Below are 70,895 nucleotides of genomic sequence, written 5' to 3'. Positions count from 1 at the left end.
TCTTAGTATAAACCTTCTACCTAAAAAATAATAAACACCGGGAAAGGGGGGAACAAACCCTAAAACTGGAATCATGCATAATTGCTTCTTTAACCATTGCCCTTATCGGACAATGATGCTATTTTTCAGAACAAGAGGACAAGGGTCAGTCCACACCATCCAACTGCAACACTTTGCAGTATTCAGGCAAGTTCATCACTTGCTCATGTCATTTGAGTATTTTTATCAAATTACTTGCAAAGTACTATGTTTATCACTATTGCATAAAAAGCAAAACCACTATTTTCATAACTATGAATATGACTATGCGGTGGGCAATGGAACCATGGATTGTGTTGATATGGTGGAGGTTCCATTGCAAGGGTTTATATCCATCTAGGATTAAACAACAAATGTCGTCCAGTGATTCTTGTGCCGTATAAACCGTGTTCACCATAAGATCTGGAATGGGACGGTATAGTCGATGGTGTTTCCACCTCTTGTACATCAACGGACTCGCTTTACCGTAGACACTTGTTATCCAAAGGTGCATTTGGTGGCTAGGGAAGCCTAAAGTCCCCACGGCTTTGTCCGTAGACACTTGTAGCCCGAGGAGCATTTGGTGGCTGGGGAAGCCTAAAGTCCCCACGGTATTGCGGTCTATGATGGGTTGCATCTACCGGCGTAGGAATGTATGGTAGAGCCCTGCATTGTCGTCGTGGTCGGGGTCCACCCTGAAATTTATGGGAATAATGGGACCGGCGTGGACCCAGGGTCGGGGTATGCAACAACGGGTGGGTGTGCGAGGTAGCGGAGGAACATGATTGACTATGACCTTATACCGGGCCTCACACCAAAGGAAGTGTGGACGGGAAAGCTGCCCGGTTGGCACCAAGGTTAAGATCTCTTATGGGTAAAGAAACACACCTCTGCGAGTGTAACGAATTGTGACCGGTCACTCCTTGTTCCGGGATTTGGAACTGCGAACGCTGCCGGAAAGGAACTCCATGAAGTTCTAGTAAACCGGTGAAGGCTGACGGACATAGTTCTTCAGAATAAAAACAACCTTTTGAAGAAATGGTTATCAAAACTTGCATGGTATCAGACTTTCTGGTCTGGTGCCGTAGTTAGAGCATTAAACACCTCTTTCCTAATATGAACTTGTTGAGTACGCTCGTACTCATACCACTCTTAAATCCCCTGCTTAGACTGTCGGAACCATCTGGAGGAGGACAACGACAACCCTGAAGGAGCCGACATCATCGGCTATGAAGAACCTGACCTCTCAGGAGGCGTTGAAGGTGTAGACTATTTGATAGTCTACGGAAGCGGAGAGGGATCCGGAGGAGCACAGTCTTAGACCCAGACATAGTAGTAGTAGTACCGAGTAGTCCGAACTTCTAGTATTTAGCTGCTTGCGGAAATAAATGTATAACCTAGTAAGACTTCTATATTGTAAGCTTAGTCGGGTTCGCCTCGAACCCAGGAGTAAACCTCTTTGGACCCAGGAGGAGCTCCAAGATGATATGTACATATGGTTTGTAATAATGTATGAATGAGTTATGGACCTTGCTATGTTCTGCTGTACTACTCTGAGGGATGTAATATTTGCGGAATGGTACTTCGTGAATGTTATATCAACGACTGGCATACTACAACATGCAGTGGTATGCAGGGTCACCACAGCATCATCATGATATCCCTCTCCTCGGCCAAGAGCTCCTTCATGGCCTTGGCTTGTTTGAGGTCAAGCATCCTCAAGTCGAGCTCGGCCTTCCGCTTGGCATCTTCCCTCCTTGCTTCCACCTTGGCAAGCTTCACCTCCTTCTTCTTCTCGGTGATGAGGAGCTTGGTCTCCAATGTCTTCATCGTCAATGTCTCCTTGGACTTCATGAGTTGATCCAACTTCTCCCGGAAGCTAGCTGCTTCGGCTTCCACCTTCACCCTCTCCTTGGCTTTCTTGTTGCCCTCGGGCTTGCCGGCGTTTCTCGCACTCATGTCCTCCGTTTCATCATCCATGGTGAGCAGTGCCTCCTTCTTGCACTTTGGTTCGTTGTCCCTCAACTTCCACTTAGCAAGATGTTGAAGAATGGAAAAGCAATGTTGAAATTGAAACTCCTTGTTCTTGGAGCCGGCCATGTCCTTGTACCGGGCTTGAGCATACTTGGGCTGCACAACAATATTATGTGATGTTTGCACATGATCAACACATATGGATAGCCACAAACAAGGAAACTTACATAGTCCTCCGGCACGATTCCACTAGGGGGGTTGTCGGCCACTTGATCCATGGCAGCACTCCAACGAGAACAAGCTGGCTTGATGATGTTCCATCGGCCTTCAAGGGAGCGGTAGGATCTGTCGGCCATGCTCTTGCTGCGAGGCTTGAGCTGGTGGTAGAGATCCTCAATGCGCTGCCAATAGCGCTTGCCGCCTTGGTCCACTCCGGTGCATGCATCCATCCCCACCTTGCTCCAAGCACGGACCAAAGTAGCGTCTTCGATCTCGGTGTAGTTGGCGGTGCGTGGCTTTAGCGTCGATGATGAACCGGTGGCAGCCGGATCAACCTCAACCACCTCCTCCTCGTCACCCTCATCCTCTTCCCCGTCATCAATATCTTTGACGTTGCACTCTCCATTGAACCCATCGATGCCGGCGTCCAAATCCACCGCCGAGTCGTTGAGCATGTCCATGTACGATGTTGTGGACTCAACGTCGAACACCTTGTCTACGTCCATGGCAGGTGGCGGCGGCGCGGGCATCGCATCGGACGGAGGAGGGGCCGTGGCCTTGGACAACGGTGGAGGCGCGAGGCCGATGCGGCTGACCTGCTTGGTCTTCAACTTGGGCTGCAGAGCACCCCTCGGCCCGGCCGCCTTCGTCTTCATCCTCACTTTCTTGGCCGCCGGCTGGGCTGCGGCTGATACGTCTCCAACGTATCGATAATTTCTTATGTTCCATGCTACATTATTGATGATATCTACATGTTTTATGCATATTATATGTCGTATTTACGCATTTTCTGGAACTAACCTATTAACAAGATGCCGAAGAGCCGCTTCGTCGTTTTCGCTGTTTTTGGTTTCGTAAATCCTAGTAAGGAAATATTCTCGGAATTGGACGAAATCAACACCCGGGTTCCTATTTTGCCCGGAAGCATCCAGAACACCCGAGAGCCGTCGGAGAGGGGCCACGTGGGGCCCACACATGGTGGCGGCGCGGCCCGAGCCCCGGCCGCGCCGCCCTAGTGTCCGGCCCCACCGGACCCCCTCCGAGGCTGCCCTTTCGCCTACTTAAAGCCTCCGTCGCGAAACCCCCGATACCGAGAGCCACGATACGGAAAACCTTCCGGAGACGCCGCCGCGAATCCCATCTCGGGGGATTCGGAGAGATCGCCTCCGGCACCCTCGCCGGAGAGGGGAATCATCTCCCGGAGGACTCCTCATCGCCATGATCGCCTCCGGAGTGATGAGTGAGTAGTTCACCCCTGGACTATGGGTCCATAGCAGTAGCTAGATGGTTGTCTTCTCCTAATTGTGCTTCATTGTTGGATCTTGTGAGCTGCCTAACATGATCAAGATCATCTATCCGTAATACTATATGTTGTGTTTGTCGGGATCCGATGGATAGAGAATACTATGTTATGGTGATTATCAATCTATTACCTATGTGTTGTTTATGATCTTGCATGCTCTCCGTTATTAGTAGAGGCTCCGGCCAAGTTTTTGCTCTTAACTCCAAGAGGGAGTATTTATGCTCGATAGTGGGTTCATGCCTTCATTGACACCGGGACAAGTGACGTAAAGTTCTAAGGTTGTGATGTGTTGTTGCCACTAGGGATAAAACATTGATGCTATGTCTAAGGATGTAGTTGTCGATTACATTACGCACCATACTTAATGCAATTGTCCGTTGCTTTGCAACTTAATACCGAAAGGGGTTCGGATGATAACCTCGAAGGTGGACTTTTTAGGCATAGATGCAGCTTGGATGGCGGTCTATGTACTTTGTCGTAATGCCCAATTAAATCTCACTATATTTATCATATCATGTATATGCATTGTTATGCCCTTCTCTATTTTGTCAATTGCCCGACCGTAATTTGTTCACCCAACATGCTTTTATCTTATGGGAGAGACACCTCTAGTGAACTGTGGACCCCGGTCCTATTCTTTACATCGCATACAATCTACTCGCAATACTTGTTTTATCGTTTTCTTGCAAACAATCATCTTCCACACAATACGGTTAATCCTTTGTTACGGCAAGCTGGTGAGATTGACAACCTCACTCGTTTCGTTGGGGCAAAGTACTTTGGTTGTGTTGTGCAGGTTCCACGTTGGCGCCGGAATCCCCGGTGTTGCGCCGCACTACATTTCGCCACCATCAACCTTCAACGTGCTTCTTGGCTCCTACTCGGTTCGATAAACCTTGGTTTCATACCGAGGGAAACTTGCTTCTATACGCATCATACCTTCCACTTGGGGTTCCCAACGGACGTGTGCATCTACGCGTATCAAGCTAAATTTCTGGCGCCGTTGCCGGGGAGATCAAGACACGCTGCAAGGGGAGTCTCCACTTCCCAATCTCTTTACTTTGTTTTTGTCTTGCTTTATTTTATTTACTACATTATTTGCTGCACCTAAACAAAACACACAAAAATTAGTTGCTAGTTTTACTTTATTTACTGTCTTGCTCTCTATATCAAAAACACAAAAAAAAAATTATTCACTTGTCTCTGCTTAGTTTACTTTATTACTATTAAAATGAGTAATCCTGAAGTTGAAGTTCGTTCTTTTAAGCAACAAGGTGGAGAAAGTTTTAAAGATGCTTGGTATAGAATTAGTAATGCTCATCATAGGTGCATTAAGAAACACTCCACCACTATCCTTCTTAGGAACTTTTATGTTGGTTTATCTAGTTGGAATAGGTATGTTCTTGATACTCTTTCGGGAGGTAATTTCCTAGGTACTCCCGCTTTAGAAGCTAGTTGCATCATTGAGAGTCTAGTTGGAATACCACCTGTTAATGAAGTTAAAATTGAAATCTCTCTTGAGGATGTTATGAAAAAATTGGAAACCATAGAGAAAATTGTTCCAAGTATTGAAACTAAATTGGAAATGTTATTGGACAAAACTGATGAACTTGATAAATCCCTAGGAGGAATTGATGAAAGAATTAGTGTCCTAGGAACTTGTGTTGTCCATGATAATCGAACCAATAGGATTGATGAACTTGAAAAAGCTATGGGAACCTTGGGTTCAACCTTTTCTTCCCTCAAGTATCATGAGAAAGCTTATGTGGGTAAAGAGCAAAAATTCATGTATGCCTCTAAAGTGCCTAAACAAAAGAATTATTATAGGCCTAAAATTGCTAAAACCCCTAGCACCACCATAGAAATCCTAGATAATGGAGCACCTAAAGTACCCTCTGCAACAAGTTGTGTTTGCATGAAAAATAAGAATGTTGATGCTTCTACTCTTGATGTTACTTGATTTGCACTTTCTGCGCCTAGCTGAAAGGCGTTAAAGAAAAGCGCTTATGGGAGACAACCCATGTTTTTACTACAGTACTTTGTTTTATATTTGAGTCTTGGAAGTTGTTTACTACTGTAGCAACCTCTCCTTATCATGTTTTTGTGCCAAGTAAAGTTTCCACGTTAAAGTTGATGTTATATTTGGGATCGCTGCGCAGAAAGAGCATTGCTGTCTGTCACGAATCTGGGCCTAAGTCTCTGTAGAAAATTCTAAAAAATCTGCAAATTTACGAGCGTGATCCTCAGATATGTACGCAACTTTCATTAGTTTTGAGTTTTTCCATTTGAGCAAGTCTGGTGCCATTTTAAAATTCGTCCTTACGGACTGTTCTGTTTTTGACAGATTCTGCCTTTTATTTTGCATTGCCTCTTTTGCTATGTTGGATGAATTTCTTTGATCCATTAATGTCCAGTAGCTTTGTGCAATGTCCAGAAGTGTTAAGAATGATTGTGTCACCTCTGAATATGTGAATTATTAATTGTGCACTAACCCTCTAATGAGTTTGCTTGAAGTTTGGTGTGAAGGAAGTTTTCAAGGGTCAAGAGAGGAGTATGATATACTATGATCAAGAGGAGTGAAAGCTCTAAGCTTGGGGATGCCCCCGTGGTTCACCCCCGCATATTTTAAGAAGACTCAAGCGTCTAAGCTTGGGGATGCCCAAGGCATCCCCTTCTTCATCGACAACATCATCAGGTTCCTCCCCTGAAACTATATTTTTATTCAGTCACATCTTGTGTTCTTTGCTTGGAGCATCGGTTTGTTTTTGTTTTTGTCTTGTTTGAATAAAATGGATCCTAGCATTCACTTTGTGGGAGAGAGACACGCTCCGCTGTTGCATATGGACAAATATGTCCTTAGGCTTTACTCATAATGTTCATGGCGAAGTTTCTTCTTCGTTAAATTGTTATATGGTTGGAATTGGAAAATGCTACATGTAGTAATTCTAAAATGTCTTGGATAATGTGATACTTTGCAATTGTTGTGCTCATGTTTAAGCTCTTGCATCATATACTTTGCACCCATTAATGAAGAAATACATAGAGCTTGCTTAAATTTGGTTTGCATATTTGGTCTCTCTAAGGTCTAGATAATTCTAGTATTGAGTTTTGAACAACAAGGAAGACGGTGTAGAGTCTTATAATGTTTACAATATGTCTTTTATGTGAGTTTTGCTGCACCGGTTCATCCTTGAGTTTGCTTCAAATAACCTTGCTAGCCTAAGCCTTGTATCGAGAGGGAATACTTCTCATGCATCCAAAATCCTTGAGCCAACCACTATGCCATTTGTGTCCACCATACCTACCTACTACATGGTATTTCTCCGCCATTCCAAAGTAAATTGCTTGAGTGCTACCTTTAAAATTCCATTATTCACCTTTGCAATATATAGCTCATGGGACAAAATAGCCTTAAAAACTATCGTAGTATTGAATATGTACTTATGCACTTTATCTCTTATTAAGTTGCTTATTGTGCGATAACCATGCTTCTGGGGACGCCATCAACTACTCTTTGTTGAATATCATGTGAGTTGCTATGCATGTCCGTCTTGTCTGAAGTAAGAGAGATCTACCACCTTAATGGTTGGAGCATGCATATTGTTAGAGAAGAACATTGGGCCGCTAACTAAAGCCATGAATCATGGTGGAAGTTTCAGTTTGGACATATACTCCCTCCGTCCCAGTTCACAGGGCTTGCGCGTATCCCTAGGTTGCCTATTTGATCAACATAATATCAATTGTATAGTACGAAAATTATATCATTAGAAAGTAGGACTTCTAAGCTTTCTAGTGATATATATTTTATATTATATATTTTGTATTATGTTGATAAAATTTACGACCTAGAAATACGTGCAAGCCCTATGAACCGAGACGGAGGTAGTATCCTCAATCTCATATGAGAATAATAATTGTTGTCACATGCTTATGCATTAAAGAGGAGTCCATTATCTGTTGTCCATATTGTCCCGGTATGGATGTCTAAGTTGAGAATAATCAAAAGCGAGAAATCCAAAATGCGAGCATTCTCCTTAGACCTTTGTACAGGCGGCATGGAGGTACCCCTTTGTGACACTTGGTTGAAACATGTGCATTGCGAAGATCCGTAGTCCAAGCTAAGTAGGACAAGTTGCGGCACTATTAGTATACTATGCATGAGGCTTGCAACTTGTAAGATATAATTTACATAACTCATATGCTTTATTACTACCGTTGAAAAAATTGTTTCATGTTTTCAAAATAAAAGCTCTAGCACAAATACAACGAATCGATGCTTTCCTCTTTGAAGGACCTTTCTTTTACTTTTATTGTTGAGTCGCTTTACCTATCTCTCTCCACCTCAAGAAGCAAACACTTGTGTGAACTGTGCATTGATTCCTACATACTTGCATATTGCACCTGTTATATTACTTTATGTTGACACTATCCATGAGATATACATCACTACAAGAAAAGTTGCCATGGCCGACGAAGTTGAAGTCGCGCCGTTGTTGCTGGTGTACCATGGCCGACGATTTTTGGTCCCTCCGTGGTGCATGTCAAAACTTTTTTTTCTCGTTTTTGAGGCCACCTAGCCCGACGAAAGCGGCCAAAACGTCGCGTATGGTGGCCCGGGATGTGGTGCATCTCGAAATCTCGGGTTCGCCGGCCGAGTCAACGCAAATCCGCACCGCCGAGGGATGTAGGGCCCAGATGGCAGCCTCTCTGGCATTGTTTTTTTTCTAGATCGCGCCATCTCGTTCAACGTTCTCCGATCGAGCCGTTTACGATGCAGGATCATGGGTCCCGCATGTCATCCTCTATGAACCAAAATTCTTTCTATTCTTGGATTTTTTTTGACCCCCGATTTCTGGCTACTTCCTTTTTCTTTTGATCCCTTGCCGCCTTGGAAACGTTGAGACCGCTGCTGCTAAATGGGACCCGCATTTCATCCTCTATGTGCAATCAACTTTCTTTTCTTGGAGTTTTTTTTGGCACCTCAAATTTGGTCACTTGCCTTTTTCTTTCGATCCCCTGCCGCCTCTCAAACGGTGATACCGTTGCCGCTAACTCGGGACCCGCATGTCATCCTCTATGTACTATAAAACTTTCTTTTCTTGAATTATTTTTGGCACCTCATATTTGGTCACTTACCTTTTTCTTTCGATCCCCGCCGCCTCTCAAACGGTGATACCGCTGCTGCTAAATGGGACCCGCATGTCATCCTCTATGTACTATAAAACTTTCTTTTCTTGGATTTTTTTGGCACCTCATATTTGGTCACTTGACTTTTTCTTTCGATCCCCCGTCGCCTCTCAAACAGTGATACCGCTGCTGCTAAATGGGACCCGCATGTCATCCTCTATGTACTATAAAACTTTCTTTTCTTGGATTTTTTTTGGCACCTCATATTTGGTAACTTGACTTTTTCTTTCGATCCCCTGCCGCCTCTCAAACGGTGATACCGCTGCTGCTAAATGGGACCCGCATGTCATCCTCTATGTACTATAAAACTTTCTTTTTTTGGATTATTTTTGGCACCTCATATTTGGTCACTTGACTTTTTCTTTCGATCCCCTGCCGCCTCTCAAGCGGTGAGAGTGCTGCAGCTAAATGGGACCCGCATGTCATCCTCTATGAGCAATCAACTTTCTTTTCTTGGAGTTTTTTTTGGCACCTCATATTTGGTCACTTGCCTTTTTCTTTCGATCTCATGCCACGTTTGAAACGTTGAGGTACCTGCCGGCTCATGGGACCCGCATGTCATCCTCTCGTGTGCTATAAAAGTTTCCTTTGTTGGATTTTTTTCACCCTCTCGATTTTTGGCTTGCCTTTTTCTTTTGATCCCCTGCCCCTTTGAAACGTTGAGTAAGCTCGTTGGTTCAAGGGACCCGCATGTCATCCTCTATGTCCATCAACTTTCTTTTCTTGGATTTTTTTTCACCCCCTAATTACTAGCTACTTTCTTTTTCTTTTGATCTCAAGCCGCATTACAAACATTGAGACCGCTGCTGCAAAATGGGACCCACATGTCATCCTCTATGTACAATAAATCTTTGATTATTTTTGGCTCCTGATATTTGGTCACTTGCCTTTTTCTTTCGATCTCATGCCGCCTTTGAAACGTTGAGTAAGCTGCTGGCTCATGGGTCCCGCATGTCATCCTCTACGAACAATAAAAGTTTCCTTTCTTGGAGTTATTTTTTACCCCTAATTTCTGGCTATTTGCCTTTTTCTTTTGATCCCCCGCCCCCGTTGAAACGATGAGGACGCTCGTTGGCAGGTCGGTCCCACATGTCATCCTCTATGAACAATAAAAGTTTCCTTTGGTGGATTTATTTTTACCCCTAATTAATTTCGGCTATTTCCTTTATTTTTCTTTTGATCCCCGCCGCCTTGGAATTGTTGAGAATGCTGCTGCCTCATTTTTCTTTTGGTCCCGTGCCGCCTTGGAAACGTTGAGACCGCTGCTACAAAATGGGACCCGCATGTCATCCTCTATGTACAATAAAGTTTCTTTTCTTGGATTATTTTTGGCTCCTGATATTATGTCACTTGCCTTTTTCTTTCGATCTCATGCCGACTTTGAAATGTTGAGGATGCTGCTGCCTCATGGGTCCCGCATGTCATCCTCTCAGAACGATAAATGTTTTCCTTTCTTGTATTTTTTTACCAACTGATTTTTGGCTTTTTTTATTTTCGATCCCCGCCGCCTTTGAAACGTTGACTCACGCTGCTGGCTCATGGGTCCCCGATGTCAGCCTCCCCGTACAAGAAACATGTGATATTTTATTTTGCAGACAATAAATGTTGTATTTCGCTCTGAGCTATTGCAAACGGATAAATTAAATCTTTATATCTACATAAACAAACTTATATGTTAAATCTCCTTGTCTTTTGTTTTTGCGAAGCATAGGACTTTCCTGTTTTTTTTTGAGAAAAATCTGACCTTTCCTGTTTTGGAGTGGGCTGAAATTGTACGAGTTAAAAGGCCCAGCAGGATAGTTCGAAGGCCCAAATGTCCAGATACAGCCCAATTGAAATCTTTCTTTTCTTGGATTTTTTTCACACCCCGATTTCGGCTACTTCATTTTTCTTTCGGTCCCGTGCCGCCTTGGAAGCGTTGAGACCGCCGCTACAAAATGGGACCCGCATGTCATCCTCTATGTACAATAAAGTTTCTTTTCTTGGATTATTTTTGGCTCCGATATTATGTCACTTGACTTTTTCTTTCAATCTCATGCCGACTTTGAAACGTTGAGGAAGTCAGCTGGCTCATGGGTCCCGCATGTCATCCTCTATGAACAATAAAAGTTTTCTTTGTTGGATTTATTTTTTCCCCTAATTTCGGCTATTTGTCTTTTTCTTTTGATCCCTCGCCCCTTTGAAACGATGACGACGCAGCTGGCAAGTCGGTCCCACATGTCATCCTCTATGAACAATAAAAGTTTCCTTTGATGGATTTATTTTTGACCCTAATTAATTTCCGGCTATTTCCTTTTTTATTTTGATCCCCGCCGCCTTGAAATAGTTGAGGATGCTGCTGCCTCATGGGTCCCGCATGTCATCCTCTCGTAAAGGTAAATGTTTCTTTTCTTGAATTTGTTTACCAACTGATTTTTGGCTTATTTTTTCTTTCGATCTCCCGCCACCTTTAAAACGTTGACGACGCTCGCTGGCTCATGGGTCCCCAATGTCAGCCTCCCCATACCGCAAATCCTCTTCTCGCAAAGGTTGTATTTCTAGATAGATAAGGTGGATTCGAATCCGCCATGGTTCAGGCAGCTCGGTAAGCCTTCTTGCACTAATTAATGGAAGTAGTGTATCGCAAGGTCAAGACATGTGGCTCGGTGTAATGAATCTATATGAATCATGTTGTGGGTTCAATCTGATAGTTCTCTAACGAGTCAGCCAAAATAGAAATTAAGTTTTTTTCTAAAGCGGAAATGCAAATTAAGATGAACACAAACATTAGTTATCATAATAGCTGATCATACATACATACTTGCTAAGAGCAAAAGCTTGCCAGAGTTTTACCACCCATACAATTAATTAGCAGCTCAGATAAGATAACCTTATATAAGTATAACTACAAATGCATTTGCTAAGGGCTCATGGGACAACAGAACTAGACAACCGCGAACTTTATGACCAGCATGTCACAGCTGCATCGAAAGATCTTGACCTTCAACTTTGATCCAATGCGAAGTTTGGCACCGTCAATGAACTTTTTCCACCCAGAAGTAACAGCCAAGCGGCCATCCGTGGGACCGACGAGTACCGTCCCGCCACGGTGAGACCTTCACTCTCCATGACGAGGGATATCTTGCCCCTTCGGCAAGCATTGAGATCCTTGGAGATACTTTTAGGCAATTTCTGATTCAAAGCAAGAGATACCACCAAAAATTAGTCCATGGCACCAATGCACCTGAACCATGTGAGACTTTGAGCAGAGAAGACATCAAAATAAGAGCAGTTATGCTGTCATATACTCACGAACATAGCCTTCGGATGCGTCCCTGGTCACCACACGGGTGGCCACAAGCAATGAGCCGAGACCTCGGTGATCCGGTCAGGCGAGGTGCATGAGCCCGGGCTGGTACACGAGCTGGTGTCGATGCGGGGAGACTGCCGGGCAGGTGCGGTAAACGGTGCCTCTAGAGGAACCGGTGCCGATGCAGAGAGACTGCTGGGCAGGTGCGAGTAAACGGTGCAGCCTAGAGGAACCGATCTGCGATGCGAGAGCTCGCTAGGCATGTGTAGTATATGGGGCCTCTACAGGAACCAATGCCGATGTAGGGGACTCGCTGGGTAGATGCGATAGAACGGAGCTGAGTACAGGAACCGGTGCCGATGCGGAGAGTGGGAAGCCGGTGCCGGTGCCGGTGTGGTTGCCCTTTGTGACATCCGCTCCTGTTCCATCGTGGGATCTCGCAGCTTTGATCATGTTAAACCCAGCAAGCTAGAACAGAGGGAATGGTTTAGAACAACTCGTTCGGAATGCGCTTATCAAAAGATATGAGTAGAAAAAAGTTACATATTATATATTTGGAAGTGTCTCCAACTCAGTAAGCGTTACGTATATCCGCCCGTTTGAGTTTCCGATCCTCAGCTCGTCGCCCTTCTTCGACCGTAGTCAAAAGCAAACTTTCTCCAATCATGTCCATACAAATATGTGATGGCCTCGCGTCTTGTAGACATACACCTCATAGACCGTGTAGGTGTTCATCAATTTGCCATTGCCATGCATAGTGAAAGATCCTTCATGCGGACACATCCGGTTAATCATTGGACGAAGTTCACAAGGTACGATCCGCATGTGAAAATTGACACAAATGTAAGAAGCAGGGAAGACTAAAAACAAGACTTTACTATATGCCAATTCATGCTAAACCACCGAGAATACATACATGTAACTCGTGAAGGAGCTACTAGAAAGGTAGATAGAGCCATAGGAGGTGTTATATGCGGGGTATGTACATGGGCCCGCCATATTCCCGCAAGCTCGGCATCGGGATGGTGAAGGAAACATGGGAGGTACTACAGGTGCGTAGCGCTGAACGTAAGTGGAAGAATTAGGTTGTGTAAAGTGCATAGTTCAGAGCAATGCAAATGTTGACAAGCAAGTGCATAACACTATGTTACAAACTGAACAGTGAAAAATTAGTGTATGATGAATATAAGCATGCTAATTTGGTGTTTCCGAATTCAAAAAGCATTAGACAGAGCCAGTGATAATATCAGACATAAATCATGGCATGTATATGTGGCTTAAGAAAATATACCCGAACCCTTGGATGGTTACGGCCCGGCTGGTCCTTGGACTTGAGCTTATATAAGCATCCAGAAGGTGGGGCTGACATGAACTTGGTGGCAGCCTCTGCAGATGCCTCATCAGCAGCAGTTGCAATCCTTTTGACCAATGAAGGCTTAGCAGTTTCAGTCTGCATATAAAAATTGAAGAGCAACAGACATCAGCAGTGATATATAAAATGCACTGATGCATATAGTGCTGGATGTAAGTGGAAGAATAGGTGTGTGTGTTTCTGAACTATTGGTAAGCATTAGACAAAGCCGGCAATAAACAGACAAAAATCAAATCATGTATGAGGATTAAGAAAATATACCTGCTTACCGAAAAGGGTACCACCCAGTCGGCCCGTGGCCTTGTGCTTGAGGAGGTTTTCGGAAGATGGTGGCAGCACCATCGTCTTCCACGGCAGCCTCATCGGGATCATTTTTTATCCATTTGAGTAGAGGCACGAGTTTCATCCTCGCATATGAATAGCATCGAACTCATCATTGATATTTAATAAATCTATGAGATAGACCGATGCAAATAGTGCGGGGTGTAAGTGGAAGAATAGGGTTGTGCATAGAGAACAGCTTGACAACAATGCAAATGATTACAAAAGAAGCCAATGGAAATCAACAGTTTATATACTTGGATGAGACAGATCGAAAAGTGAAAAATTAGTGTATGATGATTGTAAGCAAACGCAGAGTTTCGAACTTTTGGTAAGCATTAGACAAAGCCAACGAAGTAATTAAACATATAATAATGAAATCATGTATGTGGATTAAGAAAATATACCGATTCATTAAAAGGTCACCACCCAAGTCGGCCCATGGCCTCGTGCTTGTAGAGGTTTTCGGAAGATGGTGCCGGCACCATCGTCCTCACGAGCAACCTCATTAGCCTCATTTTGCATCCACTTGAGTAAAGGCGCAGCGAGTTCACGCTGCATAAGAATGGGAACAGATCTCAGCAGTGATATTGAATGACTGTGAGACAGACTGATGCATATAGTGCTAGATGTAAGTGGAAGGGTATGGCCGTGTATGGACAACAGTTCACAACAATGCAAGGGTGTGTTCGGTTCTGAAACAGCGTGGAATGGAATGGAATGTTCCATTTCGTAGGAATGGAATGGTTACATTTTTGTTCGGTTGGGAAAAATGGAGAGCAGAAGAGATCGAGGTTAAACTAACCAATTGTCTCAAAATTGTAATTAACAATTGCAAATGACATTTTAATCTCAAAGTCGTAATTAACAGCGCCTAATGGTGCTCTTTTAATCTAAAAATCGTAATTAACATCATTTTATGTTGGGTTGGGGAACTGGAGTAGATGAACATTACTGTATGATGATTGTAAGCAAACGAATTTGGTGTTTCTAAACTTTTGGCTTCGAGATCTTATGGGTTTCAACTCTAGCCTACCCCAACTTGTTTGGGACTGAAAGGTTTGGTTGTTGTTGTTGTTGTTGTTGTAAACTTTTGGCAAGCATAGAAAAAACCGACAATAAACAGAGAAAAATCAAGGCATGTTTTGTGGATTAAGAAAATATACCATATTCATTAAAAGATCACCACCCGCTGGTGCGTGGCCTTGTGCTTGTAGAGGCATTTAGAAGATGGGGGCGGCATCAACATACCGGCAGCTCGATCACCAGCATTTTGATCTTCCTTTTGAGTAAAGGCCCTAAAGTTTCAGTCTGCATATGAATAGCAAAACAAAAGGCAGACCTCAGCAGTGATATTGAATTACTGTATGAGATAGACTGATGCATATAGTGGATGCTCTTAGCCTTTTGCAGCGTGAACACTAGCTATGGACAGACAAAAAAAACTAGTTAACTCAGCTTTGTCTAGATATGAATGTACTACCACCATCCAAAAGCTTAAGCCTTATTTATTTTTGAGAAATCAAAACAAGCAAAGTTTGACCAAAATTTTAGAACATTCTATCAACAAATATAATACTGTGTAGATACCGTAGGAAAATATATTTTATTATCTATTTAATGATATTAATTTTGTATTTTGCATGTTATCGATTTTTGTAAAAGCTTAGTCAAACATGGTATAGTTTGACTTTCTAAAAAATAATATAAGCCCAAAGCTTTGGGATGGAGGCGTAGTATCTAGAGCTAAAACACATCTAGATACATCCGTATCTACGGATAGTTGAGTCAATTAATTTGGATCCGAGGAGTATCGCATTCATACTACATCATGGTAAGTTGGTTAAAAAAATTACCCCCGGGCGGTCCCCGCCGACTCGGCAGCGTTGGCATTTCGCTTCTTGTGCCTTGCAGATCGGGCCATGCTCCCGCAAGCAGGGGGCGCTATTCTCGTTCCCCATAGCCTCGGCACGGAACCCCGGAGGTACCAACTCGATACGAGAGAATATAGAGCATGGTGTCACAGAGGCTTTACGCACAAACAGTCGAAGACATGTGCTACTTTAAGCATATTCCAGAATCGAGAACAGCATTGAGGATGCAGTAGAGACACTTAAAAGGTAAAGAGTGGATAAGCAAACGGAGTACTGCTTCGCGTGGGCTGGGACGCAACTCGTGCTCAGCCTAACCGCCCACATGCGTGGTGGCCTTACGCTCCATTGCCCCCACCGCCGAGGTCTTACCTTTCCCGTACAAGCCGACAAAAGATACAAAGGAGGATAAGCAGAAACTATAAAGGTTGCAAATGTCGACAAACAAAGGAAGAACACCCCAATCCAAGCAAAGGTAGCCCCCGCCCCCCACCCCCATCAATCACTCCCGGACTCGAGGGTGACCGTAAAGACACCCTTCGCCCGAATAGGAAAGAGATGCGCAAGATATCGAGGAGAGGAAAAAAGAACCGATCTCGAGAAAGGAGAGAACATTACTAGTCCTACCTAATCCGCTTGGGCTAGATGCAGCCTTGCCCCTCCAAGCTGGATGCCGGGACGGTGGAGGCGAAAGGAGGGGATCGAGCTAGCGGCTTGCATCCGTCGGCAATCGGCACTCGATCGGGAGAGAAGGGGTGCTACATAAAGGGGAGGGGTAACATATTTTATTACACAGTGAACTTACTGATGTGACTAGTCATTACATGTCTCACTGAAACTAGGGCCCATAGTGTGGCACCCCAAATTTACTTGAAGCTGCCCGGCGGGACGCATTGGCGCGTCAAGAAACCCCCGAATTGTACCGGGGAAATGAAACATTTCACAAAAATTCGAAATTCAAGCACACCGCCACGCGCCAAGCACGCGGTTGTTCCTTCCTCTTCCTCGGTTCCTCCTCCCTATCCGAAAAACCCCAAATCCCAAGCTCAAACCAAAAAAAAAAACAAATCCCCCGGCCGCCATGCATGTCCTCGTTAACCCGCCGGAGATCGTTCCGGACGATGCGGACCACCCGCCCGAGATCCGAATTCCGTCCACCTCGAGGCACCGCGTGCTGTCTCGCAGCCAGCCGGCTTGAGGGCGCTCGAAGAGGAAGTTCCGCCGGAAAGTGCTCATGGCAACCGTGCAAGCTCACCGGCGTGCTGTATCCCGAGAGGAACTGGTCAAAGCTTTGCTATTTGCCACACACAAAAAATTGCGGGCCAAGATCTGGTCAAAGCTTCGTCGATGGCTTGCCACGAGAGGCTTGGAGTCCATAGTGAATAAACTAGCTGCTCGAGGACTTGGGCGGTTTACACGGATTCATATTAACTGACTCAAGTTTGTTAGTCTTGTTAACAAATGCATCTAGATACATCCATATCTAGACAGAATTGAGTCAATTAATATGAATCGTAGGGGAGTACCTGAAAGTGTTTCATGCTACCAACTAATGCGTCGCGGCGGAATCGCCGTAGAAGTAATTGTGCTACTACTCATACGATGAACCGATTGTGTGGGTGTCGAATTTTGCAACGCGATCATCCACCGAATGCTTAATCTAGCGCCAAAGGCGTACAAATCATAACATACTACAGCACCGGAACATAAGAGTACGAATCATAAAGTAGCTCAACATTTTGCATCGTGGCCGGGTGGTCCCGAGACTACCGGGACGCCCCGATGATCTCCGGGTGTGCATCATCTTCAACGCAAAGCTATGTACTCGGCCCACGGCCTCCTTCGTCAGGGCTGGATAATCTCGGGTGCAGGACCTTCGTCTATGAGAGGCTCGTCATCAATACCATCCACAAAGTGCATCGTGGCCGGGTGGTCTTGAGACTACCCGACGCCCGTGATGATCTCCCGGGCGTGCATCCACTTCAACGCAAAGCCGTGTACTCGGTCCACGGCCTCCTTCTCAGATCGGATAATCTCAGTGTGCAGGACCTTCGTCTATGAAAGGCTCGTCATCGCACTCATCCACAGTGCATCAAACTCGAGATTCATCTTCAAATCTCCCATCAAACCGAGAGACCTCTTCAACTCTATGCTTCCGCAATTAGTACATCAACCGATTAGACAAACATCTAAGGGATGCAACTCGAACAAATGCCGTTTTACATATTTACCTTCTCATCCGGGCACAAAGACATGATTGGCGTAACCCGCGCCGCTGCTGCCAAAGCCGGAGGAGGAAGACGACCCGGAGATGACGAGGCCAACTGGCCGCATCTCGCGGAGGTCATCCGCACCTCCATGATGGAGGAGCAGGCCCGACAGGCGGTCGAGGATGCCGAGGCCTGGGTGTTGCTCGACCAGGTCCGCCGGGAGGAGGAAGCGACGCGGCGGCGCGAGGAGGCTAGGCCCCGCCGCGAGGAGGAGAGGCGCCAGGAGGCCAGACGCGTGGCGGAGCAGGAGAGGCGCCAGGAGGCCAGGCACCTCGCGTGGCAGGAGAGGCAGCTCCGCCTCACGGAGGAGGTGGAGCTCCGGGCGGCTCCGGACCCCCACTCGGCCAGGGAAGTGGCCCTATGGTCGCCGTGGCCGGAGTCCCAGGCGCGGTACACAATAGCGCCTCGCCGCCCGGGGACATTGTCGACGGCGACGAGGCCCACGGGGACTAGGCGGCGCACCAGCGGCCACCTCGTCCGCCTCAAACCCTAGGAAAGTTTTGTTTTTGTTTTTAAGTTTAAAGCCCATATAGAGGGTTTTCTTTTGGTAGTTTAAATTTACCCAAAATAGGGCATATTTATAAATTTTCCCAAAATAGGGCATATATTTAATGAAATATGGTTAGGTTTAATTGTTTTCGTTTTTTGTTGTTTTTCACATATACAATGCATCTGCGTGTTGGGTGCAGCGTGCGACCCAGACTGACAGACGGACGCGAGCTATCCGCGTGTCCACGCAGCCACTCAAACGACTTAAAACGAACAGCCCAACATCCATTTAGATCGCCGCGTTGGAGATACCCTTACCGCTGTCGGAGAGACGTGGCCACAATGCAGAGCGGCAGCGCTTCGTGTCTCGGGCGACTGCATATGCGAAGGGGTAGCGGAGGCAGCGATTCCACGCTAATAGGGAGGGTCAAGCCTCCAAATTGTTCCCTAGAGAAAAACGTTTCGGACGGAGTGGGCTGGAATTCGGTTATGTTTCTGTGGCAACAATTCAACACACATCCAAACGGTAAAATTATGGGTCCACCAGCACAAAGCGCATGTCGAAACAATATCAATATCTGCTAAGCGGTCATGTGCGCTTAACAGACCAGCGCAGGCCCTGGTTCGATTTAATACACCTTTGAGGGAGTATTCTCGAAAAACTAAGTATTGGGTCAGACTCGGTCGGCTGCTGATTTGTTAACATATTTTTGTCATGAATTTCATACACGAGTTGATCATTGTGTTTATTGGTAAAAGACAGTGAAATAAACAATGACATCAAGCATGCCGTGTGCTAGGGACTCAAACATAAGATGCTTTTGTTGTTAGTTGGTTTCACAGTTTCAGCATGTATCTCACTAATAGTTATTGAGAGCACCCCCGAATTTTTTTTATTGAGATCCCGGCTTAGATCATGTGATTCTCCATGTATCTCTTTCAGAGTTTCAGCATTCCACAAATAGCATTGGTTTGAGTATGATTAGTAGGTGAGGCTGTTGAAGTAACTGCACTGCAGATTATCCATGTCAAAGTAGTGTTCATTGCGTAGATACAATTGACTGAACTAGAGATTAATTCGGGGCTCAGACATATTGATGCAAGTAAGCTGAAAGCGCATACAGAATCCAACAGGATGATTAGCTAATTGGAAAAAGTGTAATTAACTGACAACATGAAGGAAAAGACACATGGACTCGAGATCAATATGGCAGGAGCAGAATCTATCTAAAATCTAAAGCAGATGCAATGATGCATGCCTGCATGTTCACTCCAAGGTCCAAGCTAGTTGATCCTGGTGGCGTGAGCCATGAGCACTCGCTCGAAGCTGGGATTCAGCAGCACCTTAACCACGGCGAGGGCCTCCTCCTCGCTGCGGATGTTGGCGCTCTTCTCCAGCATGCCGGTGAAGGGCCCGCCCCACTTGCCCGTCCGGTTCGCGCGGAGGATCTCGTAGGACATGGTGTCCCAGTGCTCGATGTAGGGCAGGTGCTCGGCCTTCACGCGGGCTCCGCTCTCCCATCCGCTGCTGACGGTCTCGTGGATGGGCTGCAGCCGCTGGGCCTCGGATAACATCACCTTGAGCGACGCCAGCGCCCGCTTGAGCGGCTGGTGGTCGGCGGTGGTGGCCGGGTCGTAGGCGAACATCACCCGGGCCGCGTGCTGCATGGCATCCCGCCCCAGCGGCACGTCCGGCAGGTTCGCGAGGCCGCCGATGAGCTCCTCGTAGCTGTCGCCGAACGGGAGGGGCGTGGACGTGGCGAACAGGTGCGAACAGGTGCTCGTGGCCAGGGAAGGCTTGCCAGTCGCCCCTGCCGTTGGTGAAGCCGGGCAGCGAGAGGTCGTGGGTCTGCATGCCCACGGAGGTCTTGCCGTCAACAGGGGCGTGGCCATGAAGATTGACGACGATGAGTGCAGGTCCGTCGTCTTTGGCATCAGCAACTGCTCCGGCGAGAGCGAGCATGAGGAACAGGAGGAATGCTGGTGCGGCCATGGCGATCGATCGAGATCTGTATCTGTGTGTCTATCTCTATCTCTTGGAGGTATATATGGTGTGGCTGGCAAAGGAAAAGCACGCAGTTCGCATAGCACAGCGGCGGTTAATAGCTCAGTACTGCAATGAAATCAGCGAGAAAGGCGTGACTAATCTGTTGGGGCAACTTTTTGACCGGCATCAGGCGGTGGGGAGAGAAAGGATGGTTTCGGTCCCAAGCTCTAGTGTGTGATTTAGAGTAGGCGATTTGCACAAAAATAACCCAAAAGTTAAAGAAAGCACAGACTGACCCTCCGGCGAAACTATTTCACCCATCTAACCCTTTTGTGTGGCGCCCTTTCCATCGGCGCCACACATGGCAGTGTGGCGCCCCTCTTGACGGCGCCACGCTCCCAGACGACGTGGCGCCCTCGACGCTGAGCTGGTGCGCCCATCCGACGTGGCAGCATGTGTGGCGCCCCTCCCAACGGCGTCACACATGCCCTTGTAATTGCCCAAAACATACTGTGAGACAATTCGTCTGGAACTTAGTCGTTTTGGCGAGGCTATATGTGTGGCGCCGATGCCACGGGCGCCACACTAGCATGTGTGGCGCCGATGCCACGGGCGCCACACAAAGAGCCTCGCCAAAACGGCTAAGGACTTATCGTCCGGAGCCCCTGGATGTTTTCGACCCAATAGTTGATATACGTTGGCATGTGTGGCGTCGATGCCGCGGGCGCCACACAGTGCAGTGTGGCGCCACTGTGAAGGGCGCCACACATTGACTTGTGTTAAAAACCTGAAAAATCCTACCAAACTCCAACAGTTTTGAGTACAACATTGGACACAACAAGTAGCAATTTCAGAACATACACATATAACATTTCATAGCTCACATCGTAGCAAGTAGATTCAAACAACAAGTAGCATTACAGACATGGATCGAAATGACATAGGGTTCACAACTCGATACTTATGAAGATAGAGTTCACAACAACACGGAGCAAATCCTAGTATCGTCCTCGACGTGTCGTCCTCACGGGCTGCTTCCGGACGGCCATCCTCTTCGTCCGCTACCGTGGCTCTTGTTGCTGCTGCTCCTGCTGCTCCTCCTGCTCCTCCTCCTCTGAAGATAACGGCTCGTCGTTCCTCATCCTCGACAAAGATGATCTCCGCGGCGGCCCCTCATCCTCCTCAATGACAACCTTCTTTCCTCGGTTGACATAATCTTTCGGAGTGTACCGGTTTGGAGTGTTACCCCTTGGCTTCAACTGGTAAGATGACCGTGGGGCTTGCTTGGAGGTATGCTTTGACTCAGAATTTCCTCGTCGTCAGGAATCTTCACAAACAAGAACACATGAGATTACAAAAGTTGAAATTAGTAAGAACATGTTTGATAGCAACAAAATAGTCCATACCTCCCGCTCTGGAGAAGAGGAGTGATACGTCTCCGACGTATCGATAATTTCTTATGTTTCATGCCACATTATTGATGATATCTACATGTTTTATGCATACTTTATGTCATTATTATGCGTTTTCCGGAACTAACCTATTGACAAGATGCCGAAGGGCCAGTTGCTGTTTTCTGCTGTTTTTGGTTTCAGAAATCCTAGTAAAGAAATATTCTCGGAATCGGACGAAATCAATGTCCAGCATCCTATTTTTCCACGAAGCTTCCAGAACACCCGAGAGTCGCCAGAGGGGGGCCACAGGCCCACCAGATGATAGGCTGGCGCGGCCCAGGCCTTGGCCGCGCCGCCCTACTGTGACACCGCCTCGTCGACCCTCCGACTCCGCCTCTTCACCTATATAAGGGTCCCTGACCTAAAACTTCGGGACGAAAAAGCCACGGTACGAGAAACCTTCCAGAGCCGCCGCCATCGCGAAGCCAAGATCTGGGGGACAGGAGTCTCTGTTCCGGCACGCCGCCGGGACGGGGAAGTGCCCCCGGAAGGCTTCTCCATCGACAGCACCGCCATCTCCATCAACGCTGCTGTCTCCCATGAGGAGGGAGTAGTTCTCCATCGAGGCTCGGGGCTGTACCGGTAGCTATGTGGTTAATCTCTCTCCTATGTGCTTCAATACAATAATCTCATGAGCTGCCTTACATGATTGAGATTCATATGATGATGCTTGTAATCTAGATGTCATTATGCTAGTCAAGTGGGTTTTCCTTATGTGATCTCCGGAGACTCCTTGTCCCACGTGTGTAAAGGTGACGAGTGTGTGCACCGTGTGGATCTCTTAGGCTATATTTCACGAATACTTATTCGTTGTTATGAATGGCATAGTGAAGTGCTTATTTATATCTCTTTATGATTGCAATGTGTTTTGTATCACAATATATTTGTGTGCTACTCTAGTGATGTTATTAAAGTAGTTTATTCCTCCTGCACGGTGTAATGGTGATAGTGTGTGCATCGTGTACTACTTGGCGTAGGCTATGATTGTGATCTCTTGTAGATTATGAAGTTAACTATTGTTATGATAGTATTGATGTGATATATTCCTCCTTTCGTAGTGTGAAGGTGACAGTGTGCATGCTATGTTAGTACTTGGTTTGGTTATGTTGATCTGTTATGCACTCTAAGGTTATTTAAATATGAACATTGAATATTGTGGAGCTTGTTAACTCCGGCATTGAGGGTTCGTGTAATCCTACACAGTTAGTGGTGTTCATCATCCAACAAGAGGGTGTAGAGTCTAGCATCTATCTATTTATTCTGTTATGTGATCAATGTTGAGAGTGTCCACTAGTGAAAGTATGATCCCTAGGCCTTGTTCCTAAATATCGCTATCGCTGCTTGTTTACTTGTTTCTATCGCATCTTTACTTCCTGCAATATTACTACCATCAACTGCACGCCAGCAAGCACTTTTCTAGCGCCGTTACTACTGCTCATATTCATTCATACCACTTGTATTTCACTATCTCTTCGCCGAACTAGTGCACCTATCAGGTGTGTTGGGGACACAAGAGACTTCTTGCTTTGTGGTTGCAGGGTTGCATGAGAGGGATATCTTTGACCTCTTCCTCCCTGAGTTCGATAAACCTTGGGTGATCCACTTAAGGGAAACTTGCTGCTGTTCTACAAACCTCTGCTCTTGGAGGCCCAACACTGTCTACAAGAATAGAAGCACCCGTAGACATCAAGGAGGATGTAGGAATTTCGCCTTCGCGGCAACCTAGCAAGTTGGCTAACCGCCGCATCTTTCGTGCAGTGTTCTGCGTCATGGAACTCATGGTTACAAAGCCACCAGAACATAATAGCGTACATTCAAAGTTGGTGATCATACCTTAATGAAATTCCGCAACGGTCCGACAGGCTTTTCATCTCTCCCGCTCTGGTCCCACATAATCTCTAACTCGTCAGCTGTTCTTTGGATCTCCGACCGCTGTGACAAACATAGCATACACAATTTAAGCGAGCACATGGCAATCTAGATGATGTACTAGTTAGTGAGAGAATCCATTACCACGAAGTTCAGCTCAGAAGCAATAGAAGTCGATCTCCCTCTGCGAGCAAAGGTGTCGTGTTGGCTTTGCGCAACCTCATCGAACTCGATGGGGTCATCCAAGATGTCCTTGATGTCTACGTTCCCCCTCCTTTCCTGTAGACAGTGTTGGGCCTCCAAGAGCAGAGGTTTGTAGAACAGCAGCAAGTTTCCCTTAAGTGGATTACCCAAGGTTTATCGATCTCAGGGAGGAAGAGGTCAAAGATATCCCTCTCATGCAACCCTGCAACCACAAAGCAAGAAGTCTCTTGTGTCCCCAACACACCAAATAGGTGCACTAGTTCGGCGAAGAGATAGTGAAATACAAGTGGTCACAGTCGACATATGCAGTGCCAGTGGTTGGGCCTGATGATATCCTTTTTGGTTCATGCAATGGGCTTCTTGGCTTATACACAAAGACATCGTCAATCAAGATAGCTAACCTTGCAACTGGTGAATGCTTGCGTCTGGAGAAACCTGTAAAGAATCTCAAGGGTGACCACTTCTCGTTTTATAGCTTTGGATTTCACCCACCGACAAAAGAATACAAGATTACACACTTTCTTGGTGATTGTGTTGAGGTTTGCCCCCAGAACAAAGACAGATTCAATTTCATTCAAGTTTATAAACTTGGTGATGAGACATGGAAAGATATCAGAACTCCAGAAGGCTTAAGCTTGAACTGTGTGAGAAACTCTGGTACAATCAATGTTGATGGAACAATGTATTGGCTAACTGAAGATATGACAGCTAACTGGCAGCATGCTGTTATGTCTTTTGATCTTGGTAAAGAAAGTTTTGCACGGATACAACTGCCAGCATCAGTACCTGAAGATTGTGCTTCTGGTGGTCCTCGTCGGTATTGGATAAGAGAAATTGATGGGAAGGTAAGTATAGCAACTGCTCAAACTTATCCTTCTCAGCCCAGAAGACTTGTTGGTGAGCTGCAGATCTGGACACTTGACAATAAAGCGGAGCAAAGGTGGAGCCAGAAATACAATATGCAAGCAATAGATTACATCCCGGGACCAAATTTGGCTCATGGGGAAAAGTTGTTGATGCAATGCTGTGACGGTAACCTATATTCGTATGAATTGCTTGCGGAGAACGTCATGAGTAAAGTGCTTAAGATGGCGAAGCTGTTAGATTTCAGCCCCCACAAACCTGATAACATGCAATCCTACATTTGTGTGAAGTCACTTGTACGTTTAGATGTATACAAGAAAGCTGGCATTGTGTGTAGGCCAAATCAACAGGATGACTGGGAATTGGAGAAGTGGAAGGCGTGGCAGCAGATGATCTCTAAGATGGAAGAATTGTGGAGCCGTGTTCATCAAAAGGAGCATGAGAGTATTGTATGCTGGCTAAATTTGAACTTACCTTAATGAAAATTATTTTATGGAAAAAATTAACAAATGAGTTGACATTTGATAGGCATCTTTACAACAACTCCGCATACAGCTCAATGGTCTACTACCACATGTATCAGATGATTCGATTCGACAACAAATAGGCATGAAAATTGGTCAAAAGTTTCCAGTCTTTCCAGATCAAGTAATTCCTTATCTATATGAAGCTAGCATACCTTTTCATTTCATATTTAATTTGAATAGTCAATAACCATTTGAAGAGTGAAGGCATAATGATGCTTAAGTGCATTTGAATTAGTGTTGTAACACATGTCTTGAACGAAACTCCAGCAGCCAAGATCCCTCCGGCGGCTTAATTTGGTAGAGCAAAAGCGGGATTTAGAAGCTTTACATGCTCGTATCAACAAGCATGTGGAGATTGTCAAGGTAGTACTATAGTGTGTTTACATTTACTAACAAGTAGCAATATCAATTATGCGGATATTTCCAAGGTATAGTACTCCTTCCGATCCATATTGAAGTTGTACTAAATCAGTGACACTTAATATGAATCAGAGGGAGTACTATAGCGTGCTTACATTTACTAGACATATCATCCACGACTGTCCTAAATGCCAAATTAATAAAGTTAAGCTATGTACAGGGTGTGACTCAGGCACTCGGCAGCATCAGTAGTATGATCCATAGTGTTATACAGGATCAGGTAAAGATTTACATTTCATTTAATTTATTATTGTTTTCCCTTTCCGCTACAGTTTGCTAGTTCTTGTTACCACTTGTTCTAGTCTGTTCTACAATATGAATATGCAAATTAATTTCTCTTCAAATAAACTAAAGTAATTATGCCATCTATTCGTACCAATAAATGACTTCCACTGTAGAACAATTATTTTTTATCACAAATATTTTAATTTGTTCCAATGTGTATTTATGTTGCCGCCCGGGGACATTGTCGACGGCAACGAGGCCCACGGGGACTAGGCGGCGCACCAGCGGCCACCTCGTCCGCTTTTTTGTTTTTAAGTTTAAAGCCCATATAGAGGGTTTTTCTTTTGGTAGTTTAAATTTACCCAAAATAGGGCATATTTATAAATTTTCCCAAAATAGGGCATATGTTTAATGAAATATGGTTAGGTTTAATTGTTTTCGTTTTTTGTTGTTTTTCACATATACAATGCATCTGCGTGTTGGGTGCAGCGTGCGACCCAAACTGACACGCGGACGCGAACTGTCCGCGTGTCCACGCAGCCACTCAAACGACCTAAAACGAACAGGCCCAACATCTATTTAGATCGCCGCGTTGGAGATGCCCTTACCGCCGTCGGAGAGACGTCGCCACAATGCAGGGAGTCGAGCGGCAGCGCTTCGTGTCTCGGGCGACTGCATATGCGAAGGGGTAGCGGAGGTAGCGATTCCATGCTAATAGGGAGGGTCAAGCCCGACCCGGAGGAATGGAACCTGGGTGCGCGCGCACCCATTTACGAAGAGTTCAAAAAATTGCTATTTAAAAGTTTCCAAAAAATGTGAAGTAAAATTTTGCATGTAGATATTATGTTGATACTTACTCGTGTGTGTTTTCACGGAAAAATACCATTGTGTGTGGCCTGCATAAAAATGACAAAATGTCCAAATGGGAATAGTGAACAGGAATTGTACTATTCACAGGAATAGGAATTTGCATTTTGTCATTTTTGTGTAGGTCACACACAATGGTATTTTTCCGTGAAAACACACATGAGTAAGTATCAACATAATATCTACATGCAAAATTTTACTTCACATTTTTTGGAAATTTTTAAATAGCATTTTTTGAACTTTTCATAAATGGGTGCGCGCGCACCCAGGTTCCATTCACCATTTCCGGGGTCAAGCCTCCAAATTGTTCCCTAGAGAAAAACGTTTCGGACGGAGTGGGCTGGAATTCGGTTATGTTTCTGTGGCAATAATTCAACACACATCCAAACGGTAAAATTATGGGTCCTAATTCCAATTCCCAAATTTTGAGCCCAATTCACTGCATCTAAACACTGTAGGAGAATGCAAAATAATATGTTTATTTCGTAAAACTAGTAGTCTAGACTACTAAAATATTCCCAACTTATATGCTAAATAAAAAGTGCACAAATTGTTATGGCAAACTAGCAGAGTAATGGGAGGGCGTCATTTTATTTAGTGAATGGGCTTGCGCGTATCTCTAGGTTATCAATTTGGCCAATATAATATTATCTGTATAATATAAAAATTATATCATTAGAAAGTAGAACATCTAAACTTTATAGTGATATATATTTGGTAATACACATGTTGCATTATCAACGTTAAATTTACGACATATAGATACATGTAAGTCCTATGAACTGAGACGGAGGGAGAAAGTAAAACATCATTTGGACATGAAATACATTTATCCATCTTCAGTCTGTAGACTAATCATAATGCTATTTGCAATACATTATATGAGTGATTGTATATGTAGCTGTATGTAATCGTATACATATACAAATCTTCAGATGTTGATATTTTTTATGTTAAAAATATAAGATGTTGATATCAGATATGTACACCAAAGAATAACTAATATTTTATTTTATTACTATTTGAGGTCCAAAAGATATGTACATCTATGATAATTTTTGCATTCAAATAAAAAAATTCTTGGCAGAGATGAATACTACATTTGGATCGTTAAAGTGGACGTACTATTTGGATAGTTAATGCTGGCGGCGCGGCTAGGGCTGGCTCCCGGTGTTGCATGGGGAGTAGGGGTGTAAACGGATCGGATCGGATTTTGCTCATACCATATCCTCTACCATATATTTTTTCTCGAATTCGGATCAGAGTGGATATTCATCGATTTCGGATTCGAATGCGGATATATCAGTGTGCGGATTTGAATCGGAAATGGAGCGGACTCGAACCGGAAATAAAAGTAATCGGATATATGCTCTCATCGGTAGATAGTTATAGTTCTTGCAAATCTTGAGAGAGCTTTAAACTTTTAGTTTTGTAAAGTTAAGAAAACGAGACATAATACCCTAAAATTCAAGCATTGTTAGAAAATTTAGATATATACATACTCGCCAAATGAATTTGGTAACTTAATAATTACTAACCTTTCAAGATTGGCCTTTGCTTTTGACTAAAAAAATCAGATTATCCGGTTTTAGACCTTCAGATTATCCTAATAAAATTTCAGATAATCCATATTCGCATGCTATTTGCTATACCGTATCCTATACCATATCTGGAGCACCACTTCGGAATCGGATATCCTTATCCACCGGATCCTTTAAAATTAGATATGGATACCCTAAAACGGATTCCGCGCCGATTTCGGTGCGAAAATTATCCTATCCATTTACACCCCCACTAGGAGCGATGCGAGGAGCACCTCATGTTCTGTCTCTTTCTTGCTCTTTGAACGCACCACGTCTCCTGAACTCATATGCATATTTCAAACATTGGTTACAAAATTCTCCTAACAAACAGTAAAGATAAAAAAATAATAAGTGAACAAGAAAAGAAAAACAGAAATCACCTCTTCTGTTTCCTTGGTGAAGGTCGTCGTGGGTTTCTTGCTGGGCCACGGGCTGCTACCATCACGCCCTCGTCGTGGATCGACAGCCCGTGTGAACCCTCGAATCACAATCCCCAATTTTTCGCTTCAACCTGCTTAACCCTAGTCACAGACCGGACGGCGGCCGGCGGCCGGCGGCCGGCGGGTGAGGGGCCTCTGCTGAGAACGCGAGGATTCGCGCGCGCGAAGTGCAGCGAGAAGACGAAGCTATCAACGGAGTGAAGGGGGGCTTGGGGTCGTGGTGGCTTGCAGTTCGAGTCGGCGTCGGTAAGCTCTGGACCCCCCGCCCTTCTCCCCTCCTTTTTCTCCTCAAAAATGTTTCGGCAAAATTTGTCATATATCGTCCATTTGTTCATGCCAGCTTGTTCCTTTGTTGGTTTTGCCTCGCAAGCAACAACTTGTTATCCCACAGTTCGAGTATACTGCTTAGACATTTCTGTATTACTGTCAGTCACTGAATTAACGTACAAAAGATGATTATTTTCTACTGTTTGCAGCCAGCATTCGCGGTCAATGGTGTATTTTTACCGGCTGATCCGGATTTGCATGCCTTTGTAACCCCAAATTATTATTTTTTGTTTATTTGTCTAAAGTTTGGTGTAAACTGTTTCTAAGCTGTTTGGTCGATGCACTAACGCACACTTTTAATTCCTGCGGGGTGCCATTTTGGTGCATTGCTAGAATTTTGCGGTGAGGTACTTTGTTTTATTTACGGATGTTTAGACATAAAATTTCACCATTATTTGTCAATAGAAATGCCATGCCTGACTCTGCATTTGTTGTGCACCCACGACTTATTTCTTCGTTTACCAATTCTTGGAAGACAGAACCTAAATTTTTCCAAATCGCAAAAATAAAAAGAACCTAAATATGTCAAACTTGCTTCTTGATTTTTTTCGCCCACAAGTTACTTTAATCAGCCCCATAATATTTTTAATCTGTCTTTGCAGAAAAACCTAGTACTAGGGAGATTGGTCAACCGGAAAATCAGGAATTGCTAATTTAAAGGCTGCCTTGCTGCATTGGGTTCACTATGGTTTCTGAGAAAGTCAGTTCGAAGAAGCAAAGAAACGAGGAATGCCTCATAAACTGTCTCCCAAGAGACCTCATCGAGCGGGTATTCTTGAGGCTTCCAGTGAGCACTTTATTGATGTGTGTTGGTGTCAGCAAACCCTGGCGAAACTTGATCCGGGAGCCCCAGTTTGTCACATTACACCTCAAGCATGCGTCCCGTTTTGCCCTCCTATTCTTCGGAAAAGAATCTATTGCAGGCGAACGCCACCCTAGTGACGCTATCCTGATTGATGAAGCATGGTCACAGTCGACATATGCAGTACCAGTGGTTAGGCCTGATGATATTCTTTTTGGTTCATGCAATGGACTTCTTGGCTTATACACAAAGACATCGTCAATCAAGATAGCTAACCTTGCAACTGGTGAATGCTTGCATCTGGAGAAACCTGTAAAGAATCTCAAGGGTGACCACTTCTCGTCATATAGCTTTGGATTTCACCCATTGACAAAAGAATACAAGATTACACACTTTCTTCGTGATTGTGTTGAGGATCACCCTGAGAATAAAGACAGATTCAAGTTCATTCAAGTTTATAAACTTGGCGATGAGACATGGAAAGATATCAGAACTCCAGAAGACTTAAGCTTGAACTGTGTGAGAAACTCTGGTTCAATCAACGTTGATGGAACAATGTATTGGCTAACTGAAGATATGGCAGCTAACTGGCATCATGCTGTTATGTCTTTTGATCTCGGTAAAGAAAGTTTTGCACGGATACAACTACCAGCATCAGTACCTGAAGATTGTGCTTCTGGTGGTCCTCGTCGGTATTGGATCAGAGAAATTAATGGGAAGATAAGTATAGCAACTGCTCAAACTCATCCTTCTCAGCCGACAAGGCTTGTTGGTGAGCTGCAGATCTGGACACTTGACAATAAAGCGGAGCAAAGGTGGAGCCAGAAGTATAATATTCTGGCAACAGATTACATTCCGGGACCAAGTTTGGCTCATGGTGAAAAGTTGTTGACGCAATGTCGTGACGGTAACCTATATTCGTATGAGTTGCTTGCGGAGAACGTCACGAGTAAAGTGCTTAAGATGGCGAAGCTGTTAGATTTCAGCCCCCGCAAACCTGACAACATGCAATCCTACATTTGTGTGAAGTCACTTGTACGTCTAGATGTATACAAGAAAGCTGGTATTGTGTGTAGGCCAAACCAACGGGAAGGCTTGGAATCGAAGAAGTGGGAGGCGTGGCAGAAGATGCTCTCTAAGATGGAAGAATTGTGGAGCTGCATTCATCAAAAGGAGAATCATAGTATTGTATGCTGGCTAAATTTAAATTTACCTTAATGAAAATTAGTTTATGGGAAAAATTAACAAATGAGTTGACATTTGATAGGCATCTTCACAACAACTCCGCATACGGCTCAATGCTCTACTACCACATTTATCAGATGATTCGATTCGACAACAAATAGGCATGGAAATTGGTCAAAAGTTTCCAGTCTTTCCAGATCAAGTAATTCCTTATCTATATGAAACTAGCATATCTTTTCTTTTCATATTTTAGTTTGAATAGTCAATAACCATTTGAAGAGCGAAGGCATAATGATGCTTAAGTGCACTTCTATTAGTGCTGTAACACGTCTTGAATGAAACTCCAGAAGGCAAGATCCCTCCGGCGGCTTAATTTGGTAGAGCAGAAGCGGGATAGAGAAGCTTTAGATGCTCGTATCTTGACAAAGGTCTTCTTGTGAGGGGCCGTTGACTTGTCCTTGGAAATGAGCTTCCCACAATGATCTTATCTATTTTCATAAGGGCATTCGGCAATGAAGTGGTTTTGGTTACCATAATTGTGGCAAGTCCTCAATCTTGGACCAACACCCTTTGGAGCACTCGAATTGCCTCTTTGGTTCCCTATTGATTTGAACTTAGATGGGTCTCTCCAAGTAGCAAGAGCAATATGTTCATGGAGATCATATTTGATGTCCTCAGAACTTAGAGGGGTCTCTCAGATGGCCACGAGTCTCCTTCCTGCCAAAAGCCATGCTAAGAGGATCTTCCCACCTCTGGCTATCTATGGAGTCACGCTAACATCCGCTCCGACAAGAGCCAAAGCTTAGGTTTTCACCCAGAGAATTCGAGACTCGAAATGACGAGGGAGGTGAAGGAGCTCCTCGACTATGCCTCCAATGAGGGAGGAGAATTCCAAGGACGCCGACATCGCCGATATCGACTGAGGTTGATGAAATGTTTTCACGCGGAGTTAACTGAGCTTGAGATCGTTGAAGCATGTCTTCCCAAATCATGGAAGCCATGCCCACCTTGCAACTCGTCGTCGCTGTAGGAAGCCCACCATGGCACCTCACGCCACGGTGCTCCCTACACCGCCCGCCGTCCCGGGCTTCCACCCCGCCGACATTGAAGACACTACATCTATGACACTTAAAAATGCTATTAAGAAGCTACTGATGGATCATTCTTTCATCTTTTTAGTGCTTCGTGGACAGGGATATGATGGGGCTAGTAACATGAAGGGTAAGTCTAATGGGTTGAAGAAACTAATTGTGGACAAGTAACCTAGTGCTTATTATGTCCATTGTTTTGCCCATCAAATTCAACTAAATCTTGTCATTGTTGCTAAAGAGAATGGTAATTACGTTTGGTTCTTTCAGCAACTTTCATATTTGTTAAATTTTCTTGATATGTCTTGCTAAAAGATTCCAATGTTTCAAGAAGCTCAAACTGATTATCTCATTGAAGTATTGCAATTGGAAGAAATTGAAACATGCAATGGTCAAAATCAAGAGATGGTTTTGGTCCTATGAACTGGGACAGAGGGAGGAAGTAAAACATCATTTGGACATGAAATACATTTATCCACGGTTGAAATCAGACACATTTCATGCTGCATGGCCAGGGGCACATGTAGAGTCAAGCGGGTCTAGATCCTCTGAAGTTTGAACTGACTGATGTAAAGTTTGAAGTGACTGATGTAGGCGCACACAAATGCGTGAGCGGATGGCGATTACAGTTTGCAGGATTCGCTAACAAACAAAAACGGAAACAAATTTTAAAATTTTAATGTTAAAAAATGAAATGAAGAATAAAAAAACAGAAACCATCGTGAATCGCACGAGATCCCTAAGCAGAGCACTTGATGGATCAAATGCATGTTTGTTACGGCTGCAGCAGCCATGCACATGGAGAGTACAAATCATCAGCCGTGAAACAAATCAAAAACAATGTTTGCACCCATAAGCCGCACAGTAGGTGCGCGTGTCCTCGCGATCGTTCGCCAAAACGAATCCCCAAAAAAGAAGGAATCGTTTCGCCCCACGACTCCAGATACGCGCGCGCGGAGCTACTTAATTCCCACCGATCGCAACACTCGATCCATCTATATACGCGGCTCGCCAAAACAATTAAACATGCTTCACCGTGGAAGCCAATTCTCGCACCGCCGGCCGGGTTAAATAACTTATCATATGGCCTATAATACCAACAAAAATAAAGCGCTCAACTAGTCCATGGATAGAATCATTTACCTGCTAGATCCGGATCCGGCCAAGGGAGCTCGCCCCAGGCATGACGCGGACTTGCTCCACCGCCGCGACGCCAAGAGGCAGGAGTGAGCCCTCTCCTCTCCTCTCCTCGCAAGAGTCAAAGTCTAAGTCGGTCGCACGCGCCAGCCGCACGCGGTACCTTCACCCCTCTTGTTATATATATGAAGGTAGGCCTAATAGTTTTTGTCTAAATCTTGGCCCCAATTTTTCCGTCACCATCGGGCTTTACCGCCCCTGTTATCTTTGTTTTCACCGAATAGTGGAGGGAGCCACCTAAGTCACGCGCGCTGATCGTGATCTCAATCCTACCCTTTTGGAAAAGGTAGGTTGGGATAAAATGACACAACAAAAAACTCTACCTACCAGTTGTACAAGGAGAGTTCCAAGGAAAGAAAAAGGCCCCATAAAGTAGGAATTAATTATTGTATTTAGCTGCGGGCGAACCAATTTTCCGCCAACGATGAGCTATTCACCACCATAAATCATGCCAGATTACAATAACGTCGTAGCACCATGCATGGAAACAAACTTTACATCCCGGATTTTTTGGTTGCTATAGTGGGAAGAACATATGTAGGAGTATTTCAATTCCCTCTTCTTTCGGCAGCCTGTTTGTTGGAGAGCGGTGGATAGGGGGGTGGATGGAACGCTGAGATGAACTGTGCCACATATTGCGCTACTATTTTCGTTTTCCCCTACGAGGAAGGGAAGTTCGGCACCTACCAGTTATGCAGCCTGTATAATGTCGGGGTGATCCATGGAAAAAGGAATTAATTATGTGACTGCTCTGAGGGGTCATGCATGTTTTTCGGGTGCGGACGACCCATTTATATGCCGGGTTGTTAACTCTTTTATTTTAAAGCTCACCCATCGTTAACTCGATTCATACATAAGCGACACGGATCTCTTGGCTATTTTCTTTTTCGTTCAAATCTCTAAGCTAATAATTTTTTTCTCCACCAGGTTTCGCCGTCGCTCCTTTTTTCTTTTCACCGAATGGTGGAGCGAGCCACGTAACCCCTTGTACTCACGCGCGAGCTTATGGTGATTTCCTAAACACAACAAAAACAACGCCTACTTTAAGGAGGGAGAGATCTAAGGAAAGAAAAAAAACCGTAGATTAGAAAGTAATTAAGTTACTCTACCCCGTAGCCCATTTTTCTATCTGATATAGTTAACAACTACCTATTCTCCTGGACACCGCACAAATCATGCCGGATTACCAATATCAGCTCACCATGCATGGAAACAAACTTTAAATCCCGGATCTCTTTGCTACAAATTCGTTCCATTATGTTCGTGTACTTAACATGGTAAATGTCCTCCGTAACGCGCTTGATGCATATGTTTTATGAGGCACAACTCCTATCAGCAAATACTTTCATAATGTCCGTCCGCTTCACTATTTCCACCATACTGGTTTATTGGGACCCTTTATCGTTTTGGAAAAAAAAATTAGGCACAATTTGGCAGTTAATAGGTGAATTAAGCTCGGTGCCAAAAAAAATCGTCTCCAGCGGGTTGCGCTACTATTTATGTTTTTTCCTACCAAGAAAAGCAATCCAAGGAATTTTGGCGCCTACCAGTTATTAAAGAGAGTGATCCATCGGAAATTCAATTCGGCTCCCGGGTGCGTATGCTCCCTATACCAAAAAATTATATTTCGAGTTGTCAAAAAAATTGACAAAAAATTCTACATGTACATCTTCATAATATATGTGCATTCGTCAAGTTTCACGAAAAATTAATATTTTTTGTGGTCTATGTAAAAAAGAGAAAATTTATCTTGTAAAAAGTATTATTTTTAGCACTGAGTTTTGTCTTTTTTACACACGTCACATGACAAGTCTATTTTTTATGAAACAACTTTGTGAGCGCATATCACGTGAAGATGTACGTGGGAATTTTTCGTTTCAATTTTTTTAAAATACAAAATATTTGTAAGATGAATTTCAAAAGAGAGGGAGCATATGGTCCCATGTTCCAAAACACCACTCTCGTGATCCATGGAAAGAAAAGGCCTCATAAGTTAGGAATTAATTATGTGATCCCATCGGCAGCAGTCATGCATTTTTTTTTGCGAGAAATCCACCGATCTATTAATAATCATCAACAGTAGTACAAATAAGCCAAAAGGTAAAGAAAATTACAAATTGGTACTCGAACGACCTAGCGACGACTACAAACACTAGCACGAGCCGAAGGCGCGCCGCTGTCCTCGCCCCTCCATCACCGGAGTCAGGCAAAGCTTGTCGTAGTAGAGCTTGTTGTAGTAGACAGACGGAAAGTCGTCATGCTAAGGCCCCAAAGGACCAGCGCACCAGAGCAGCAACCATCGCCAATGATGACAACCGTAGATCGGAAGAGACTATTATGAAACCACACCAATAAACACGAAAACCGACCGGATCCCAGGAGATCCGATGGGCACACAACTCCACGCGCCCTCCGTCAGCGCTAGATGCACCACCGGAGCGAGGATAGATGCATATTTAACATCAAACTAATATAATACAAAACTATATTTCAGTATTGACCTACTGATGTTAATTTAGTTTCATAAATCTTGCTATTCTTTTAAGGAGTTTTGAACTTATTATTCATGGTCGGATGGAGTATGCTTTCTCAAGCACAGCTCAAGTCACTGAAAAGGCTTGGTTGTCCGTCCAAATTACTAAACCTTTTACTACATACTTTTACAAAATGGAGTCTAGCATCACATAGCTATATTGTTCAAGCAGGCTCAACTCGAACGTAGCAACTCCTGGTGCATTCAATCTAACGTAGCAACTCGCACTGCCACAAGCCTCTTCTTGATTCGATTTGGTACAAGAACGCATAAGGAAGACCACTCCTTGTTTCAGAAAAATGAGACCATTAGGCCTAGCAACTGGTACTGTGATTTAGTACATGCATGTAGAGGTTAATTAGCAATACGGTTTTGAAAAACAAATTAGCATCATCTACACTGTTTTTTTATTTTATTTTGATCAGACAGCAAAATACATGATAATAGAAACCACAATCCTTTGTTATGTTTAATACCGAATTCAACTCACATGTTCACTAATAAGACAGAAATTCAAAATCGAAAATGAAGATTACAGATGTACAATATATACAATTAATACTACAATTCGACTCAACATTACAAGAATCGGCTTTTGGCTGGCATCTATGTGGGCGACTGCACATTTCATCAATGAATCGAAACCATAAGCAGTAGTAGCCAAAATATTCAACCTCTAGCTGAACCAACCATAAGGAACTTAGCAAGCAAGTAGCCACAAAGCTCATGCCCCCTCCTGTCGCAGGTTCCGGCGGCTTGAAGCTGCACTTCACTGCCGAGTTGGCCGCGTCCATCGATGGAAACGGCAGCATGTGGCGGCCATTGCTCTCCTGCTTCTCAGCTTTGGCAGGTTGAAGATGATCACTAAGCTAGCATTTAGAAACAGTAGGTCGCCAAAACATCAGAGCATCATGCAAAGCATCTATGTGGACGACTACATAGATATACTTGGCCATTACTACTGCTAAAAAAATGGAACATGGAAATCCCATTGCCTACATTCACATTCAAAGCAACCATGTAAAAACAAGATACTTGGCATTTCACTTAGCACACGAGTAAAATCAACCAAGGACAAGATACACGGGTTTTGGTTACCGGTCGGGTAATCTGGTCACCGCCTGGTAACCGGATATCCCAAGCACCCCCAGGAAACCGATCTACCGAGCAAAAAATATCGAATTTATTTGAATTTTTTGAATTTAAACACCGTAATATAGATAAATAGTAGCTCTCTCGATAATTATTTATACTAGCTTGTGGCGCACTGGCAGCGTCATGGTTAGTTCGAGTCTTGTTGCTGTTATTTTTGTTCAATTATCAGTTTCACTTAAGGATCTATAACAGTTCACAAGGAACATACAGTGGGAAACAAGGTAATATCCCAGGAAACAAGATTGACTTCATAGATATCTTCACATAATCACTTTTTCAATCAATGAACTATATAGCAGGTGGCACTAACACTAACCAGCAGCATCGTATTGTCTATATATGAATTTTCAGTTGGTGGCCAATGGCAATATAGCAAAAATATATACCAGTGAATGGCATAAGAGATATTTTATACCTCCAACATGGGGGTCACCATTGGTGGCCAACACCTCAAACCCACCGTTGTCAATGTTCAGGATGCAGACATTGAAAGTACCACCACCCAGGTCAAAGACAAGGATGTTTTTGTCACTGCCCTTCTTGTCCAAGCCATCAGCAATAACAGCAACAGTTGGCTCACTGATGATCCTAGCAACATTCAGGCCAACAATCACACCAGCATCCTTTCGTCGCCTGCCTATGGTTATCATTACCTGAAAGTCACAACACACAAGATAAGAAATTAGGTCAAGGTCAAAATTAAATTCAACTGGATAACTAATATTTTATAATTGCTGATCTAGTATATTAGGTAGAAGCACCTGCACCTTTGGTAATACTTGACTAATCATAGTATATATGCATTTCTTCTAAAACAACAAGAAGATACTATTAGACAAATATTTCTTTTAAAACAACAAGATACTACTAGACAACTAGATCTTGGTCCAGCCATTATTGTGCAAGCAATAATATAAAAAGACTGACTCTTAAACAAAGAACTTCCACATCTTAAATTGAACTGCCCAACCTTGGCCAATAAAAATTAATGAACGTGCCATGAAAAACTCAACAACAGACAAGGATCACAACTTTAGCTACTATATATGTTGTACAAATCAGTTCAAGCATGATAGAAATCTGAATATTGTACGTATCATAAAACTTGAACCAAGACCATGTACAGTTCATGAGGTAATCAAAATGGGGAGAAGAAAGCAAGGAGGATAGGAGTCACCTAGTTTCTTTGTCAAACTCAAAACAGGCCCAACGCTGAATGCTACGGGCAGTAGCCAGGAACTACTGTGAACTCAATCCATAGCAAAGTTGATTTCTAATGCTGGTTCATGGATCTCTGGGAGTACTTCAACAGCAAGCAAGGTTACTTCATATGTCTCATTGGGACATAAAGGCATAATTTCCCCTTTGCTGTACAAAGAAAATTGAATTAGTAGCAGTAGCAATAGCATGTACATCATTAGTCTTAATTATGTCCAGAATTGAGTGCTTGAAGCCTAGAAGTCGCTCTACTGCTCTTGTGTGTATACAAGAACGTGTAAGCAGTACATGCAATCAGAGTTATACAAGAGTAGTCAGAAAAAAGGACCTAGATGACGGAGGTGGTGACAGAGCAGAAGAAGGTGCTGGAATCCGATATCACCGACAGTAGCTGCTGCATGACTACAATGTCGTGCAATTCCTAGCAAAATCACCTTCTGCTGCATCTGCACTATATCTTCCTGTCCTCGAATTTGTGACAATCAACATTGTATCGCAACAAACTCCGGAAACCGTGTCCAACACTAGGATGAGGTAGAAACAGTACAAGTTATTCAAAATTTGTAGGAGTCAAATCTTAAATATTGTACACAGAATTCAAAGTGCATAAGCCCCTAACTACGATGTTGACGCAGTTTCAGATGGCCTAAGCAAATTTCAAAAGTAGCAAAAGAATAAGGAAAACTAGCTTGTAAGAGCACACGTCCATATGTAGCAAGAATAAATTGCAGGAAATATTTTACTATCGGCAAGGGATTTTGAGCAATGAATTCAAAATTACAACATTGAAAGTAACTAGTATTCAAGTACATTGTACAGTTCTGGATTTTATACGTAAATTTTGGATATGAGGAACCCACCAAAAGCAAGTCAGAATGCATTTTAAGACAAAAATGAAAGAGGGTGTTTTCTTTCTGAAAAAAGGGATAGGGATAGAATGACGTCTTTCAGCTGCATGTTGGTATCTTGGAGATGGAGACGCCAGGGGGCCATTGCCCACTCCCAGCGCCCATCTAGCCTTCTCTAATTTTGCGAGACCATATGCACTTCATAAGGGTTGATGGTTAACGAAAATCTATTGTTACCTCCAGTGATTAATATTAAACACACTTTTTACCTCCAGTGATTAATATTAAACACACTTTTTAAACCACATGGCAAAAAGCAGCTTTGGGGGACGCGGCTGTGAACGTTTTTTTATCCGACGCGCCCCAAATCTTTTTGGAGGACGCGACTGGAGATGCTCTAAATCTGTAACCGTAACTTGCACATGTCTTTAATTAAACCTGTGAGACTAAGTCGAATTGTATTTGTTAAAATGGCAATGACCGTACTGAGGTATGGTTAGGGTCAGGGCCAGAGTCTATTCTGGGCTCCCTTCTAAGGGATTGTAACACACCTATATATGATTAATACAATTCCTTTACCCCCGCAAAAAAAAAAAAAATGGCTGTAGCTAGAGCGAGCCATGTTTTATGCGTTTAATTATATATATGGTTTTAAGATTTTGGAAACTCCTTAATTATCATAAATAAGCACGATGGGGCAGGTAGTAAAGTGGAAGGAAACGACCGTGCGCGTGAATGAATGAATGAAGAGAGAAAACCGCGCTGACGTTGGCTTGAAACGCGCAGTATAGGAGCTACTCGATCGCGTGAATGAAGAAGAGATGCAGAAAAGGAGAGCATAAAGTCCAAACCATGCGCGCGTATACAAATAATGCTGCATCCGCGAGGACTTGGGGAAAAAAAAAGGTCGCAGAGAAAGGACGGCGCGATGGTTTTAGCAAGGAATAAAATGTTTAAAAGGGCGCCGGTTAAAGCATCCGCCACCGCCAGGATTCTTGAATAATTAATGTGCAACCGCGCACTTAGGCAGGGACGCCAACACACGGCGACGACCCAACGAGTTGCGCGCTGTCACGTCAAAAAAAAAAAAAAACGAGTTGCGCGCTGTGGATGGGAGGCGGTGGAGTTGTGTCCGCGCGCGTGAGGGGATGGGAGGGCGGTGCAGCTGGGTCCCACTTTTGGTTTCCTCTCTGCCAAAAGGACCGCGCCAACCTGCGTCGTTGAACCGGCCTGCTCTGCCTCCGCCGCTCAACATCCAGCGCAGCGCAGCGCAGCGCAGCTGGACTCGGTCACGGACTGGATTGACTACGTAAAATAGGCATCGGTCGTTGCCTCTGTTTGTCCAGCGCAGCGCAGCGCATCGCCTCCCACCTGATCCAGGCCGGCCGGCACCACGAAAACCAAACCTACACCAAAATTCCAGCCGCGCGCCACCACGCACGCCCTGAATCTGATCGCCCATGGACGCGATCTACAACGCCCACTGGGTTGGCAGCTGCGCGCCCCACGAAAAACTCTTCGTCAACATCCTCTGCCGCCTCCCGCCCTGCACGCTCGTCGTCGCCCGGCTCGTCTGCCACAAGTGGCACGCCGCCGTCGACGACAACAACCTCCTTCCGGCCGAGTACAACCATGTGACGTGCGGCATTCGCGTCAGCAACTACGGGGGCCACTGGGGGTATTGCTCCATCGCCCCGACGGCGAGGCCTTGGCGCCTTAAACCAGGTGACAAGGAAAGGCGCCATCATGACGCCCCTCCTGATGACAACAACAACTACCTCCTCCCCAGCGGCTTCAGCAACGTCGATGGCCACTGGGTGTATCGCTCCATTGCTCGCGCGCGTGACAACTTTGTGCTGAGCAACTACGGAGGGCGCTAGACCTGGGAGTGATCCTTCGTCGCCCCGACCACATCGTCTCGCAGAGAGAGCGGCCAAACGCGGAGTAGGTCCGGACATTGTAACGGTAGCAAAAGCACCCAAGTGTTGCCTCATAATTCAACTCCTATATTTTATTTTATTTTAGATGATGTAATCCTTCTGCTCATAACCTATTGAACGACGTTGTACATATTTAATTTCAGTATGGACTCCGTAAAAAAGGTGAATATTTACTCTTCCCCTTATTATTTGTTCGGTAGCTCATAACTTTGCTAAATATGACAACATATATAATGTGACGCACCAAAACTGGTACTATGAGGATTCTACCGTTTTTGCCAAAAAAATCCACGCAATATCAATTCAGAGATGCCCACCAGCAACAAAGCGCATGTCGAAACAATATCAATATCTGTTAAGCGGTCATGTGCGCTTAGCAGACCGGCGCAGGCCCTGGTCCGATTTAATACACCTTTGAGGGAGTATTCTCGAAAAACTAAGTATTGGGCCAGACTTGATCGGGTGCTGATTTGTTAACATATTTTTGTCATGAATTTCATACACGAGTTGATAGACAGTGAAATAGACGATGACATCAAGCATGCCGTGTGCTAGGGACTCAAACATAAGATGCTTTTGTTGTTAGTTGGTTTCAGAGTTTTAGCATGTATCTCACTAATAGTTATTGAGAGCACCCCCGATTTTTTTTTATATTGAGATCCCGGCTTAGATCATGTGATCCTCCATGTATCTCTTTCAGAGTTTCAGCATTCCACAAATAGCATTGGTTTGAGTATGATTAGTAGGTGAGGCTGTTGAAGTAACCGCACTGCAGATTATCCATGTCAAAGTAGTGTTCATTGCGTAGATACAATTGACTGAACTAGAGATTAGTTCGGGGCTGAGACATATTGATGCAAGTAAGCTGAAAGCGCATACAGAATCCAACAGGATGATTAGCTAATTAACTGACAACATGAAGGAAAAGACACATGGACTCGAGATCAATATGGCAGGAGCAGAATCTATCTGAAATCTAAAGCAGATTGCATGCGTGCATGTTCACTCCAAGGTCCAAGCTAGTTGATCCTGGTGGCGTGAGCCATGAGCACTCGCTCGAAGCTGGGATTCAGCAGCACCTTGACCACGGCGAGGGCCTCCTCCTCGCTGCGGATGTTGGCGCGAGTCTCCAGCATCTTGGTGAAGGGCCCGTCCCACTTGCCGGTCCTGTTGGCGCGGAGGATCTCGTAGGACATGGTGTCCCAGTGCTCGATGTAGGGCAGGTGCTCGGCCTTCACTCGGGCTCCGCTCTCCCATCCGCTGCTGACGGTCTCGTGGATGGGCTGCAGCCGCTGGGCCTCGGATAGCATCACCTTGAGCGACGCCAGCGCCCGCTTGAGCGGCTGGTGGTCGGCGGTGGTGGCCGGGTCGTAGGCGAACATCACCTGGGCCGCGTGCTGCATGGCATCCCGCCCCAGCGGCACGTCCGGCAGGTTCGCGAGGCCGCCGATGAGGTCCTCGTAGCTGTCGCCGAACGGGAGGGGCGTGGACGTGGCGAACAGGTGCTCGTGGCCAGGGAAGGCTTGCCAGTCGCCCCTGCCGTTGGTGAAGCCGGGCAGCGAGAGGTCGTGGGTCTGCATGCCCACGGAGGTCTTGCCGTCAACAGGGGCGTGGCCATGAAGATTGACGACGATGAGTGCAGGTCCATCGTCTTTGGCATCAGCAACTGCTCCGGCGAGAGCGAGCATGAGGAACAGGAGGAATGCTGGTGCAGCCATGGCGATCGATCGAGATGTGTATCTGTATTCTGTGTGTCCATCTCTATCTCTTGGAGGTATATATGGTGTGGCTGGCAAAGGAGAAGCACGCAGTTCGCATAGCACAGCGGCGGTTAATAGTGAAATCAGCGAAAAAGGCGTGACTAATCTGTTGGGACAACTTTTTGACCGGCATCAGGCGCGTGGGGAAGAGAAAGGATGGTTTCGATCCCAAGCTCTAGTGTGTGATTCAGAGTAGTACTCGTGCTACCGCACGTGGTACAAGTGATCATGTAGACTGGTTTCCCTCTCTTTATTTCAAAAATTCCACCTTGCAGTATAGAGATGGATTTAGTGTTAGGAGAATGCAAAATAATACTATGTTTATTCCATAAAACCAGTAGTCGAAATTTGTTGTTGGAATCAAAGGGTGTATCCAGTTCTAATTCTTGTTTGTATGGACAACACATGGAATTTGATGTTTTTTCGAATTTGGACACTATAAACTTGATGTATATGTAAAAAAAATAGCATGTGTATATTACAATGTATATATTATTTCGCACACATATTAAAACAGTATAAACGGAATAGTGTGCTCATTAGCCGGTGCTTTTAGGGTCAAACGAGGGTGTACTTGTAGCTAGGATCTTTTGACCAGATAAACATTACGTAGCTCTACCACTGAGATCAAACCTATATGGGCAGAAGCCATGAAAACTACATCGCTCTGAAGCATTTTTTCCTGTAACTCCATGATCGACCCGGCCAGATACTGGCCAGAAATTGGCCGGAAACCATGGCCGCCATTCCCCTACCTCCGCCACTACCCCCAGCCGCCACCGTTTCATTTCTAGCTGCTCTCCCCAGCTCTATCTTCGAAGTTTGAACTAGGATTTCGGACGAAATCATGTAGGGCTGGACGAGGGAGAGGAAGAGGACATCCGGAATTGGAAGAGGACGGCCGGACGAGGAGAGGAAGAGAGAGACGAGGGCGGGGAACCTACTTAGGGCATCTCCAACGCGGCGACCCATCCCACGTCCGCGCGTCCGGATGGGTCGAATTAGACAAAACTACAGCCCAACGCGGCCACGCATCGCAAATGCGGATGGCCACGGTGTCCGGAACGACCCAAACCCGGCCCAAATCTGGGCCAGGTTTGCGTGACCGCGGATGGCACGCGGCGTCCGGTCGCGTCCGCCTGCTCGCCTCCCTTGGGCCCATCTGTCGGTGGGGGCGCGCGTCATATTAAATGTGGACTGGGAGGGATCTATCCCTGTCCAGTCCACTCCTCACTCCACTCGACAGTTCTCCACACGCGCAACCGCCGCCATGGCCCCAAAGAGGGCTTTCGCTCCCGGCGCCAACGACGGCGAGGCTAGCACCACGACAGTTCAATTAGCACCACCGTATCACCCAGGAGAGAAAAGATGACACTTTTACCATCAAACACTGCACCACCAGGTCACCACGTTACCTGGGTTAGAATTTCTAACTTTGTTTGAGCATTATCTTACATAACTCCTCAATCCTTGCCTCCATGATGACGCGATTCTTTTATCCTTCTTCTACCTTGCTACTGAGCTCATCCATTTGATCACGATGACTGCTCACAACATCTAGCAGCTCTGCGCTTCCTCTCTTCTCTATCTCCAAATCTACAACAAGGTTGCTAATCTTTGATCCAAAAGAACGCACGAGCCCCACATTTCAAAGAAAAAATAGGTTTGGCTGTATTTTTTAGAGGATAGAACCAGGGCCTCACTCTTTTATCCTCTATGTGCTATAGGTTCAGAGAGCTGCTTTTCCATCTCAGTTTTGGTTTGCAAATAAGAAAATTAAGGTCATGAAAAGCAACATGATAGCATTCAACTTACTGCAGATTCTTTGAAAGCTTACTTACAATTACATCTTGTACCCAATTACATCTTGTACTGCGGTGGAGAAAAGGGCGCGGTCTCAGTGGCGGCGCACCATGGCAACGACGCGTGCTACAGTAGAGGGCGTGTTGGCGGCGGCAGGAGGGGGGAGTTTAGCGGTTGGGGACACGTCGCGCCTCGTTTTGTAGCGCGCCGAATATTCAGCGTGCGGCAAAAAATTTAGCGTGCGCGTTTTTTACCCGTGTCTGCTGAAGCGTCCGTCTTCGTTGCGTGTTCTAAACTGAACCGCACAGTATACAACGGAGATGCTCTAAGGTTGTATCAAAAAAAAAAAACGGAGATGCTCTAAGGTGTCGGATTCAACTAGGAATACGTACGTGCACGTGCATATATGTCGATCCGAACCGGCTCCTACAAGTCAACCTGGAACAGATCCACACGTATTTTGTTTCCAAATTAAAGATCCACTACACGTAGTTGGACTCGATCACGGACTGGATCGACTACATAAAACAGGCATCGGTCGTGTCCTTGCCTCTGTTTGTCCAGCGGAGCGCATCGCCTCCCACCTGATCCAGGCAGGCACCACGAAAACCAAATCAACACCAAAATTCCAGCCGCGCGCCACCACGTACGCCCTCATAAAGGCGGAATATTCTTCAGTGGGAGGCGACGTTCCCGTCGACAGCGAGGCGCCTGTGGTGACTTCGTCAATCTCAAGACCCGCCGGATCAGTTATTCAACGCAGTCTCTTGGAGGTGCTCATAGGGGTAGGATGTGCGTGTGTGCGTTCATAGGGGTGAGTGTGTACGCGTATGTATGAGCGTCTTTGATTGTACTGTATTTCGCAAAAAAAAAAGAATCTGATCGCCGATGGACGCGATCTACAACGCCCACTGGGTTGGCAGCTGCGCGACCCACCAACAACTCTTCGTCAACATCCTCTGCCGCCTCCCGCCCTCGACGCTCGCCGTCGCGCGGCTCGTCTGCCACAAGTGGCACGCCGCCGTCGACGACAACAACCTTCTCCCGGCCGAGTACAACCATGTGACGTGCGGCATTCGCGCCAGCCACCACGGGGGCCACTGGGGGTATTGCTCCATCGCCCCGACGGCAAGGCCTTGGCGCCTTAAACCAGGTGACAAGGAAAGGCGCCGTCATGGCGCCCCTCCTGATGATGACAACAACAACTACCTCCTCCCCAGCGGCTTCAGCAACGTCGATGGCCACTGGGTGTATCGCTCCATTGCTCGCGCGCGTGACAACTTTGTGCTGAGCAACTACGGAGGGCGCTAGACCTGGGAGTGATCCTTCATCGCCCCGACCACATCGTCTCGCAGAGAGAGCGGCCAAACGTGGAGTAGGTTCGGACATTGTAGCGGTAGCAAAAGCACCCAAGTGTTGCCTCATTATTCTACTCCTATATTTTATTTTATTTTAGATGATGTAATCCTTTTGCTCATAACCTATTGAACGACGTTGTACATATTTAATTTCAGTATGGACTTCGTAAAAAAGGTGAATATTTACTCATCCCCTTATTATTTGTTCGGTAGCTCATAACTTTGCTAAATATGACAACATATATAATGTGACGCGCCAAAACTGGTACAATGAGGATGCTACCGTTTTTGCCAAAAAAAAATCCGCGCAATATCAATTCAGAGCCGCCCACCAGCACAAAGCGCATGTCGAAACAATATCAATATCTGTTAAGCGGTCATGTGCGCTTAACAGACTGGCGCAGGCCCTGGTCTGATTTAATACACCTTTGAGGGAGTATTCTCGAAAAACTAAGTATCGGGTCAGACTTGAGCGGGTGCTGATTTGTTAACACATTTTTGTCATGAATTTCATACACGAGTTGATCATTGTGTTTATTGGTAAAAGACGGTGAAATAAACGATGACATCAAGCATGTCGTGTGCTAGGGACTCAAACATAAGATGCTTTTGTTGTTAGTTAGTTTCGTAGTTTCAGCATGTATCTCACTAATAGTTATTGAAAATCTCACTAATAGTTATTGAGAGCACCCCCGAAGTTTTTTTTTATTGGGATCCCGGCTTAGATCATGTGATTCTCCATGTATCTCTTTCAGAGTTTCAGCATTCCACAAAATAGCATTGGTTTGAGTATGATTAATAGGTGAGGCTGTTGAAGTAACCGCACTGCAGATTATTATTTATTTATTTATTTATTATTTTTTTATTTTTTTTTAGGGAAAGGCAGCACGGCTGCTTTCATTACGTAAAGATAGGGGCCATACAATGGAAGTAGAACTTCCAAAAGTACATGAAAAAGAAAAGGGAAAAACTAGCTACGAAAAAGGAGAGAAAAGAAAGAAAGGTGTGGGCTTTGCACAAACACACCGAGATACAACCGAGAGGACCCTAATCTGGTTCCAACGGTCTGTGTAGCAGACCCTGGACAGAGCGTCTACCAGCTTGAACCCATTCAGCGCCCTCGGCGATGATCTTATGAAAAACAGCCTCCGCCGTGGTTTGTCGTTGTCTGAAGATACGATCATTGCGCTCGATCCAAATATTCCACCAGACCAGCGGGACGATGGCTCTCCAAAGTTTGGACTTCGTCTTGTCGAGGCGCTGCCCTGAGGAACATAACCAGTCGCTCGGGTGGGCGTCATGTGGAGGGCGAAAGCTTAGGGGCAGCGTCGCTGCCCCAAGGACTCTGGTCCAAATATCTTGAGCGAAGGGGCAGGTCATCAGAAGATGTGAAGCAGTTTCAGGGCTGGCACGGCAGAGCGGACAGAGGGGATCATGAGGGCAACCACGCCTAGCCAGAACGTCTGCCGTGAGGCACTTCCCCTGCACCGCGAGCCAGGTGAAGAATTTGCACTTTGGAGGCACATCTGCCCTCCAGATGATCGACGGAAAAGCAGGTCTGATGGTGCCGATGTATTGCATGGCGTAAGCCGAGCTCGCCGAATATGCGCCATCTGCGGTCCACCGCCAGGTTAGAGTATCAGGCGTCCCCGGCGTGAGTCTAACCGGTCTCAGCACTGCAGATTATCCATGTCAAAGTAGTGTTCACTGCGTAGATACAATTGACTGAACTAGAGATTAGTTCGGGGCTGAGACATATTGATGCAAGTAAGCTGAAAGCGCATACAGAATCCAACAGGATGATTAGCTAATTAACTGACAACATGAAGGAAAAGACACATGGACTCGAGATCAATATGGCAGGAACAGAATCTATCTAAAATCTAAAGCAGATTGCATGCGTGCATGTTCACTCCAAGGTCCAAGCTAGTTGATCATATCCTGGTGGCGTGAGCCATGAGCACTCGCTCGAAGCTGGGATTCAGCAGCACCTTGACCACGGCGAGGGCCTCCTCCTCGCTGCGGATGTTGGCGCGAGTCTCCAGCATCTTGGTAAAGGGCCCGTCCCACTTGCCGGTCCTGTTGGCGCGGAGGATCTCGTAGGACATGGTGTCCCAGTGCTCGATGTAGGGCAGGTGCTCGGCCTTCACGCGGGCTCCGCTCTCCCATCCGTTGCTGACGGTCTCGTGGATGGGCTGCAGCCGCTGGGCCTCGGATAGCATCACCTTGAGCGACGCCAGCGCCCGCTTGAGCGGCTGGTGGTCGGCGGTGGTGGCCGGGCCGTAGGCGAACATCACCTGGGCCGCGTGCTGCATGGCATCCCGCCCCAGCGGCACGTCCGGCAGGTTCGCGAGGCCGCCGATGAGCTCCTCGTAGCTGTCGCCGAACGGGAGGGGCGTGGACGTGGCGAACAGGTGCTCGTGGCCAGGGAAGGCTTGCCAGTCGCCCCTGCCGTTGGTGAAGCCGGGCAGCGAGAGGTCGTGGGTCTGCATGCCCACGGAGGTCTTGCCGTCAACAGGGGCGTGGCCATGAAGATTGACGACGATGAGTGCAGGTCCGTCGTCTTTGGCATCAGCAACTGCTCCGGCGAGAGCGAGCATGAGGAACAGGAGGAATGCGGCTGCAGCCATGGCGATCGATCGAGATGTGTATCTGTGTGTCTATCTCTACCTCTTGGAGGTATATATGGTGTGGCTGGCAAAGGAGAAGCACGCAGTTCGCATAGCACAGCGGCGGTTAATAGCTCAGTACTGCAATGAAATCAGCGAAAAAGGCGTGACTAATCTGTTGCGGCAACTTTTTGACCGGCATCATGCGCGTGGGGAGAGAAAGGATGGTTTCGGTCCCAACCTCTAGTGTGTGATTCAGAGTAGTACTCGTGCTACGCACGTGATACAAGTGATCATGTAGACTGGTTTCCCTCTCTTTATTTCAAAAATTCCACCTTGCAGTATAGAGATGGATTTACTATTAGGAGAATGCAAAATAATATGTTTATTTCATAAAACCAGTAGTCGAAATTTGTTGTTGGAATCAAATGGTGTATCCAGTTCTAATTCTTGTTTGTATGGACAACACATGGAATTTGATGTTTTTTCGAATTTGGACACTATAAACTTGATGTATATATATAAAAAATAGCTTGTGTATATTACAATGTATATATTATTTCGCACACATATTAAAACAGTATAAACGGAATAGTGTGGTCATTAGCCGGTGCTTTTAGGGTCAAACGAGGGTGTACTTGTAGCTAGGATCTTTTGACCAGATAAACATTACGTAGCTTTGCCACTGAGACCAAACCTACATGGGCATAAGCCATGAAAACTACATCGTCTGAAGCTTTTTTCCTGTAACTCCATGATCGGCCCGGCCGGATACTGGCCAGAAATTGGCCCGAAACCACAGCGGCCATTCCCCTACCTCCGCCACTACCCCCAGCCACCACCGTTTCATATCTAGCTGCTCTCCCCAGCTCTATCTTCGAAGTTCGAACTAGGATTTCGGACGAAATCATGTAGGGCTGGATGAGCGGAAGAGGACATCCGTAATTGGAAGAGGACGGCCGGACGGGGAGAGGAAGAGAGAGACAAGGGTGGTGAACCTACTTAGGGCATCTCCAACGCGGCGACCCATCCCACGTCCGCGCGTCCGGATGGGTCGAATTGGACAAAACTACAGCCCAACGCGGCCACGCATCGCAAATGCGGATGGCCACGGTGTCCGGAACTACCCAAACCCGGCCCAAATCTGGGCCAGGTTTGCGTGGCCGCGGATGGCACGCGGCGTCCGGTCGCGTCCGCCTGCTCAGTGGGGGCGCACGTCATATTAAATGTGGACTGGGAGGGATCTGTCCCTGTCCAGTCCACTCCTCACTCCACTCGACAGTTCTCCACGCGTGAAACCGCCGCCATGGCCCCAAAGAGGGCTTTCGCTCCCGGCGCCAATGACGGCGAGGCTAACAGCAGCCGCCGTCCTCCGCGGGCGCTGAGGGCCGGGGGACATCGCGGCGGTCTCTACATCGGAGAGGCCGCCCGCGTCGACGCGGTATTGGTGCAACCCGCGCCGCTGCTGCCAAAGCCGGAGGAGGAAGACGACCCGAAGATGCGCGCCGTGATGGCGCTGTCCAAGGCGGACGAGGCCAACTGGCCGTCGCGGAGGTCATCCGCACCTCCATGATGGAGGAGCAGACCCGACAGGCGATCGAGGATGCCGAGGCCTGGGCGTTGCTCGACCAGGTCCGCCGGGAGGAGGAAGCGACGCGGCGACACGAGGAGGCTAGGCTCCGTCGCGAGGAGGAGACGCGCCAGGAGGCCAGACGCGTGGCGGAGCAGGAGAGGCGCCAGGAGGCCAGGCGCCTCGCGTGGCAGGAGAGGCAACTCCGCCTCAGGGAGGAGGCGGAGCTCCGGGCTGCTGCGGCGGAGTAGCGGGCGGCTCCGAACCCCCACTCGGCCAGGGAAGAGGCCCTGTGGTCGCCGTGGCCGGAGTCCCCGACGCGGTCCACAACAGCGCCTCGCCGCTCGGGAACGTTGTCGGCGGCGACGAGGCCCACAGGGACTAGGCGGCGCACCGGCGGCCACCTCGTCCTCCTCAAACCCTAGTATAGTTTTTTTTTAAGTTTAAAGTCCATATAGAGGGTTTTCTTTTGGTAGTTTAAATTTGACCAAAATAGGGCATATGTTTAATGAAATATGGTTAGGTTTAATTGTTTTCGTTTTTTTTTTCGTTTTTTGTTGTTTTTACATATACGATGCGTCCGCGTGTTGGACGCAGCGTGCGACCCAAACTGACATGCGGACGCGGGCCGTTGTCCGCATGTCCACGCAGCCACCCAAACGAGCTAAAACGGATGGCCCAACACATGCATTTAGGTCGCCGCGTTGAAGATACCCTTACCGCCGCCGAAGAGTTATGGCAAACTAGCAGAGTAATGGGAGGGGTTCATTTTATTTAGTGAATGGGCTCGACATCAAATATACTACTCCCTCTATTTCAATTTATAGGGCTTGCCCGTATAGGTTATCATTTGGACATGAAATACATTTATCCATCTTCAATCTGTAGACTAATCATAATGCTATTTGCAATACATTATATAAGTGATTGTATATGTAGCTGTATGTAATCGTATACATATACAAATCTTCAGATGTTGATATTTTTTATGTTAAAAATATAAGATGTTGATGTCAGATATGTACACCAAAGAATAACTAATATTTTATTTAGTTACTATTTGAGGTCCAAAAGATATGTACATCTATGATAATTTTTGCATTCAAATAAAAAATTCTTGTCAGAGATGAATACTACATTTGGATCGTTAAAGTGGACGTACTATTTGGATAGTTAATGCTGGCGGCGCGGCTAGGGCTGGCTCCCGGTGTTGCATGGGGAGTAGGGTTGTAAACGGATCGGATCGGATTTTGCTCATACCATATCCTCTACCATATTTTTTTTTCTCGGATTCGGATCAGAGTGGATATTGATCTTTGTTAGATTCGAATGCGGATATATCAGTGTGCGGCTTCGAATCGGAAACGGAACGGACTCGAACTGGAAACAGAAATAATCGGATATATGCTCTCATCCGTAGATAGTTATAGTTCTTGCAAATCTTGAGAGAGATTTAAACTTTTAGATTTGTAAAGTTAAGAAAAAAGAGATATAATACGCTAAAATTCAACAATTGTTAGAAAATTTAGATATAAATATGCTCGCCAAATGAATTTGGTAACTTAATAACTACTAACCTTTCAAGATTGGCCTTTACTTTTGACTAAAAAAATCAGATTATCCGGTTTTAGACCTTCGGATTATCCTAATAAAATTTCAGATAATCCATATCCGCATGCTATTTGCTATACCGTATCCTGTATCATATCTGGAGCACGAAATCGGGTATCCTTATCCACCGGATCCTTTAAAACTAGATATGGATATTCTAAAACGGATTCCGCGCCGGTTTCGGTGCGGAAATTATCCTATCCATATGCGAGGAGCACCTCATGTTATGTCTCTTTCTTGCTCTTTGAATGCACCACGTCTCCTGAACTCATATGCATATTTCAAACATTGGTTACAAAATTCTCCTAACAAACAGTAAAGATAAAAACAAAATAAGTGAACAAGAAAAGAAAAACAGAAATCACCTCTTCTGTTTCCCTGGTGAAGGTCGTCGTGGGTTTCTTGCTGGGCCACGGGCTGCTACCATCACGCCCTCGTCGTGGATCGACAGCCCGTGTGAACCCTCGAATCACAATCCCCAATTTTTCGCTTCAACCTGCTTAACCCTAGTCACAGACCCGACGGCGGCCGGCGGCCGGCGGGTGAGGGGCCTCTGCTGAGGACGCGAGGATTCGCGCGCGCGAAGCGCGAAGTGCAGCGAGAAGACGAAGCTATCAACGGAGTGAAGGGGGGCTTGGGGTCGTGGTGGCTTGCAGTTCGAGTCGGCGTCGGTAAGCTCTGGACCCCCCGCCCTTCTCCCCTCCTTTTTCTCCTCAAAAATGTTTCGGCAAAATTTGTCATATATCGTCCATCTGTTCATGCCAGCTTGTTCCTTTGTTTGTTTTGCCTCGCAAGTAACAACTTGTTATCCCACAGTTCGAGTATACTGCTTAGACATTTCTGTATTACTACTGTTAGTCACTGAATTAACGTAGTACAAAAGATGATTATTTTATACTGTTTGCAGCCAGCACCCGCGGTCAATGGTGTAGTTTTACCGGTTGATCCGGATTTGCATGCCTTTGTAACCCCAAATTATTATTTTTGTTTATTTGTCTAAAGTTTGGTGTAAACTATTTCTAAGCTGTTTGGTCGATGCACTAACGCACACTTTTAATTCCTGCGGGGTGCCATTTCGGTGCTTGACTAGAATTTTGCGGTGAGGTACTTTGTTTTATTTATGCATGTTTAGACATAAAATTTCACCATTATTTGTCAATAGAAATGTCATGCCTGACTCTGCATTTGCTGTGCACCCACGACTTATTTCTTCGTTTACCAATTCTTGGAAGACAGAACCTAAATTTTTCCAAATCGCAAAAATAAAAAGAACCTAAATATGTCAAACTTGCTTCTTGATTTTTTTTGCCCACAAGTTACTTTAATCAGCCCCATAATTTTTTTAATATGTCTTCGCAGAAAAACCCAGTACTAGGAAGATTAGTCAACTGGAAAATCAGGAATTGCTAATTTAAAGGCTGCATTGCTGTATTGGGTTTACTATGGTTTCTGAGGAAGTCAATTCGAAGAAGCAAAGAAACGAGGAGTGCTTCATAAACTGTCTCCCAAGAGACCTCATCGAGCGGGTATTCTTGAGGCTTCCAGTAAGCACTTTATTGATGTGTGTTGGTGTCTGCAAACCCTGGCAAAACTTGATCCGGGATCCTCAGTTTGTCACATTACACCTCAAGCATGCGTCCCATTTTGCCCTCCTATTCTTCGGAAAAGAGTCTATTGCAGGCGAACGCCACCCTAGTGACGCTATCCTGATTGATGAAGCATGGTCACAGTCGACATATGCAGTACCAGTGGTTAGGCCTGATGATATTCTTTTTGGTTCATGCAATGGGCTTCTTGGCTTATACACAAAGACATCGTCAATCAAGATAGCTAACCTTGCAACTGGTGAATGCTTGCATCTGGAGAAACCTGTAAAGAATCTCAAGGGTGACCACTTCTCGTCATATAGCTTTGGATTTCACCCATTGACAAAAGAATACAAGATTACACACTTTCTTCGTGATTGTGTTGAGGATCACCCCGAGAATAATGACAGATTCAAGTTCATTCAAGTTTATAAACTTGGCGATGAGACATGGAAAGATATCAGAACTCCAGAAGACTTAAGCTTGAACTGTGTGAGAAACTCTGGTTCAATCAATGTGGCTGGAACAATGTATTGGCTAACTGAAGATATGGCAGCTAACTGGCATCATGCTGTTATGTCTTTTGATCTCGGTAAAGAAAGTTTTGCACGGATACAACTACCAGCATCAGTACCTGAAGATTGTGCTTCTGGTGGTCCTCGTCGGTATTGGATCAGAGAAATTAATGGGAAGATAAGTATAGCAACTGCTCAAACTCATCCTTCTCAGCCGACAAGGCTTGTTGGTGAGCTGCAGATCTGGACACTTGACAATAAAGCGGAGCAAAGGTGGAGCCAGAATTATAATATTCTGGCAACAGATTACATTCCGGGACCAAGTTTGGCTCATGGTGAAAAGTTGTTGACGCAATGTCGTGACGGTAACCTATATTCGTATGAGTTGCTTGCGGAGAACGTCACGAGTAAAGTGCTTAAGATGGCGAAGCTGTTAGATTTCAGCCCCCGCAAACCTGACAACATGCAATCCTACATTTGTGTGAAGTCACTTGTACGTCTAGATGTATACAAGAAAGCTGGTATTGTGTGTAGGCCAAACCAACGGGAAGGCTTGGAATCGAAGAAGTGGGAGGCGTGGCAGCAGATGCTCTCTAAGATGGAAGAATTGTGGAGCTGCATTCATCAAAAGGAGAATCGTAGTATTGTATGCTGGCTAAATTTAAATTTACCTTAATGAAAATTAGTTTATGGGAAAAATTAACAAATGAGTTGACATTTGATAGGCATCTTCACAACAACTCCGCATACGGCTCAATGCTCTACTACCACATTTATCAGATGATTCGATTCGACAACAAATAGGCATGGAAATTGGTCAAAAGTTTCCAGTCTTTCCAGATCAAGTAATTCCTTATCTATATGAAACTAGCATATCTTTTCTTTTCATATTTTAGTTTGAATAGTCAATAACCATTTGAAGAGCGAAGGCATAATGATGCTTAAGTGCACTTCTATTAGTGCTGTAACACGTCTTGAATGAAACTCCAGAAGGCAAGATCCCTGCGGCGGCTTAATTTTGTAGAGCAGAAGCGGGATAGAGAAGCTTTAGATGCTCGTATCAACAAGTATCTGGAGATTATCAAGGTATAGTACTATAGTGTGTTTACATTTCCTAACAAGTAGCAATATCAAATATGCGGATATTTCCAAGGTATAGTACTCCTTCCGATCCATATTGAAGTTGTACTGAATCAACAACACTTAATATGAATCAAAGGGAGTACTATAGTGTGCTTACATTTACTAGCCATATCATCCATGACTGTCCTAAATGTCAAACTAATAAAGTTAAGCTATCTACAGGGTACGACTGAGGCACTCGACAACATCAGTAGTATGATCAATAGTGCTATACAGGTTCAGGTAAAGGTTTACATTTGATTTGATTTATTATTGTTTTCCCTTTCCGCTACAGTTTGCTAGTTTTTTTACCACTTGTTCTAGTCTGTTCTGCAATGAATATGCAAATTAATTTCTCTTGAAATAAACCAAAGTAATTATGCCTTCTATTCATATCAATGAATGACTTGTACTATAGTACACTTATTTTTTATCAAATATTTTAATTTGTGCCCATGTGTGTACTTATCTTCTTTATGCTAACTGTGCAAGTTGTCTAGTTACAGAACTTATCGCGCTGTTACATTGGTAGTTAACTTATTTTACATCAGATGAAAAATAAACTATTCATCAAGGTTTATATGTAGATGCCTTAAATATTCTGAACCAGGCATTGCTGCATAAACTTTATGCTGTGATTACCAGGCATTCCTGCATAATTTTATGGTGATACTGGCCTCTAAATGATACCAACTGTTAAAAAAGTAGTGCAGATAATCATGAACAAATATAAATTTAATTTCACAGCAGTGATATACTTAATCAAAATACTACTCCCTCTGTTCCATAATTCTTGTCGCAGATTCGGACAATGTGTCTAGATACGTCCGAATCTGCCACAAGAATCATGGAACGGAGGGAGTATGTCATAAATTTACTCCATGAGGATAAAAAACACAAAATCTGCTGAAAATAATTCCAAGTTAAATAGAACAAGAAAGCTGTTCATACTAATTTTATTTTTTGTTTGTATTGTTGTATGTCTCTGTTTGTGATTCAAAATTTGCATGGCAGTCCATACAATCATACACTATCTGGGTGATTTCTTTCTAGAATTAAAAGTGATCATTTGATATCACAGTATCATTGAGAGTCCAGTATCACTAGATATGTTTTCCTGTGATTCTTATCTTTAACTTATTGGACTTGAATATTATGAAGTAACAACTTCATGCTAGGAAGTTTTATTGTTTCGTCTTGAAATAGCATGTTCTTGTCTGCATTTATTATACATTGCTGGCATGCTTTGTTAATGATGAGTATGAATGTTTTAAGAGAGCATGGAATTACACGTTAATTTAGTTGTTGTCAAGTAGTTTGTCAGAGGGACGGGAAGTTGTTAAATTTTTTTTGACAACTTTACCGTAGGGCAATCCCCTACGGTGTGAAATTTTTATGTAAATATATCCAACCGGGCGCGGTCACAAAGTTTAAAAGAATACAATCAGGGGGGGGGGTAGAAATGTGCTAGTGACATTGAAAAGACTAAAAAGATAGGGCCAGAATCCAGTCAAGGAGGGCTTGAACTTGATCTTCCTTCACTTTGTACCTATGAACCATCAAATCATTTTGAAAGTTTATTTTCCAGCGAGCAAGTGAAGCGGGAATCCCTCTGAAAATAACATCATTACGTAGCTTCCAAATATTCCACGCAGCGCATGCCAAAATTTCCATAAAACATGGACCGGTGAACTGTGTATGTGCAGCAAGAATTCTGTCAGACAAGGACATAGACATGTTCCAGTGAATACCCACTGAGTTCCAACAATTAATTGCAAAGTCACATTCAAAGAAGAGGTGATTTCTAGATTCAAGCATCGTCTCCGAGCATAAAACACAATCTGACCCAGAATCAAGGTGCCATTGCTTACGTAGCATTAGATCTCTTGTATTTAGTCGATCCATCACGAGGAGCCAAGAAAAAACCTTCAGCTTAGGAAGAGCCTTGGAATTCCATATAGCGTTCAGAGTACCATCTGTTGGGAGTTGTTCAAAGAGGAAGTTATAATACCTAGAGGAAGTGTACTTGCTTCCCCACACAAAAATTCTTTTATCAACTGATCCCATTTCCAACCTTTTCTCAGCTAACAGATTAATAACTTGCTGATATTCTTGGAATGCTTCCACCGAAAGAGGCAAAGAGAAACCGGACCGGAGATCAGTAGCCGCAAACTGAGCCACCGTGGCGTCTGAGTCCAAGGCATAAGAGAAAAGCCTCGGAAATTTGTTGCAAAGAGTCACATCATCATGCCAAAAATCTTTCCAAAACAGAACTGAGGAACCATCTCCAACTTGACATTTAGAAATACTTCTGTACTCTTCCACCAGGCTGAAAATATCTTTACACCAAAAAGATCCTCTCCTAGATTGAGCATGAGGAGCCCCTTCATTATAAAGAGACCAAACCAGTTTCACCCAGGGTGTGTTATCTTTTTCATAGAACTTATGATACACGAGTTGTTAAATATCATACATGTTATGCGCACAGAAATCATCATAAGCACTGTTCAAGAACAGAGAACATTGGGAGTTGGAAACATGGATGTGTATCCGTTCCCACATTTCCATTTTCTCTTCTATTTTCAGTTTGGGACATTGAATTTCATTTTTTGCCACATGGTAGATCTTTGTTGTGCACCTTCTCTTTGAGAAATAAACAGAAAAGAGGATTCAGGTCTTCCTTATGTCTAACAGGAATTATATATTTCCCATGACATGTACCAGTGTCTTGATCTGATCTCTACTCATGTTTCAGGTGGGTGCATCAATTTCAAATGTTGTCATTTGCTCTCAGAATCACAGTGAGGGCGAGGATGCAGTTGACATTTGAGAGCTTATCATGACATTCTTCTTAGCTCGCTGGGATAGCTGTTCTGCTCTTGCTACTTTAGGTCTTTTACCTGCTATGTGATGTTTATGTTTGTTCTTATCTGGAATTTATCATGCTTATTATGCCTGTTTAGTCCATGTGATCTGATTTTGTAACATGTTTATTTGAGACCTTGAAGATCCATGAACTCTTTGCACTGAATATCTTGTAAAGTTTTGCAGAATATCTCGAAGTGAAAAGCCTTGTATATGCATTCTCCCCGGCTGAAAGCAAATACTAGGATCAAGCAGGTTCAGGACCCTGAAGTCTGAACTGAGACTGTGTAGCAAGGGCGTAAAAATGGGTGAATAAGTGACATAATTTGCCATTACAAACTTGCAAACACTGGCAAATGATGATATCCTGCTAGGGTATTAACCTCTTGGGTCTCCTCTGGTCCGGCGCCTCAACTCGAGACTTGGAGACCGGAACGCCATGCAAGTTGGAATCCTACTTGGATCGCTGCTCTGTGTATCTCTAGCTTTCCTGCAGTACTATAAGTAGATCCCATATATCCGTTATCAAATTGCATGATCGTCTAGCTTTCCCGCAGTACTATAAGCTGCCCCTACTCCTGCTCCTGTCTGCTCATGATCCTCGCGGCCGTGGTGGCTGTGATCTTCATGGCATATGCATGTCGTCCGCACCGTCCACTTCACCTTGGAGGACACTTCCCTCGCACGGCTCGCCCTTGTTGAGCCCAATGGCTCGCCAAGATTGGCCCAACGCCGCTCGACGCAGAGCTGGTGTCAAGATAATGCAGGGTGAGGGGAGCTCGCTCGAGATCCGGCCGGGGGATATGGAGATGTATGGCAGGGGCGGGCGAGAGCTTGCAGATGGGGAGCGATGATGTGGCGGAGTTCGTGAAGGAGAGAGAGGCGGAGGGTGTGTTCTGGCTGGACCTGAAGCTTACCGGGGAGGTCAGGTACCTGCCGCATGCACAGGCTGGAGGCGACCTGCCCGCTAGCTGCCTCTGTCGTTGCCGGCGGTCTTCACGAAGAAGGTCAAGTGTATTTGGCCATGCATCCATAGCTGATAGCTCCGTTGAGTAGGTATAGAAGAATTGCGACACAATGCACGCCTCTGTTACTGATTGACACAGGTACACATCCTATGACTAGGAGTTGTTTGTTATATACTCCAATACACAACCAGTACAACATATATTTAACACCCTCGCAGTTGGAACTACAATAGGAGCGATGTTCATGCTAGATCAGAATTCTTCAAAGACAGTGGTTGGCAGCCCTTAATTTAGTGAAAATATCAGCAAACAAAGAACTAGTGGGGACATGAAGAACCCTAGTTTCGCCAAGAACCAGTTGGAGGTCATGTACATGGCAGAGACATTATCAGAATAAACCACAGTTGCACGAGGAGGTGTGTGATGGAGCTCCTGAAGAAGTTGGCATAGCCAACATGAGTCGGCGATGCAATTTGCAACCGCACGATATTCGGCCTCCATACTAGGCCAAGACACTGTGTGTTGGCGACAATAAGACCATGAAACCAAACTGTTGCCGAGAAACACACCGAAGCCAAAAGTAGACTTACAGTGTCCTGCCCAATCAACATCAGAGTATGCAATCAGATCCAAAGAGGAAGACTTGTGAATGTGCAACCCATAATGAGAAGTGCCATGTATGTACCGTAATATCCTCTTAATCAGCTAATAGTGTATATCTCAGGGAGCATGCATAAACACACGTACTTATTGGACCACATAAGAGATGTCCGACCTTGTGAGAGTGAGATAATGGAGTGCGCCCCGCAATGCTCCTGTAGAGACTCAGATCAGAAAAAAGGTGAACCGGGCATATCTAGGATTGCAATTTAGCAAGCCCTCTCCAAAATTTCCAAAGCATGTTGCTGCGACAAGAACAAGCCCTCATGTGTGTGATGGACATTAATCCTAAGAAAGTGATGTATGTCACCAAGTTCACTCATGGAAAATTCACTCTTACGAAGAAGACATTGCTGATTAGTACTTATTTTAAGCCGGTTCCATCTCTACTAAAAATACAAATTCAACCGAGGAGACAGAGATCATAGAGCAACCTACCATGCATGATTCTAATCCAGTTCATATGCAGACTTTTCATCCCACGTATAAGCCACACTAGTATAACCCATATCTTGGAGAGAACGGTCCTCAACTGCCTCACGGAAAGCTCGCATATGCCATTCGGGTGTAGGATGCATGCTAAAATGCTTGTCAGCTTGAGACTTTTTTTTTTTGCGAGAATTGTCAGCTTGAGACTAGAGAGCTTATCGGGACATTCTTCTTAGCTTGCCCAGGCAGTTGTTCTACTTTTTGGCCCAGACAATAATTTCTGCAGTACCATCTCTTTGCTTCCTTACGAAATTATGATATTTATATGGCACCTGTTGTTTGTCCGTGTGATCTGTCGAACATACTTTACCTGTAAGACGGTGATTTCTGCAGTACTACCATCTATGTAATGTCATTTTTTTTCTTTGGAATTTATTATGATACTCATGGCACCAATCGTGTAGTCTGTGTGATCTGATTATCATATTTATCAGTTTTGAGTCCTTGAAGAATTTGCGTGATGGCCAAATCAGGCTGACATTGGTTCTGAAGATTTGAATCAACTCTTGCCACGATGAATATCTGTTGAAGTATATGGATTATAATCTTTCTCCACGGTTGAAATCAAACACATTTCATTCTGCATGGCCAGGGGCACATGTAGAGTCAAGCGGGTCCAGAGCCTCTGAAGTTTGAACTGACTGATGTAAAGTTTGAAGTGACTGGTGTAGGCGCGCACAAATGCGTGAGCGGATGGCGATTACAGTTTGTAGGATTCGCTAGCAAACAAAAACAGAAATCATTTTTAAAATTTTTATGTTATAAAAATGAAATGAACAATCAAAAAACAGAAACCATCGTGAATCGCACGAATCCAGCCCGACTCATGTAGGCTTATGTTACTCCGGTGAAGGCCGTCATGGGCTTCTTGCTGGGCTACACGCTCTCTGTCTCTGGAATCCAAATCCCAATCCTCATTTCCCCTCTTCTACCTGAAAAAAAAAAACCCTGCTTAACCCTAGACATAGCGGCGACGGCTGCCGGCGGCGAAGCTACCAAGGGAGGGAAGGGGAGCCGGGGTCTTGGTCGAGGCGGCGACCGTTGGTAAGCTTTTCGGCAGAAATTACTGTTTACAGCCAGCACTCCACTCGCTCATAGTTGTCTAAAGTTCATTAATTGTCTGATTGATGCGCTAACACACACGTTTAATTCCTCCTCGGAATTTAAGTGCGTGGCTACAGTTCTTTTGCCGGCGAGGTGCTTTTTATTTCTGCATGCCTATATGTGTATCCAACTTTACATGGATCTCTGTATGAACTTGTTCACGATTATTTGTCAGTAGACATGTCATACCCCGACTATGTGTTGGCTGTTCGCCTGTATCCTATTACTTTGTTTACGACAACGTGAGTGTACATCAAAGGGCTGGTTACACATTTATATGATACTGTTACACTTCAAACTTGCAAAAGAGACAGAATTACTGTTTACAACCGGCACTCTTCGCCAAGATGTCATTTTGCAAGTTGATCCGGATTTGCATGCCCTTGTAACCCCAGTTCAGTCACTTGTTTAGTTGTATAAAGTATTTCTAATTTGTTTGATTGTTGCACTGGCACACATTAAGTGTTGCCCGATGCCATTCTGGTGTGATGATTATTTTGGCGGTGAGGTACTTTGTTTTTTTTACGCATGTTTATATGTGTATTCGACTTACAGGAATGTGTATACAAAATAACAAAATTGCTCATGATTTATTTCTCGCTGTGTGCCCAGGATTGATTCCTTCATTTACCAATTCGTGGAACATAAAACCTAAATATGTCAAACTTTCTTCTTGTTTTAGCCCACAAGTTATTTTAATTGTAATTCTTTATGGCGTATGCCCCATCATTCTTTTAAATGCGTCTTTGCAGGAGAATTCTGTACCAAGGCTTCCTCGCAGGCTGTAATCGGCTTACTATGGTTTCTGAGGAGGTCAATTCAAAGAAGCAAAGAAATGAGGAATGCTTCATTAACCGTCTCCCAAGAGACCTCATTGAGCGGGTATTCTTGAGGCTTCCAGTGAGCACTTTATTGATGTGCGTTGGTGTCTGCAAACCCTGGCAAAACTTGATCTGGGATCCACAGTTTGTCACATTACACCTCAAGCATGCGTCCCGTTTTGCCCTCCTATTCTTCAGAAAAGAGTCTGTTGCAGGCGAACGCCACCCTAGTGACGCAGTCCTGATTGATGAAGCCTGGTCACAGTCGACATATGCAGTGCCAGTGGTTGGGCCTGATGATATCCTTTTTGGTTCATGCAATGGGCTTCTTGGCTTATACACAAAGACATCGTCAATCAAGATAGCTAACCTTGCAACTGGTGAATGCTTGCGTCTCGAGAAACCTGTAAAGAATCTCAAGGGTGACCACTTCTCGTTTTATAGCTTTGGATTTCACCCACTGACAAAAGAATACAAGATTACACACTTTCTTGGTGATTGTGTTGAGGTTTGCCCCCAGAACAAAGACAGATTCAATTTCATTCAAGTTTATAAACTTGGTGATGAGACATGGAAAGATATCAGAACTCCAGAAGGCTTAAGCTTGAACTGTGTGAGAAACTCTGGTACAATCAATGTTGATGGAACAATGTATTGGCTAACTGAAGATATGGCAGCTAACTCGCAGCATGCTGTTATGTCTTTTGATCTTGGTAAAGAAAGTTTTGCACGGATACAACTGCCAGCATCAGTACCTGAAGATTGTGCTTCTGGTGGTCCTCGTCGGTATTGGATCAGAGAAATTGATGGGAAGGTAAGTATAGCAACTGCTCAAACTTATCCTTCTCAGCCCAGAAGACTTGTTGGTGAGCTGCAGATCTGGGCACTTGACAATAAAGAGGAGCAAAGGTGGAGCCAGAAATACAATATGCAAGCAATAGATTACATCCCGGGACCAAATTTGGCTCATGGGGAAAAGTTGTTGATGCAATGCTGTGACGGTAACCTATATTCGTATGAATTGCTTGCGGAGAACGTCATGAGTAAAGTGCTTAAGATGGCGAAGCTGTTAGATTTCAGCCCCCACAAACCTGACAACATGCAATCCTACATTTGTGTGAAGTCACTTGTACGTTTAGATGTATACAAGAAAGCTGGCATTGTGTGTAGGCCAAATCAACGGGATGGCTGGGAATTGGAGAAGTGGAAGGCGTGGCAGCAGCTGATCTCTAAGATGGAAGAATTGTGGAGCCGTGTTCATCAAAAGGAGCATGAGAGTATTGTATGCTGGCTAAATTTGAACTTACCTTAATGAAAATTAGTTTATGGGAAAAATTAACAAATGAGTTAACATTTGATAGGCATCTTTACAACAACTCCGCATACAGCTCAATGGTCTACTACCACATGTATCAGATGATTCGATTCGACAACAAATAGGCATGAAAATTGGTCAAAAGTTTCCAGTCTTTCCAGATCAAGTAATTCCTTATCTATATGAAACTAGCATACCTTTTCATTTCATATTTTAATTTGAATAGTCAATAACCATTTGAAGAGTGAAGGCATAATGATGCTTAAGTGCACTTTAATTAGTGTTGTAACACATGTCTTGAACGAAACTCCAGCAGCCAAGATCCCTCCGGCGGCTTAATTTGGTAGAGCAAAAGCGGGATATAGAAGCTTTACATGCTCGTATCAACAAGCATGTGGAGATTGTCAAGGTAGTACTATAGTGTGTTTACATTTACTAACAAGTAGCAATATCAATTATGCGGATATTTCCAAGGTATAGTACTCCTTCCGATCCATATTGAAGTTGTACTAAATCAGTGACACTTAATATGAATCAGAGGGAGTACTATAGCATGCTTACATTTACTAGACATATCATCCACGACTGTCCTAAATGCTAAATTAATAAAGTTAAGCTATGTACAGGGTGTGACTCAGGCACTCGGCAGCATCAGTAGTATGATCCATAGTGTTATACAGGATCAGGTAAAGATTTACATTTCATTTAATTCATTATTGTTTTCCCTTTCTGCTACAGTTTGCTAGTTCTTGTTACCACTTGTTCTAGTCTGTTCTACAATATGAATATGCAAATTAATTTCTCTTGAAATAAACTAAAGTAATTATGCCATCTATTCGTACCAATAAATGACTTCCACTGTAGAACAATTATTTTTTATCACAAATATTTTAATTTGTTCCAATGTGTATTTATGTTCTTTATGCTAACTGTGCAAGTTGTCTAGCTACCGAGTTTATCGCGCTGTTACATCAGTAGTTAACATATTTTACATCAAATGAAAAATAAACTATTCACCGAGGTTTAAATATTCTGAACCGGGCATTGCTGCATACACTTTATGCTGTGAATCCCTGAACATATCTGGTGATACCGGCCTCTACATGATAACAATTGTTAAAATTTAGTGCAAATAATCATGAACACATCTAGATTTAATTTCACAACATTGATATACTGAATCAAAATACTATGTCATAAATTCAGAATCAAAATCCATTGTACTCCATGAGAATAAAAAAACACAGAAAATCTGCTGCAAAGTAATTCCAAACTAAAAAGAACAAGAAGGTGCTCTGTTCATAAGATTTTTATTTTTTGTTTGTATTGATGTATGTCTCGGTTTTGATTCAAATTTTGCATGGCAGTCCATACAATCATAACTATCTGGGTGATTTATTTCTAAAATTAGAAGTGATCATTTGTATCACGGTATCATTGAGAGTCCAGTATCACTACATATGTTTTCCTGTGTTTCTTATCTTTAACTTATTGCACTTGAATATTATGAACTAACAACTTCCTGCTAGGCAGTTTTATTATTTCATCTTGACATATCACTCATATTATGAACTAACAACTTCCTGCTAGGCCCAGTTTTATTATTGTACTCCATGTTCTTGTCTGCATTTCTTATACATTGCTGGCATGCATTGTTAATGATGAGTATGACTGTGTTAAGAGAGCATGGAATTACACATTTATTTAGTTGTTGTCAAGTAGTTTGTCAGAGAGGGACGTTGTCAAGTAGTTTGTCAGAGAGGGACGGGAAGTTGTTCAATATCATACATGTTTAAGAGCAGAGAAATCAACATAATCATAGTTCAAGAACAGAGAACAATGGGAGTAGGAAACATGGATGTATTAGTAAAGGTCGCCGTTTCCACCACATTTCCATTTTCTCTTCTATTTTCAGTTTGGAACACTGAATTTGAAATTTAGCGACATGGTTGATCTTTGCTGTGCACCTTCTCTTTGAGAAATAAACAAAAACGAGGATTCAGATCTTCCTTTTATGTCTAACAGGAATTCAATATTTTCCCTGACATGTACCAGTCTCTTGATCTGATCTCTACTCATGTTTCAGGTGGGTGCATCAAGTTCAAATGCTGTCATTTCCTCTCAGACTCAGAGCGAGGGCGAGGATGCAGTTGAGACTTGAGAGCTTATGATGACATTCTTCTTAGCTTGCTCGGCCAGCTTTTCGGCTCTTGCTACTTTTAGCTCTTTTACCTGCAAAACATTGGTTTCTGCGATGCCATCTTTGTACGTGATGTTATGTTTGTTCTTTATCTAGAATTTATCATGCTTATTATGCACCTGTTTAGCTCATGTGATCTGATTTAGTAACATATATGTTTATTTGAGACCTTGAAGAAACATGAACTCTTTGGACTGAATATCTCCTGAAGTTATACATAATATCTCGAAGCGCAAAACCTAGTATATGTATTCTCCTCGGCTGAAAGCGAATACTATTTTCTTAGACTAGCCACAATGGGAGTATCATAGCTAGTATTATGCATATCATGTAGGTAAAATTTTATGTGGCACATCAATTAATGAGGAAAGAGGTGAGACTAGTATCATATGTAGATACAATATCATAGCACGTAAAACTGAAATTTTAGTGGCAAACACATCATGTATACATATTTGCATTGAGATTGTACAAAACATTAAATATGATAAAAATATGATACTAATTCATGATACTATATATTTTAGGTGTTGTATCATAAAGGCATAACCAGAGGACATATAGGATCAAGCAGGCTTAGGACGCCTGAAGTCTGAACTGAGACTGATGTAGCCTGCAGGAGCGTAAAAACGGGTGAAGAAGGGACATGCTTTGCCATTACAAATTTGCAAACGCTGGCAAATGATGATTTCCGGTTAGGCCATTAACCTTGTTCGGGTCGCACACGGTGTCCCGAATACAGACTTGGAGACGGGAACGCTATGCCAGATTGGAGTCCTACTTGAATCGCGTGTATCTCTAGCTCTCCTGCGGTGGCCCCTCCGATTCATATTTCGTTCGATCGGGCCCTAGCGATGGAAGAGGTATGAATATGGGGCGACCTTAGCTGGTGATGTTCGCTCAAAGTTTACTTAGCGATCACTTTCCAACAGCTTTTTTGGGTTAAGTGAGCAAACCTCTTTCTTCTTCTTTCTCTGACTCACGTCCATGTTAAAACTTATCAAATTCGAAATTTTAAAATATTTTATCTCTCAAACAACAACTCCGATTTAAGATCCGTTTTCACAATCAAATCCGTCTCGACGAGATCTTCAAAACTAGCACCCATGTTGATATGTTTCGACAAACTTATTTTCCAGCTAAAAGTTATCAACCCTCTCTATCTAAAATAATCAATCCCTCCGTATTTGAGTGATCAAAGGTAAATATATAAAATTATCAACCTGGTGCAGGCTATTCAGGGAAAGTTCTACATGCATGCACAAAAAGACGAATCCACTGATGTCAGCGGAATCTTTTCCAAATTTGAAAATTCAAAATGTTTTAACTTTCAAACGACAACTTCAAATTAAGATCCGCTTTCACCAATAAATCCGTCTCGACGAGATCTTCAAAACTAGCACCCATGTTGATATGTTTCGAGAAACTTTTTTTCGGGCTAAAAGTTATCAACCCTCTCTATCTGAATAATCAACCCCTCCGTACTTGAGTGATCAACGGTAAATGTATAAAATTATCAACCCAGTGTAGACTATTGAGGAAAGTTCTCCATGCATGCACAAATAGACGAATATGCTCGATGTCAGTGAAATCTTTTCCAAATTTGTAAATTCAAAACGTTTTAACTTTCAAACGACAACTCCAAATTAAGATTCACTTTCACCAATAAATCCGTCTCGACGAGATCTTCAAAACTAGCACCCATGTTGATATGTTTCGAGAAATTTTTTTTCGGGCTAAAATTTATCAACCCTCTCTATCTGAATAATCAACCCCTCCGTACTTGAGTGATCAACAGTAAATGTATAAAATTATCAACTCTAAAGTTAATTTTATTTGAAACAGTTTAGCGATTTTTTTTAGTTTATAAGCTATCAACCCGGTGTCCTGTTATTTATAAACAGTAAATATAAATAACTACCAACCCTAAAAATCTAATTTTATTTTGAATATTATGGCGACTCTTTTTAGTTTACAAGTTATCAACCCGGTGCCCCGTTATTTATCAATGGTAATTATAATTAACTACCAACCCAAAAAATATTCCATTTAGGATATTTTAGTGAACATTTTTTTTATTTTACAAGCTATCAACTCGGTGCCTCGTTATTTATCAACGATAAATGTAAATAAATAATAACCCTAAAAAGTATTTCATTTAGAATATTTTAGCGACTCTCTTTTAGTTTAGAAGCTATCAACCCGGTGACCCGCTATTTATCAATGGTAAATATAAATAAATATCAACCATAAAAATTTAATTTAATTTAAAATATGTAGCGACTCTTTTTTTGTTTACAAGTTATCAACCCGGTGCCCCGTTATTTATCAACGGTAAAAATAAATACCTAGCAACCCTAAAAAGTAATTTTCATTAACAATTTTTTTAGCAACTTTTGTTAGCTTACAACTTAAAACAGTACTTAATTTAAGTAGCAAGTGGTAGTTCATTTAGTTGCAAGTGGATCTTCCCACCCGTTATTTTCCCCCTTAAAAACCACTGGCCCGGAAAAGGGAATTGCAAAAGGACCCCATTAAATATGAATTACCGTACGAAAAAAAGAACACAAAAGGGAATTGCAAAAAGAGAATTGAGAGTCTGCCTCGTGCTGAAGAAAAAGAGTGAGATGCTATGTGTATGCATGCAACAACTTATGAAAGAGTGCTAAAAATGTTGGCTCATTAAATGCAAATCCATGAGATGCTCTGTGCATGTGCATGCATGCAGTGTGAACGCTCTTGGCTGCATGCAACTTGCAAAGTAGTAATACAAGTTGTTAGTGTGAACACGTGTGAACGCAATTAAAACACTACATGATACAAAGGGAATTGAGTCGCGCTTTCGCGCGAGCGCTCCGCGCCGAAAGAAACTGATCGCTCGAGCGAGCGATTGCCAGGGAGGGGATTCGATGAATATGATCCGTTACCTCTCTTCTCAGCATATGATCTTGGTCTGTACGGACACATACATGCCCAGTTTCCGGTTTCCGCGCATCCACGGTGCATATTTGAATTTAGAGAAATTCGCTCCATCTTTTTTTAGGACAGAGGGAGCATTTAGAAACGAAGCGATTATTTATTATGATATTTCAACATTCCTGTGAAAATATATAATATGTACATCCATCTTGCTTGGACAAAATGTTCCTTATCACCTCCATCTGCATAGAAGGAGACCCACAAACAAATACTAGGCCTGTCTTGAGTCTAGACTGACTGCTATGCATGACGACAAGTACTATCGTCCCACAAACAAATTTACAAACAAATACTATGAATCATCGTCCCGGCTGAACTGTGACCTGACCAGTATATCCATGTCAGATGGCCTGGAGCCTGGCGAAACCGCAGGGCCTTTTCCGTGCCCAGCAGCAAACGGGGCGAGTAGCGGCGCGCGACACCGTGTGGCGCCGCTGCGCTGCTCTGCTGAGTTTCTTCGTTTCAAGAAAGCGCTGAGACGGACGTGTGTCATCGAGTGCAGGTAGTATGGTCAGGAATTGTGCGGCGTGTAGTACAGGCATGCAGCTTTCGCCTTGTGGGGATACAGAGGCACAATTAGGGAGCACAGAGGAGTGTGGTGTTTCTACTGATTTTATATAAGCAATTACGAAGGGAACTCGGATAAATGATAGGGCTGTGTTGAGCGTCTCTGGAGGATCGGAAGCTCCGATCTTCCACCTCCAATGCTCGACATATGTCCCTAGGTCCACTAATGTGTACTACCGAGTCTCGCACCCTCTTCGAACCAAGTCTGCAAAAAATTCCCTTCCCCGGCTCTACCATGCTACGACCACCGACGGAGAAGCTCTATCGTGCAGCGACCGCCGCTGGCGAGGAAGCTCCGCATCCAGCTTCTACTAGCACTATGGAAAGCACTTGATTGATCACATGCATGTTAATTACGGAGCAGCAGCCATACACACGGAGAACAAATCATCATACGCCGAAACAAATTAAAAACAATGTTTACCTCTGCGCACTCAGTTCGCCAAAACAAATCCCCAAAATATAAGTAACCGTTTCGCCGTACGACTAAGATCTACGCCTCCAATGCTCGACGCGTTTCCCTGGGCCCACTAATGTGTACTACCGAGTCCCACGCCCTCTTCGAACCAAACCTGCAAAAAATTCCCTTCCCCGGCTCTGCCATGCTACGACCGCCGACGAGGAAACTCCACCGTGCAGCGACCGACGCCGGCGAGGAATCTTCGCATCCGGCTTGCCGCAACGGCGTGAGCATCGCCGCACGTCCCACGACCATCACAACACCTCTGACTTGTTGTTTCGCCGGACACTGCCGGTAACACCGTCGACCAGCGTGGACGACTACTAGCTGGCAGCACCACCGTCATCCGCATGAAGCATCACTGGATGCGGCTGGCAACAACGCCGCCTCAGGTTGGTAGCAGCACTGCCCAAGGAAGCAAAGCCGGTAGCCCATGGCAATAGCTCCAGCCACCCAAGGAAGCAGCTCCGGTCGCTCATGGCAACAACGCCTGCTCCTTGCACCGTCGGAGGCCACCAAAGCATCTCAACAAGAGTAATGTTGTGTGCAATCACAACCTTGCCAAGACCCAATACCTTGGATTTTGAATTGTCGCCGAAGGAGACGGTTATATTATGCACGTTAGGCCTCAACTCCTTCACGAGATGCTTGCCCTCGGTCATATGACTTATGCATCCACTATCAAACACCCATTTTGACCCTTCGATGGTATAGTCCTACTAGAGATCAAGTCTTCGATTTAGGTCCCCATTTCTTAATGGGTTCTCTTTTGTTAGTAACAAGGGTCTTAGGAACCACCATGCAATGTATCCTTCATAAGGACCAACATAATAGGTATAAACATCACCATAATAATCTCTATATAGTTCATAGCATGAGTTATGTTTTCCTGCAAAGTTAGTTTCCTTAGGTCCTGAGACTCCGTTCCCGGCAACCTTCCCCTTTTTCTTCTTGTTCTTGTTCTTCTTCCTTGTCTTTGACACAAATCCAAGCCTCTCATTCCCATTGTTTGACCTTTGATTGCTGGAAAGATCATCCAAATTTTTCTCACCTTGGGGAGGGAAGAACTTAGCAAACTTGGCCTTCAACCTAGTGTTCTCCTTAATAACATTTGCATGATTACAAGAAGGAGTAGAAGAACTAGGCACATCATATTTAACTGGTAGAATTTGAAGTTTCTCATGATACTTGGTAAGGGTAGAGAATTCACTTTCCAAAGCCTTGTGAGCCTTATCAAGTTTCTCTAAATCCTTAATTAGTCTAGCATAACCAACACCAAATTCAACCTTTTTCTTTTTTTAAGCATAGTATACAAAACAATAGCATAATCACGTTCTTTAGTGAGGTTGGATAAGGCTTCATTATGTGTCTCCTCAAGGGAAGACAAACTCTCTTCAAGAGCTTCTCTAGGTTCTTGCTCTTCTTCAAGAGCTTGAGACAATGAGCCGATCTCATCGGCAGGTTCTCTCTCACACCCCGCCTTGAGA

General features: G+C 44.4%; 6 protein-coding genes and 1 pseudogene across 7 annotated transcripts; 4 read left to right on the top strand and 3 right to left on the bottom strand.

Moving 5' to 3' along the window:
* Window positions 1-19,597: 19,597 nt before the first annotated feature.
* On the bottom strand, window positions 19,598-20,306 carry LOC124672827 (annotated as a pseudogene).
* LOC124672826 lies at window positions 20,305-25,918 on the top strand. The gene is made up of 5 exons (XM_047208993.1): window positions 20,305-20,355; window positions 24,115-25,140; window positions 25,220-25,339; window positions 25,486-25,581; window positions 25,799-25,918. The coding sequence occupies exons 1-5, from the start codon at window positions 20,305-20,307 to the stop codon at window positions 25,916-25,918; spliced, it is 1,413 nt and encodes a 470-aa protein (XP_047064949.1).
* Window positions 25,919-28,885: 2,967 nt separating this feature from the next.
* Window positions 28,886-31,507, top strand: LOC124672825 (F-box protein At3g07870-like). The gene is made up of 4 exons (XM_047208991.1): window positions 28,886-28,999; window positions 29,683-31,070; window positions 31,150-31,269; window positions 31,415-31,507. Exons 2-4 carry the CDS (start codon window positions 29,766-29,768, stop codon window positions 31,505-31,507), a joined length of 1,518 nt encoding a protein of 505 aa, XP_047064947.1. The 5' UTR covers window positions 28,886-28,999; window positions 29,683-29,765.
* Window positions 31,508-42,065: 10,558 nt separating this feature from the next.
* Window positions 42,066-42,764, bottom strand: LOC124672824. The gene has a single exon (XM_047208990.1). The coding sequence runs from the start codon at window positions 42,762-42,764 to the stop codon at window positions 42,066-42,068; it is 699 nt and encodes a 232-aa protein (XP_047064946.1).
* Window positions 42,765-47,901: 5,137 nt separating this feature from the next.
* On the bottom strand, window positions 47,902-48,597 carry LOC124672823. The gene has a single exon (XM_047208989.1). The coding sequence runs from the start codon at window positions 48,595-48,597 to the stop codon at window positions 47,902-47,904; it is 696 nt and encodes a 231-aa protein (XP_047064945.1).
* A 3,708-nt stretch (window positions 48,598-52,305) lies between these two features.
* On the top strand, window positions 52,306-58,011 carry LOC124678330 (putative F-box/kelch-repeat protein At3g17280). Its single transcript, XM_047214231.1, has 6 exons — window positions 52,306-52,428; window positions 53,117-54,504; window positions 54,584-54,703; window positions 54,849-54,944; window positions 55,164-55,223; window positions 57,736-58,011. Exons 2-6 carry the CDS (start codon window positions 53,200-53,202, stop codon window positions 57,808-57,810), a joined length of 1,656 nt encoding a protein of 551 aa, XP_047070187.1. The 5' UTR covers window positions 52,306-52,428; window positions 53,117-53,199; the 3' UTR covers window positions 57,811-58,011.
* Window positions 58,012-60,953: 2,942 nt separating this feature from the next.
* Window positions 60,954-65,516, top strand: LOC124675359 (putative F-box/kelch-repeat protein At3g17280). 2 transcript variants are annotated; one of them, XM_047211432.1, is made up of 6 exons: window positions 60,954-61,006; window positions 61,819-63,169; window positions 63,249-63,368; window positions 63,519-63,611; window positions 63,829-63,888; window positions 65,289-65,516. In XM_047211432.1, the coding sequence occupies exons 2-6, from the start codon at window positions 61,865-61,867 to the stop codon at window positions 65,361-65,363; spliced, it is 1,653 nt and encodes a 550-aa protein (XP_047067388.1). In that variant the 5' UTR covers window positions 60,954-61,006; window positions 61,819-61,864; the 3' UTR covers window positions 65,364-65,516. The 2 variants fall into 2 exon arrangements, with proteins under 2 accessions (XP_047067388.1, XP_047067387.1); XM_047211431.1 differs by having other exon boundaries at window positions 63,516-63,611.
* Window positions 65,517-70,895: the final 5,379 nt, after the last annotated feature.

The sequence above is a fragment of the Lolium rigidum genome, chromosome 7 (assembly GCF_022539505.1).
Source record: "Lolium rigidum isolate FL_2022 chromosome 7, APGP_CSIRO_Lrig_0.1, whole genome shotgun sequence".
Classification (NCBI taxonomy): Eukaryota; Viridiplantae; Streptophyta; class Magnoliopsida; order Poales; family Poaceae; genus Lolium; species Lolium rigidum.
Note: the sequence above shows the minus strand (reverse complement) of the source record. Positions and strands in the feature narration are given on the sequence as shown.

Excerpts from the sequence above, each read along its gene's own strand:
- LOC124672826 (XM_047208993.1), top strand. The coding sequence starts at position 20,305 with ATGGCGATCGATCGAGATCTGTATCTGTGTGTCTATCTCTATCTCTTG. Across the intron at positions 25,141-25,219 it reads AAAAGGAGCATGAGAGTATT|GCATCTTTACAACAACTCCG; the intron begins GTATGCTGGCTA and ends GACATTTGATAG. Across the intron at positions 25,340-25,485 it reads TTCCAGTCTTTCCAGATCAA|CAGCCAAGATCCCTCCGGCG; the intron begins GTAATTCCTTAT and ends ACGAAACTCCAG.
- LOC124672825 (XM_047208991.1), top strand. The coding sequence starts at position 29,766 with ATGGTTTCTGAGAAAGTCAGTTCGAAGAAGCAAAGAAACGAGGAATGC. Across the intron at positions 31,071-31,149 it reads AAAAGGAGAATCATAGTATT|GCATCTTCACAACAACTCCG; the intron begins GTATGCTGGCTA and ends GACATTTGATAG. Across the intron at positions 31,270-31,414 it reads TTCCAGTCTTTCCAGATCAA|AAGGCAAGATCCCTCCGGCG; the intron begins GTAATTCCTTAT and ends ATGAAACTCCAG.
- LOC124672824 (XM_047208990.1), bottom strand. The coding sequence starts at position 42,764 with ATGGCTGCACCAGCATTCCTCCTGTTCCTCATGCTCGCTCTCGCCGGA.
- LOC124672823 (XM_047208989.1), bottom strand. The coding sequence starts at position 48,597 with ATGGCTGCAGCCGCATTCCTCCTGTTCCTCATGCTCGCTCTCGCCGGA.
- LOC124678330 (XM_047214231.1), top strand. The coding sequence starts at position 53,200 with ATGGTTTCTGAGGAAGTCAATTCGAAGAAGCAAAGAAACGAGGAGTGC. Across the intron at positions 54,704-54,848 it reads TTCCAGTCTTTCCAGATCAA|AAGGCAAGATCCCTGCGGCG; the intron begins GTAATTCCTTAT and ends ATGAAACTCCAG. Across the intron at positions 55,224-57,735 it reads ATAGTGCTATACAGGTTCAG|GTGGGTGCATCAATTTCAAA; the intron begins GTAAAGGTTTAC and ends CTCATGTTTCAG.
- LOC124675359 (XM_047211431.1), top strand. The coding sequence starts at position 61,865 with ATGGTTTCTGAGGAGGTCAATTCAAAGAAGCAAAGAAATGAGGAATGC. Across the intron at positions 63,369-63,515 it reads TTCCAGTCTTTCCAGATCAA|CAGCCAAGATCCCTCCGGCG; the intron begins GTAATTCCTTAT and ends ACGAAACTCCAG. Across the intron at positions 63,612-63,828 it reads AGCATGTGGAGATTGTCAAG|GGTGTGACTCAGGCACTCGG; the intron begins GTAGTACTATAG and ends AGCTATGTACAG.